The 72,089-nt window shown below is 41.8% G+C and overlaps 1 protein-coding gene across 1 annotated transcript; it reads right to left on the bottom strand.

Annotated features, from left to right (window-relative positions):
- Nucleotides 1-26,517: 26,517 nt before the first annotated feature.
- On the bottom strand, nt 26,518-42,211 carry LOC135228872 (zinc finger protein 883-like). Its single transcript, XM_064278017.1, has 5 exons — nt 41,765-42,211; nt 35,684-35,773; nt 30,406-30,532; nt 28,624-28,684; nt 26,518-28,108 (listed from the first exon to the last, which is right to left on the bottom strand). Exons 1-5 carry the CDS (start codon nt 42,209-42,211, stop codon nt 26,641-26,643), a joined length of 2,193 nt encoding a protein of 730 aa, XP_064134087.1. The 3' UTR covers nt 26,518-26,640.
- Nucleotides 42,212-72,089: the final 29,878 nt, after the last annotated feature.

Genomic DNA, 72,089 nt, shown 5'->3' on the forward strand with positions numbered 1-72,089 from the left:
AAGGGACCTTTTCAACACTGCAGTGTCGCTGACCCTCTAAGATCTGAAGTATATGGGTTAGTGGCATTACACGGGCCTCCCACCTTCCCTTCATTCCTAATTTTCGCCGCTCTGACTCTAGGAATATGCAGGGTTTGTGCTCCAAGAAGCCGTCGACCTTTTAAGGACTGTGCTTCTTTGGTAGCAGAAACTGTGGTTCTGAAACAGGCTGTCAGCCATACTGAAAACCCCAGTCAACACCCCTCCCCCATCCCCCCTTTGTCTTGCTAACCACAAGCTTGTTTTGAGCAGGAAGTCGCAGCAGGTACTGGCTGGGTCCATTGACTAGCCCTAGTCATGCCTTGAAGCATGCACAGATTGAGATCACATGCTTCACCTGACCCTCTCCCCACCCCAATATAGGCAGGGGAGGGCTAAAGGCAGAAGACTCCAGGTACCAAACCCAACCCCTGAGGCCACTGGAAACAAAAATCTCCCCAGCTCCCCTAGTCAGCCAGCACGTGGCCATAAGGTCACTAGACCCCAGGTGCTCCTCGTATATGCAGACAGTAAACTTGCCACTTTCTGTTACCCTTGCAATCAGTGTCCATCTTATTTCAATTTTTTTTAATAAGACAGGACCAGAACCCGAGTGGTTAGGTTACAGTTCAATTCTCAGTACCCAATCTAGCACAGACTACACACCCAGGGTGTGTGATCTCAATAAATCGTTCGTCGCCTGCATTAAGACCGTTCAGCAACATCACATTTTATATCGGACCAACTACGACCGGCTGTATGGTTTCTCACACAATCGTGATGAAAATTTCTGCCTTAACGCCCCAGGAATTCCTCGAAAGCTACCTGTATTAAATGTTTTCCTCCTGAAACTGGGATAAACATGCTCCTAAACCTACGTACTATTTCCAAGTCATGTTTGTTGATTGTTCATCAGTCCTAAATACATATACCCATTAAAGGAGGAGGTTATAGTCCTCGCCACAATCTTCATTTCCCCAGGATCACTAATACTCAACAAAAGTCCTGCCTGATGAAGGACAGAAAAGAAAGAGGAGCCGTTTCAGGCAGGGAGACCGTGATCACTATGCCCCTTGAAGTAACAACAGATTTGCATTTGAGTTCAGACACTGCTACTTAGCAGGTATTTGTCTACGCGCGAGGTATTAAATTTCTCCGAGATTATTAGACTTCTGTAAAACGTTACAAATCGTCGCTCCCTGGCAGTGGTGTTTGGAGGCTCAGAGAAGGTCCCTTAGACGAAGTCCTCGACCCCGTGCCCAGTCCTCCAGAAACAGCTCAGTAAACGGTAAATATACGCAGGGGCCAGCAGTGACTGAGGGCTGAGGAGCAGCTCAAGGTAACCGCGCACCTGTGTCTCCACAACACGTGGGGACGCGCCATTCAGACGCCGGGAGCGACCCGAACCCCCAGGAGGCCCGGGACCCTGCATGTCTCCGCCTTTCCTTAGCAGCACAGGTCTGCGCGGCTCCCACCACTTCACCTGTCCACGCACCGACACACACAGGCCTCCAGGAAGCAGTTGCTGCCACACACCGGAGGAGCCGGACGGACGCCGACCAAGGAGGCACACTTTCGCTTCCGGTGAGCAGGAGAAGCAGCGGGACTCCAACAGGAACACAGAAACTAGTGATTCATCTCATTCATCGGATATATGGGAAAAAGTAAAACAAAATAGCAATGAAAATATTCATGAATTTATCAAGGAAAGCAGGTGATATGGCCAGGTAGCATTCAAACCAAGGAAGCTTTGAGCATTGCATATTTGCAATTTGTTTGTCTAACAGAGCACACACGAGTAGGAAAAAAATAAGCATATGAAATCACAGCTGATCTTAGGTACAATCAGGTAGGTTCCAACTCATAGTCACCATACGTACGACAGAACCAAACACTGTCCGGTCCTGCACCATCTTCACAACCATTGCTATTCTTGATCCCATCATTGCAGCCACTGTGTCAATCCACCTCATTTAAGGTCTTCCTCTCTTTCTTCTACTTTAACAAGCATGATGCGCTTCTCCAGGGACTTCTCCCTCCTGATAATAGTCAAAGTACGTCAGACGAATTCTCGCCATCCTCGCTTCTAAGTAGCATTCTGGTTGTACTTCTTCCAAGACACATTCCTTCGTTTTTCTGGCAGTCCACAGTATATTCAATATTCTTTACCAACACCGCAATTCAAAGGCATCAGTTCTTGAGTCTTCCTTATTCATTTCCAGCTTTTCTATGCATATGAGGTGAGTGAAAATACTATTCGTTGGGTCAGGTGCACCTTATTTCTCAAAGTGATATTTCTGCTTCTAACAGTTTAAACTGGTCTTTTGCAATAGTTTTGCCCAATTCATCATTTGATTTCTTGACTGCTGCTTCCATGGGTAAAAGTTTCTGTAAAAAATAGCTCTAAGAAACTCAATAGGAGGATGCTCTTTAGTAGCAATTACAGAGGGGCAAATCAATACCATAGACATACCATTTCACTTCCACTAGGATAGCCAAATTTAAAAAATCAGGAAAAAAAAACAAGTTAGGATGTAGGGAAATTGGAAACACCTATTGCTAGTCGGAATGCAAAATGGTAAAGCCCTCCAGCAAAAACTGTAGTGGTTCCTCAAAAACTAAAAATAGAACTTCCATGTGACCAAGCAACTCCACTCCTACTTACATAACCAAAAGACTTGCAAGCAGAGGCTCAGAGACTTGTACATCCATGTTCATTGCAGCACTGTTCACAATAGCCAAAAAGTAGAAGCAACATAAATGCCCATCTACATTTGAACGGATAAAGAAAATGTAGAAGAAATGAACTATCAGTACACATGCTACAATACAGATGGAGCTGGGAGACATTCTGCTGAGTGAAATAAGTCAATCGCAGAAGGACAAATACTGTACGACTTGACTGATGTAAAAATGCAAACCCAAATCCACCGCCATCCAGTCGATTCTGACTCATGGGCAATCCTATAGGACAGAATAGAACCGCCCTATAGGGCTCTAAAGCTGTAATATTTACGGAAGCAGACCGTTACATCTTTCTCCTGTGGAGTGACTGGTGAGTTCAAACCGCCAACCTTTCAATTAGCAGTCGAGTGCTTAACCACTCCGATACCAGGGCTCCGTAAAAAGACAAGAAAAGCAAATGTGTGGAGAAGAAATTTCATTAGTGGTTATTGAGGTGAGAGGGAAAGGAAAACGAAAATGAGATGGGGTTAAAGGTGATAGAAATACCACATTGATTAAGGGCAGTGTTGCATGGCCGATTATTCTAATAACTACCGGCAAGTTGGAACCTGTAAAAAGTTGAATTAGCAAAATTTGTGTAATATATTCACAACACTAACAACAACAACAAAAGTTCTTGCTGAGGCTGCTTAAATCTCATGAGATTTAGAGGTTTATGACCATGGATTCATGAGACATCCCAGTTAATTGGCGTAATGACACGTTTGGTGTTTCTGTTCTACCTTCTAGTTTGTTGTGTAGTGCCAGGTGTCTTAAAAGCTTACAAGCTGCCATCCAAGATACACAGGTGGACTCTGTTCACCTGGAGCAACAGAAGAAGGAGAGTCAAGAATAGGAGGAAGATATGGAATACGTGGCTACTTGGCTCCATGAACAACTGCCTTCTTTGCCATGTGATCAAAAGAACTGGATTGTGCCTGGCTACAATTACTGAACGTTTTGATCAAAGATTTTATAAAAGAATCCTGATGAAAAGGGGGAAAATGCAGCACAGAATTTTTTAAAATTCATGGACTCCAGACTTTCTGGAACCAGGAACGTTGGATAAACCCCTGAAACTCTTCCCCTGAGATAATCTTTAAACCTTAAACCAGTAAGAATTCCCTGAAGTCTTCTTAAAACCAAACGATGTTTAGCTTAACTACTGAAAAATGTCTGCATTGAACATTATAAACTTTTAAAAACTGTAAGGTATCAAATTGACAGCAACAACTCCAAAGATTTGACAGGAATCTCAGGAGTCAGTGAATTTATGTTAATAGGGGAAGAACAGCTTAGAAAAGGATGATGAGAATGGTTGCACACCTTGAAGAATATCATCTGTCACTAAATTGTACATATGGAAACTCCTGAATTAGTGTATGGTTTGCTGTGCATATTCCCAACAAAAACAAAAAATTTAGAAAAAAAATTTTAGATTCAACAAAAGATATATAAGAAAGACTGTTTAAAAGATTTATTGAATGTGTTATCAGTTACATGAAATGTGTTGTCAAATCAGAAGTGTCAAATTTTCTTTGGGTTAAAAATTTATGTGTCAGCGTGCCTGATACTAGACAAGAAGCACATGATACTGTCATAATTTTATTTTTTAATTAGTCATTATTTCTTTTGAATCTAGCATCATCTGAGGCAATGTTTTTAATGGGGCATTCCCATCATTTACCTATGGAGTTTTTTTTTAATTACTGTTCAGATGTTTAGAGACTTAACCCAAAACACCAAAACCAAATCTGTTGCTGTCTAGTCAATTTTGAGTAGAACTACCCCATAGGGATTCCAAGGAGTTGCTGGTGGATTTGAATCACTAACCTTTGGTTTAGCAGCAGAGCTGATAACAACTATGCCACCAGGGCTCCAAAAACTTGATGATCTTGTTATATTTGGGGTATCCTGTATTTTTACACAAATAACGAGGGCCTCCTGTTTTTCGTTGCCAACTGCACCTTCCCCACACAAGGCATTTTCATAAGTGCCGCTATACCAATTTTTTTCATGTTGCTGTAATAAAAACTAGCATACAGCGCTTAACAAAATACTTCATGGGAAAAGGCACGGCTGCAAAACAAAAATAGAAGGTACATATTGTTTGTGTAAAAATATGGTACCCTGACTATATAGTATTACATCTCAAGATTACTATGTGTTGTATCCAAAGTTCTTTGAAGATAAGGTTAGTTATTGTTTAGAATTTTTTTTCAATTTACTTCATTTGACTTTGCATTACTTTTGTAATTAGTTTCCATCAGATCTTCCACTTTTATGAATTATTATAAGTTAACCATGGCGTTTGAAAGTTTTGTCATTTGCATATAAGTTTTTATTTTGCTGCCTCACTGAAAATCCTTGATCAAAATAGTCCTACAAAAGATGGACTACAAGGGGGGATGGGAGGATAGAGAGAGAGGGAAGCCGGCAAAATTGTCAAGAAAGGAGAGACTGAAAGGGCTGACTCAAGACGGGGAGAGTAAGTGGGAGTAGGGAGTGAGATGTATGTAAACTTATATGTGACAGACTGATTGGATTTGTAAACGTTCACTTGAAGCTTAATAAAAGTTATTATAAAAAAAAAAAAAGATGGACTACATTGGACTTATGAAAAAAGGTGTGATATTTTGAAGATGGAATACACTAGGCTGAATGAAGATTTCCAGAACTCTCGTGTAGAAGTTGATGGGTATACAGACTGTTCCTGACCCAGGATTCTGTGGAACTGAAATTAACTACATAGGACTGAGTGGACTAAAAGATTACTATGATTACACTTACTAGATCAGAGTCAAGCTTCACAACAAAAGAGGACAGAAGAACATCATAAACTTACTAGTCTGTGAGGCCAGCTCACAAATCAAGCTTCTACCCTTAAACAACATAAGAGAAAACAAATAGGGATTCCAGTTTCTTAAAAGGTATACAGCATTTCTTTGGTAAGATCAAGTCAATTCCACAAAAACACAGGTTTTAGATAAAACTGATTAACTTGCCAGAGTCTCACATGGAGGTATATCAGACCCTCTGACAAAACCTGATCACCAAAAAAGTGCCCCACAGAGGAAAATAGACAATGCAAATGGGAACTCATTTTCCCAAAGTGATCACTGAAATTCCGAAATTATAGCGTTTTGGAACATGAACCCCAAACCAGTGCCCAGTAGAGGGAGCCCCAGGCTCACCTGTTGTCTTACTCATCTAGTGCTGTTATATCAGAAATACCCCAAGTGGATGGCTTTAACAGCTCTTTTCACTTTCTTCTGAGTCCTCACCACAATTGTCTTTGATGTCCAGAATTCCACCAACACTCTCTTCAAGGCAATCTACGCTTCTACTCTTAGGCACTTTAAAACTCGTCCAGTCTCTATCCATTCCCAGTTGAAAAACAGCTTCCACATATTAGGTATCTGTCAAAGCAGCACGCCACCACCCCACTGCTACTGCCAAATTCTTAGTTACCTAGTGCTGCTATAACAGGAATACCACAGGTGGATGGCTTTAATAAACAGAAATTTGTTCTCTCACTGTCTAGAATACTGCAAGTCCAAATTAAGGGTGCCATCTCCGGGGGAAGGCTTTCTCTCTTTTAGGTCTTGGGGAAAGTCCTTGTCATCAGTCTTCCCCTGGTTAAGGAGTTTCTCTGCACAGGTTTTCAAGACAATTTTTTCTGAGAATGTACAGGTTCGGTACACTGTTTGTATCCAGGGACCCTGGGGAAAAGCTGACAACATTCTTTCTTAGCTTGGTTACAAAGAGAAACATTTCTTTAGATACTAGATTAAGCCTGTCCGAAAATTAACTGTTGTCTGGTAAAAGTGGAAATAACAAAATGGAATCATGAGGCCGAGGCTCGAGCTAGCCTTTTTAGATTCACCGGACGCTTCTATTTTCAAAGCTCTTACACAGAGGGAAAGGAAAATCAAAGAAGTATCCACATTGTTAGATTACGTGTCTATCATGGCACAGAGAATTGGATTACTGATCTGTTGACGTCAAGTGGATTACAACTCATAAGGACTCTATAGGACAGAGTAGGATTGTCCCGTAGGGTTTCCAAGGCTGTAGTTTTTACAGAAGCAGACTGTCACATCTTCCTTCCGCAGAGCAGCTGGTGGGTTTCAAACTATCTTTCGTTAGGACCTGAACACTTAGCCACTGTGCCAACAAGGCTCCTTTTTCATTACTGAAAAGATGAAAATAAACACATTTAGATATCCTTGGGTCAAATTCTACTCCACCGAAACTACAATTTAGAGGCTTCCTGACATAAACAACTTGGTTATTTAAGTACAAATGAGAGGTGGCAAACTACAGAATGTGTATCTTTTCATGATTCGAGAGCCAACTCACATGATAAGGAAAACAGTTGATGAACTGTTGTAGATGGAAGAAAGGAGAATTCTCTGACTAAACCTCTGTGTTGTACATCCCTTCTTTTGCCTGTTAGTTTTTTTTTTTTATTAACTTTTCTTAAGCTTCAAGTGAACGTTTACAAATCCAATCAGTCTGTCACATATAAGTTTACATACATCTTACTCCGTACTCCCACTTGCTCTCCCCCTATTGAGTCAGCCCTTTCAGTCTCCCCTTTCATGACAATTTTGCCAGCTTCCCTCTCTCTCTATCCTCCCATCCCCCCTCCAGAGAAGAGTTGCCAACACACTCCCCAGTGTCCACCTGATTTAATTAGCTCACTCTTCATCAGCATCTCTCCCCCCCCCCCCCACTGACCAGTCCCTTTCATGTCTGATGAGTTGTCTTCGGGAATGGTTCCTGTCCTGTGCCAACAGAAGGTCTGGGGAGCTTTGCCACCGGGATTCCTCTAGTCACAGTCAGACCATTAAGTATGGTCTTTTTATAAGAATTTGGGGTCTGTATCCTACTGATCTCCTGCTCCCTCAGAAGTTCTCTGTTGTGCTCCCTGACAGGGCAGTCATTGATTGTGGCCGGGCACCAACTAGTTCTTCTGGTCTCAGGATGATGTAGGTCTCTGGTTCATGTGGCCCTTTCTGTCTCTTGGGTTCTTAGTTGTTGTGTGACCTTGGTGTTCTTCATTTTCCTTTGCTCCAGGTGGGTTGAGACCAATTGATGTACCTTAGATGGCCGCTTGTTAGCATTTAGGACCCCAGACGCCACATTTCAAAGTGGGATGCAGAATGTTTTCATAATAGAATTATTTTGCCAATTGACTTAGAAGTCCCCTCAAACCATGTTCCCCAGACCCCATCCCCTGCGCCGCTGACCTTTGAAGCATTCATTTTATCCCGGAAATCTCTTTGCTTTTAGTCCAGTCCAATTGGGCTGACCTTCCTTGTATTGAGTGTTGTCTTTCCCTTCACCCAAAGCAGTTCTTATCTACTGATTGATCAATAAAAAACCCTCTGCCTCCCTCCCTCCCTCCCTCCCTCCCCTCTTCGTAACCACAAAAGTATGTGTTCTTCTCAGTTTTTTCTATTTCTCAAGATCTTATAATAGTGGTCTTATACAATATTTGTCCTTTTGCCTCTGACTCATTTCACTCAACATAATGCCTTCCAGATTCCTGCATGTTATGAAATGTTTCAGAGATTCGTCACTGTTCTTTATCGATGCGTAGTATTCCATTGTGTGAATATGCCACAATTTATTTACCCATTCATCCGTTGATGGACACCTTGGTTCCTTCCAGCTTTTTGCTATTGTAAACAGAGCTGCAATAAACATGGGTGTGCATATACCTGTTTGTGTGAAGGCTCTTGTTTCTCTAGGGTATATTCCGAGGAGTGGGATTTCTGGGTTGTATGGTAGTTCTATTTCTAACTGTTTAAGATAATGCCAGATGGATTTCCAAAGTGGTTGTACCATTTTACATCCCTACCAGCAGTGTATGAGAGTTCCAATCTCTCCGCAGCCTCTCCAACATTTATTATTTTGTGTTTTTTGGATTAATGACAGTCTAGTTGGTGTGAGATGGAATCTCATCGTAGTTTTAATTTGCATTTCTCTAATGGCTAATGATCGGGAGCATTTTCTCATGTATCTGTTGGCTGCCTGAATATCTTCTTTAGTGAAATGTGTGTTCATATCCTTTGCCCACTTCTTGATTGGGTTGTTTGTCTTTTTGTGGTTGAGTTTTGACAGAATCATGTAGATTTTGGAGATCCGGCGCTGGTCTGAGATGTCATAGCTGAAAATTCTTTCCCAGTCTGTAGGTGGTCTTTTTACTCTTTTGGTGAAGTCTTTAGATGAGCATAGGTGTTTGATTTTTAGGAGCTCCCAGTTATCGGGTTTCTCTTCATCATTTTTGGTAATGTTTTGTATTCTGTTTATGCCTTGTATTAGGGCTCCTAGGGTTGTCCCTATTTTTTCTTCCATGATCTTTATCGTTTTAGTCTTTAAGTTTAGGTCTTTGATCCATTTGGAGTTAGTTTTTGTGCATGGTGTGAGGTATGGGTCCTGTTTCATTTTTTTGCAAATGGGTATCCAGTTATGCCAGCACCATTTGTTAAAAAGACTATCTTTTCCCCAATTAACTGACACTGGTCCTTTGTCAAATATCAGCTGCTCATACATGGAATACATGGATGGATTTATATCTGGGTTCTCAATTCTGTTCCATTGGTCTATGTGCCTGTTGTTGTACCAGTACCAGGCTCTTTTGACTACTGTAGCTGTATAATAGCTTCTGAAATCAGGTAGAGTGAGGCCTCCCACTTTCTTCTTCTTTTTCAGTAATGCTTAGCTTATCCGGGGCTTCTTTCCCTTCCATATGAAATTGGTGATTTGTTTCTCTATCCCCTTAAAATATGACATTGGAATTTGGATCGGAAGTGCGTTATATGTATAGATGGCTTTTGGTAGAATAGACATTTTTACTATGTTAAGTCTTCCTATCCATGAGCTGGGTATGTTTTTCCACTTAAGTATGTCCTTTTGAATTTCTTGTAGTAGAGCTTTGTAGTTTTCTTTGTATAGGTCTTTTACATCCTTGGTAAGATTTATTCCTAAGTATTTTATCTTCTTGGGGGCTACTGTGAATGGTATTGATTTGGTGATTTCCTCTTCGGTGTCCTTTTTGTTGATGTAGAGGAATCCAAGTGATTTTTGTATGTTTATTTGATATCCTGAGACTCTGCCCAACTCTTCTATTAGTTTCAGTAGTTTTCTGGAGGATTCCTTAGGGTCTTCCGTGTATACGATCATGTCATCTGCAAATAGTGATAGCTTTACTTCCTCCTTGCCAATCCGGATACCCTTTATTTCTTTGTCTAGCCTAATTGCCCTGGCTAGGACTTCAAGCACGATGTTGAATAAGAGCGGTGATAAAGGGCATCCTTGTCTCGTTCCCGTTCTCAAGGGAAATGCTTTCAGGTTCTCTCCATTTAGAGTGGTATTGGCTGTTGGCTTTGCATAGTTGCCCTTTATTATGTTGAGGAATTTTCCTTCAATTCCTATTTTGGTAAGAGTTTTTATCATAAATGGGTGGTGGACTTTGTCAAATGCCTTTTCTGCATCAATTGATAAGATCATGTGGTTTTTGTCTTTTGTTTTATTTATGTGATGGATTACATTAATGGTTTTTCTGATATTAAACCAGCCTTGCATACCTGGTATAAATCCCACTTGATCATGGTGAATTATTTTTTTTGATGTGTTGTTGGATTCTATTGGCTAGAATTTTGTTGAGGATTTTTACATCTATGTTCATGAGGGATATAGGTGTATAATTTTCTTTTTTTGTAATGTCTTTACCTGGTTTTGGTATCAGGGAGATGGTGGCTTCATGGAATGAGTTGGGTAGTATTCCGTCATTTTCTATGCTTTGAAATACCTTCAGTAGTAGCGGTGTTAAGTCTTCTCTGAAGGTTTGGTAGAACTCTGCAGTGAAGCCGTCTGGGCCAGGACTTTTTTTTGTTGGAAGTTTTTTGATTACCGTTTCAATCTCTTTTTTTGTTATGGGTCTATTTAGTTGTTCTACTTCTGAATGTGTTAGTTTAGGTAGGTAGTGTTTTTCCAAGAATTCATCCATTTCTTCTAGGTTTGCAAATTTTTTAGAGTACAATTTTTCATAGTAATCTGAAATGATTCTTTTAATTTCATTTGGTTCTGTTGTGATGTGGTCCTTCTCGTTTCTTATTCGGGTTATTTGTTTCCTTTCCTGTATTTCTTTAGTCAGTCTAGCCAATGATTTATCAATTTTGTTAATTTTTTCGAAGAACCAGCTTTTGGCTTTGTTAATTCTTTCAATTGTTTTTCTGTTCTCTAATTCATTTAGTTCAGCTCTAATTTTTATTATTTGTTTTCTTCTGGTGCCTGATGGATTCTTTTGTTGCTCACTTTCTATTTGTTCAAGTTATAGGAACAGTTCTCTGATTTTGGCTCTTTCTTCTTTTTGTATGTGTGCATTTATTGATATAAATTGGCCTCTGAGCACTGCTTTTGCTGTGTCGCAGAGGTTTTGATAGGTAGTATTTTCATTCTCGTTGCATTCTATGAATTTCCTTATTCCCTCCTTGATGTTTTCTATAACCCAGTCCTTTTTCAGGAGGGTATTGTTCATTTTCCAAGTATTTGATTTCTTTACCCTAGTTTTTCTGTTAGTGATTTCTAGTTTTATTGCCTTGTGGTCTGAGAAGATGCTTTGTAATATTTCTATGTTTTGGACTCTGCAAAGGTTTCTTTTATGACCTAATATGTGGTCTATTCTAGAGAATGTTCCATGTGCGCTAGAAAAAAAAGTATACTTTGTAGCAGTTGGGTGGAGAGTTCTGTATAAGTCAATGAGGTCAAGTTGGTTGATTGTTGTAAGTAGGTCTTCAGTGTCTCTATTGAGCTTCTTACTGGATGTCCTGTCCTTCTCCGAAAGTGGTGTGTTGAAGTCTCCTACCATAGTTGTGGAGGTGTCTATCTCACTTTTCAATTCTGTTAAAATTTGACTTATGTATCTTGCAGCCCTGTCATTGGGTGCATAAATATTTAATATGGTTATGTCTTCCTGATCAATTGTCCCTTTTATCATTATATAGTGTCCTTCTTTATCCTTTGTGGTGGATTTAAGTCTAAAGTCTATTTTGTCAGAAATTAATATTGCTACTCCTCTTTTTTTTTGCTTATTGTTTGCTTGATATATTTTTTTCCATCCTTTGAGTTTTAGTTTGTTTGTGTCTCTAAGTCTAAGGTGTGTCTCTTGTAGGCAGCATATAGATGGATCGTGTTTCTTTATCCAGTACATGACTCTCTGTCTCTTTATTGGTGCATTTAGTCCATTTACATTCAGCATAATTATAGATAAATAAGTTTTTAGTGCTGTCATTTTGATGCCTTTTCATCTGTGTTGTTGACAATTTCATTTTTCCACGTACTTTTTTGTGCTGAGGCGTTTTTCTTAGTAAATTGTGAGATCCTCATTTTCATAGTGTCTGACTTTATGTTAGTTGAGTCGTTACGTTTTCCTGGCTTTTATGTTGAGTTATGGAGTTGTTATACCTTTTTGTGGTTACCTTATTATTTACCCCTATTTTCCTAAGTGAAAACCTAACTTGTATTGTTCTATATCGCCTTGTATCACTCTCCATATGGCAGTTCAATGCCTCCTGTATTTAGTCCCTCTTTTTGATTATTGTGATCTTTTACCTATTGACTTCCATGATTCCCTGTTATGTGTATTTTTTTAAAATTAATCTTAATTTGTTTGTTTTTGTGATTTCCCTATTTGAGTTGATATCAGGACATTCTGTTTTGTGACCTTGTGTTGTGCTGGTATCTGATATTATTGGTTTTCTGACCAAACAATATCCTTTAGTATTTCTTGTAGCTTTGGTTTGGTTTTTGCAAATTCTCTAAGCTTGTGTTTATCTTTAAATATCTTAATTTCGCCTTCATATTTCAGAGAGAGTTTTGCTGGATATATGATCCTTGGCTGGCAGTTTTCTCCTTCAGTGCTCTGTATATGTCGTCCCATTCCCTTCTTGCCTGCATGGTTTCTGCTGAGTAGTCTGAACTTATTCTTATTGATTCTCCCTTGAAGGAGACCTTTGTTTTCTCCCTGGCTGCTTTAAAATTTTCTGTTTATCTTTGGTTTTGGCGAGTTTGATGATAATATGTCTTGGTGTTTTTCTTTTTGGATCAATCTTAAATGGGGTTCGATGAGCATCTTGGATAGATATCCTTTCGTCTTTCATGATGTCAGGGAAGTTTTGTGTCAGGAGTTCTTCAACTATTTTCTCTGTGTTTTCTGTCCCCCCTCCCTGTTCTGGGACTCCAATCACACGCAAGTTATCCTTCTTGATAGAGTCCCACATGATTCTTAGGGTTTCTTCATTTTTTTTAATGCTTTTATCTGATTTTTTTTCAGCTATGTTGGTGTTGATTCCCTGGTCCTCCAGATGTCCCAGTCTGCATTCTAATTGCTCGAGTCTGCTCCTCTGACTTCCTATTGCATTGTCTAATTCTGTAATTTTATTGTTAATCTTTTGGATTTCTACATGCTGTCTCTCTATGGATTCTTGCAACTTATTAATTTTTCCACTATGTTCTTGAATAATCTTTTTGAGTTCTTCAACAGTTTTATCAGTGTGTTCCTTGGCTTTTTCTGCAGTTTGCCTTATTTCATTTGTGATGTCTTGAAGCATTCTGTAAATTAGTTTTTTATATTCTGTATCTGATAATTCCAGGATTGTATCTTCATTTGGGAAAGATTTAGATTCTTTTGTTTGGGGGGTTGGAGAAGCTGTCATGGTCTGCTTCTTTATGTGGTTTGATATGGATTGTTGTCTCCGAGCCATCACTGGGAAACTAGTTTTTCCAGAAAATCCGCTAAAAAAAAAGTGCACTCAGATCCCTATCAGAGTTCTCCCTCTGGCTCAGGCAATTCAGATGTTAATGAAGCCGCCTGGGAAGGGTGGGGGAGGGATTAGAGAGATAGGAGAGTAGCACCTCAGAATATAGCCAGAGTTGCTTGTCTTGTTTGGAATGACTATTATATCTGAGATTTCCGCGGGGCTCGTCACTTATGTGTGCTGGCTGGGTGGAGATTGCCCCCGGGGGGTCTGGCCCGCTGAAGTCACGGTCAGATCCTCTGCTGCCAGCCCCACGCCCAACGTCAAGGTTCCCCTGCTAGGACAGTGCACTCTCGACTCCAAAATCAGTCACTGCCTCCCGGGGACTTCTCGTCCCGCCAGCCGTGTCGCCGTGCCGCCCCCGAGAACCGGCTTGGCCCCCTCCTGGGGTCAGTTCAGGTGAGTGGAGCAGCTCCCCGTGCTTGTGCCGTGACCGGGTGTCCCGGCTGGGACGCTGCTTTCCCCACTCCAAGACCAGTCGCTGCCTCCCGGGGACTTCTCCCACTGGCTGCTTCGCCACGCCCCCCGCGCAAACTGGCTGGGCCCCCTCCCGGGGATAGTTCAGGGGAATGGAGCAGCTCTCCATGCTTATGCCGTGCCTGCGCCCAGTCAAATTCCCGGCGGGACGGTTCCCTGGCTGGGACGCTGCTCTCCCCGCTCCAAGACCTGTCACTGCCTCCCATCGGCTGCGTCGCCACGTCCGCCGGGGGAATCGGCTGGGCCCCCTCCCGGAGAGAGTTCGGGGGCTAGGGCTGGGCCCCTTGTTTGTGCCATCAGCTCCCCTGGGCCCTGACCTAAGTCGGGCGCCAAAGGTTACCTGACTGGTATGCCGGCTCCAGGCTCTGAAAACAATTGCTGCTTCCCTGTATTTGTTCGTTCTCCATCTCTAAACCTGTGTTTGTTTTTCAGGGTTCATAGATTGTTATGTATGTGATCGATTCACTTGTTTTTCCGAATCTTTGTTGCAAGAGGGATCCGAGGTAGCGTCTACCTAGTCCGCCATCTTGGCCCTGCCTCCTGCCTGTTAGTTTTTTAACTCCCAGCGGATCAACAGTTCTATCCAAGGACTTGTCTGACTTGGACACGCCCACCCACCCTCAGGACTTGGTGATTCTTGGAATATGGGATTTTAGAGATGTAAAGACCCCACATCCAGCCTAGTCTCTTATCCAGGAGGGTGAGGGGTAGAATGCAGATGCATAGGCCCTCAAGATCTCAGCATAGCAAGGTTATATAAATTTTTATATGAGCGAGTTATCTGATTTGTAAACTGTTATTTAAAATTTTTTTTTCCTTGAAGCACAATAAAACTAAAAAAAGATGAAGATGGAAATGGTTTGTGAGAGATATTTACAACATTCAAAAACGAAGTAGATGCTGAATCAGCTTAAATCTCTTCAGATTTGTTTACTTGGTTTGAGGTTTAGGATCATGGTTTCATGGGATATTCTGATTAAGTAGCCTAATCACATGTTTAGTACTTATAACTTCTAGTTAGTTGTGTAGTGACTGGGGTCTTAAACACTTACAAGGGCCATGAAAGGCATAAGAGTTGGTCTGTATTCACCGGCAGCAACAGAGGAAACACTTGAGTCAGGAATATAAGGAAGATATGGAAAGTGCAGATAATTGTCTCCATGAAAAACTGCTTCCAATACCATCGGACCAGTAGAAGTGGGTGGTACCCAACTGCCATTACTGAACATTCTGATCAAAGACTCTACAGATGAGTCCTCATAAAAAGGGTTAAAATACAGATAAGAATTACAAATTCTCATGGATTTCGACTTCCTAAATCCATGAAGGTTGAATGAACCCCTGAAACTATTGTCCTGAGATAAACATTAAACCTTAAACCAAAAATATCCCCTGAAGTCTTCTTAAACCTAAACAATTGTTTAACTCGTCAAAAATGCCTGCCTGGAGCATCGGGCCCTTTTAGGAATTACCTATGTGGGATCAAATTGACAATAGCAGCAGGAAAGATTAGATAGGAAAATTAGGGAGCAATGAATTTATGTTAATGCGGAAGGAAGAACTCAGAAAAGGAGGACAAGAATGGTTACACATCTTGAAGAATGTAATCAATGTCACTAAATGGTACATATAGAAACTGTTGAATTGCTGTATGTTTTGCTGTGTATTTTCTCAACAACAAAAAAATAAATACAATTCGGAGAAGGTCCTTATCTCTTCCCGAGGTGCTCCCGAGTGTTCTTCATGTGGCTTGTCAACTCTCTTTCTCCATCTCAGTTTCTCTGGCTTACTTGTTGGGTCTCTTTTATATCTCAAAAGACATTGACTCAAGACACAACCAGCACTAATCCTGTCTCATTAGCATAACAAAGGCAACCCATTTCCAAATGGGAATATGACCAGAGATATACAGGGCAGGATTTATGACAATACTTTTGGAAGACACAATTCAGTCTGTAACATTCCATGCTCTGGCCCCCAAAATTAATATATCTGCCACATGCAAAACCCATTCACCCCATCACATCATTCCAAAAATCTTAAATCAATTCTAAGTTCAAAATCTCATCTTCCAAGTCATCTAAATCAAATACGGGTGAAACTTGAGGCATATTCCATCCTCGGACCAAATTCCTCTTCATCTGTGAACCTGTGAAATCTAGGCTACAAATTATCTGTTTCCAAAGTACAATACTAGAACAGAAACAAGGTTAACATTTCCAGCACAAGAGGGGCAAGTTAGAGGGAAAGAAGGGATAAGAGGCACCAAGTAAGTCCAAAACCCAGCCCCCCAACATATATTATCCCTCAAGTCTTCAAAATAATCCTCTGTTCTCTGAGAACATCCAGGCAATGACCCTCCATTCCACAGTCTAGGTGTTGACCATGATCTTTGGATTCTGGGTGTAGGCCCCTGAATCCTGAGCTTGATCTTGGCCTTTGAAGCCCACTGCGATGGCAACACTGCTCCCTTGCCTTGGGCGGCCCCATTCTTCTAATCCCTCTGGCAGCTCCACCACCTCAAATCCAACAAGCCCTGTTCTGTTTTGTATGTGTGCTGTAGTTGAAAATTTACAGCTCAAGTTAGTTTCTCATACAAAAGTTTATACACACATTGTTATGTGACCCTAGTTGCTATCCATGTAATGTGACCACACATTTCTTCTTTCCACCCCGGATTTTCCGTGTCCATTCAACTAGCTCCTATCCCTTTTGCTGTCTTATCTCGCCTCTGGACAGGAGCTGCCCATTTAGTCTTGAGTATCTGCTTGAACTAAGAAGCACACTCTTCAAGAGTATCATTTCATGCGTTATAGTGCAGTCTATTCTACGTCTGAAGAGTTGGCTTTGGGAATGGTTTTAGTTCTGGGTGAACAGAGAGTCCGGGGGTCATGTTTTCGGGGGTTCCTCCTGTCTCAGTCAGACCACTAAGTCTGGTTTTTTACTAGAATTTGAGTTCTGCATCCCGCTTTTCTCCTGCTCTGTCAGTGGTCCCTATTGTGTTCTCTGTTAGGGCAGTCATTGGTGGTAGCTGTGCACCATCTAGTTCTTCTGGTCTCAGGGTGATGGACCCTCTGGTTTATGTGGACCTTTCTGTCTCAGCACTACACAGTCATTCAAAACCCTTGGCTTGTCAGCATGCTGGGTGCTCTTCCTGACCCTTTGACTGTGCTGGCACTTTCTGTGCAGTCTTTAAAATCCCACGCTATTTCTGTGAGCTCACCAAAGTCCTCAAGCTTGCCTACTCCAACACCTTCATCAATAACCTTGTGTTATATATTGTGACAGACATCATGGTTTTTCTTCCTCTTGCTCGGATCCTTTTCATATATGCAGATGCTCGTATTATATACTGAGCATCTGAAGAAAGGAAGGGAAGTGACTTAGTTACCTAGAGTTGCTGTAACAGAAACACCAGAAGTGGGTGGCTTTACCAAATTTGTTTTCTCACACTTTAGGAGGCTAGAAGCCTAAATTCAGGGTGCTGCCTCTAGGGAAATGCTTTCTCTTTCCGTGGGTTCTGGGGAAAGTCCTTGTCTCAGGCCGTGTTTCTCTGTTCCTTGATGATCTTCACGTGATGTGGCATGTCTTTCCCTCGATCTCTGGATGTTTGTTAGGTTCCTTGCTTAAAATTTCTCTTTTTATATCTCAAAACAGATTGATTTAAGCAAGTAGGATTTCTGAGATTACAAAAATGATTCATACTGTCTTCGCTAATACTGTCTCCTTAACATAAGAAAACCCACTCCCAGATGGAAGTATAACCACAGGGATAGGATTTAGGATTTACAACACAGATTTCTGGGGGACACAACTCAATACATAACATTTTATTTTTGACTTCCCCCAAATTCATGTCCTCACCACATGCAAAAAACATTCACCATGTCACACCATCCTAAATGTCTTAAATCAACTCCAAGCCCAAAATCTCATCTTCTGAGTACTGAAAATCAAAGATGTGTCAAAATTCCTTTGCATCTGTAAACCTGTGAAACCTAGACTACAAGTTACCTGTTTCCAAAGTACAATGGTGGAATAGGCACAAGGTAAACATTTCCATTACAAATGGGAGAAATTGGAGGGAAAGAAGGGATAATAGGCACCAACCAAGTCCAAAACCCAGCAAGACAAATTTCATTAGTTTTCAAGGATTGAAACTGATCCTCTGTTCCCTGAGAGCATCTGGGCAATGTTCCCACCCTCCAGAGAGTGGGTGTTGGCCATGCTTTCTGGATTCTGGTTGGAGGTCTCTCGGCTTGGGGTTTCACACCTAACTTCCAAGGCCACTGGGTTGGCAACTCTGCTCCCTTCGCTTTAGGTAGCCCTATCCTACTAGTCCACCTTAGTGGCGACTATTTCCCCTCGACCCTGGCAGACACCATTCTCCTGCCCCTTGAGCATGGCAACCCCACTCTCTCAGCTTTGAGCAGCAGACGAATCCTCTTGGCACAACTGAATGGCAGCCCCACATGCCAAAACCGAGTTGGTGGAGATTTAAGTCTTTGAAACCTAGGAGGGTGTGTCTACACCCTTTGGAACCCAAGAGTTCTTGGTCCAACCCTTTGACAATCAGTCAGCCCTGGTTCTGCTGTTCCTTCCAACTATTCTACTGATCTCAGAGCAGCCGCAGGGATTATTCTTCTTTTGGAGGACAACAGATGTACTTCCTCTACCCACTTACTTGCCTGTAGACTTCCAAGAGGCAGAGGGCTTTCCTTTTGCAGCCACATCCTTGACAAACACTCTAGGACACGTGTCCTTAGTTTGTTCAACAGAATTTTCCAAACCTTTAAGTTCTGTTTTCATGTTGCACAGTTCACTTTTAAGTCCATCTCTTTCCTCTTGCATTTTACTATTAGCAGTAAAAAGAAACCCTGTGACCTCTTTAAGACCTTGGTGAGAAATCCCCTCACCCTTATATCCCAGGTCATCAGTTATAAGGTCTGCCTCCCACAAAACATTTGGACATAATTCAGGCAAGCTATTTGACATTGCCTAAAAAGAATTAGTCCTCCTCCATCGTCCAATCACATGATCTCCTTTTAAAGCCCCAGCAGAAGCACATTTAATGTCCACATGTCTAGCAACATTCTGTTGATGGCACCAAACGTACTCTTTAAAATGATAGAGAATTTTCTATGTCTCACCTCACTTCTTTCTGAGCCCTCACCAGAATGGCTTTTGATGTCCATAATTTTACCGACCTTCTCTTGAAGACCATCTAGGCTTTGACTATTACGCACATTAAAACTCTTCGAGGCTTTTCCTATTGCCCAATTCGAAAACCACTTCCACATTTTAGATATTTTTAGAGCAGCATCCCACTGTCCCATAACAAATTCTTAGTTGCCTAGTGTTGATAAAACAGAAATAACACATGTGGGTGGGTGTAACAAACAAAGTTATTTTCTCAACAGTTTAGGGAGCTGGAAGTTCAAATTCAGGGCACCAGCTCTTGGGAAGGTTTCCTTTCTCTGTGGCCTCTGAGGGAAGGTCCTTGTCTCTTCTCAGCTTCTGATCTCAGTTTCTTGCTTATCTTCATGTGGTGTGGCATCTGTCTTCCCCCATTTCTGGTTGCCTGCTTGGTTGCTTGCTCAATCAGATTTTCTTTACATCTCAAAAGAGATTGACTTAAGACATACCTTGCGCTGATATTGCCTCATTAGCATAACGAAGAAACCACACTCCCAAATACTACTATATCCACAAGTATAGGGAATAAGGTTTATAACACATATTTTGGGGGATACAAATTCGATCCGTAACGGGAAGTATAAAGCATTTTCTCCTGTGGGTCTCACCTCTCGTTTGTCTCCTCGTTCTACGAAGCCTGCCTGCTTATGTCTGTGTGTTCTACATCCACATCACTTGTGCAGGGGTGTTTGCCGTTCTGTACACGGCGGTCGCCTCCATGACAAAGCCCTTCATCTGCAACTTGGTGAACAGGCATAAAGGGAGCCCTGCAGACGCTTCTCTACGGTGAGTTTTCCTGCCAGAGACATCGCTAATGTCCTGTGCTGGACACATGTGTCCATGGGTGATGGAACAGTACAGTTAATAGTGTGAACTCCTAGGTTTTCCTTTCCTGGCTTGAAAATCTTAATGCCACCTTAATAGAAGGTGGTTTTGAGAAATATGTTTACCTTCGCTGTGCCTCAGTTTCCTCATCTGTGAAAGAGAGGCTATGAAAACATGAGCCACGTGGTTGATATGAGGATTAAATGAGCTAATATGGTAAATCACCAGCACAAGAATTACCATGTGAAGTTTCAAGTAGATGTTGGCTTTTGTCATGTAAAAGGGAATTTTGATGTTTCCCTGGATTTTGTCCCATACTGTTAGGTCGTTTTTTGTCCATGTGCAACAGCTTCCACCAGGGCTGCATATTCCAGGATGCATGTAGAATGTTCAGTAGCCTACTTGACCTCTAAAACACTAGAGTGTATTAGCACGTGCCTCCCTCGCAGTGTTTCCAAATATTGCCAGATATCCTGAGGTGGAAAATAATCCCCAGCTGAGAATAACTAATGTAAGGGGAATGTCTCCAAAACACAAAGAAAACATTTAAAAAGGCTCTAAGGAAATAAATGGGGACTATAACCATGTCCCATTTGGGAATCTTGGGAAATAGGATTAGGGACTGGACTTGCGTTAAAATAGTAACAGGGATGGAGTCTTTCAATTGTCCTAGATTCGTATTTTCTACAATTCACTTCCCTTTTTTTTTTTTCTTTTAATGTGCCTTTCTAATCTTTATCTGAAGAGTGAACCTCAGGAGTGACTTCAGTACTGAGTTAAAAGGCTGTCTGGGGGCCATACTCTCGGGGTTTCTCAGTCTCTGTCATACGAGTAAGTCTGGTCTTCTCTTGTCAGTTTGGATTTTGTTCTACTTTTACCTCCAGCTCTGTCTCGGATCCTCTATCGTGATCCCTGTCAGAGCAGTCGGTGTGGATAGCAGGGCACCACCTGGTTGTGCTGGACTGTCTGGTGGAGGCTGTGGTAGTTGTTCATTAGTGCTTTGAGCTAATCTTTACCTTGTGACTGTGGTGTTCTGCATTATTCCTTGGTCCAGACAAGGTGAGAAAAGTGGAGTATCTTAGATGGCTGCTCACCAGCTTTTAAGACCGCAGATGCTACTCGCCAAAGTAGGATGTAGAACATTTTCCTTATAAAGTATGTTATGCCAATTGATCTAGATATTAATGAGTCAATGGTCCCCAGCCCTCAACCCAGTAATATGATCCCTCAGGGAATTTGGATTTGTCTGTGAAGTTTCCATGACCTTGGCTTGATCAAGCTCTGCTGACTTCCCCAGTATTGCATAGTGCCTTAGCCTTCATCAAAGCTACCTCTTAACTATTCACTAGTATTTTTCTCTTCCTCCTCACCTCTCCCTTTGAACCATTCAGGATCGTTTCTGTGTGGAAAACTTCCTATGAGTTTTTGTAATAGTGGTCTCATAAAGTATTGACCCATTTGTGATTGACCCATTACACTCATTAAAATGCCCTCCCAACTCATCCGTGTTGTGAGATGTTTCCCAGATTCATCATTCTTCATTATATTTGCATAGTATTCCATTGTGTTCAGGTACCATAGGTTGTTTACCCATTGTCATGGATTGAATTGATTCCCCCCCCCCAAATATCTCTCAATTTCGATAGGCCATCATTCCCTTGTATGATTGTCTACCATTTTATCTTCAGATTTCTCTATGTGTTGTAAATCCTATCAATATGATGTAAGAAGCTGAATTAGCGGCAGTTATATTGATGAGGTCTACAAGCCTAGGTAGTGTCTTAAGGCGATCTCTTCTGAGATATAAAAGAGAGAAACCATCAGAGAGACATGGGGACCTCATACCGCCAAGAAAGCAGCGCCAGCAGCAGTGTGTGTCCTTTGGACCTGAGGTTCCTGCACTGGGATGCTCCCAGACCAAGCGAAGACTGATGACAAGGAACTTCCTCCAGAGCCAACACAGACAGAAAGTCTTCCCTTGGAGATGACAGTGCCTTGAATTCAGACTTCTAGCCTTCTGGACAGTGAGAGAATAAAATTTCTCTTTCTTAAAACCATCCACTTTCAGCATTTCTGTTATAGCAGTACTAGATGACTAAGACATCCATTCACCTGTCGATGGGCACTTAGGTTGTTTCCATCTTTTTGCTATTGTAGATAATGCTGCAGTGAACTTGGGTATGGGTATGTCTATTTGTGTGATGATTCTTATTTCTCTAGGGTATGTTCCTAAGAGTGGCATTACTGAATCCTATGATATTTCTACTTCTAGCTTTTTATGGAAGCACCAAATCGTCTTCCAAAATGGTTGTACCACTTTACATTCTCACCAGCAGTGCATAAGAGTTCCAAACTCCTTTGTCTTTGTCATCTAGTGCTGCTATAACAGAGATACCACAAGTGGATGGCTTTAACAAAGAGAAATTTATTTCTTCACAGTAAAGTAGGCTAAAAGTCCAAATTTGAGACGTCGGCTCCAGGGAAAGGCTTTTACTGTCAGCCTTCTCCTCAGTCTACCCCAGGATTGGGAGCTTCTCTGAGCAGGGACCCTGGGTCCAAAGGACGTGCTCTACTCCCGGCACTGCTTAGCGGTATGAGATTCCCCTGTCTCTACTTACTTTTTTTTCCTTTTGTCTCTCATGAAAGGTGGTGCATGCCACACTCCAGGGAAACTCCCTTTTCATTGGATCAGGGAGGTGACCTGGTAAGGGTGTTACATCCCACGCTAATCCTCTTTAACATAAAACTACAATCACAAAATGGAGGACAACCACAGAATACTAGGAATCATGTCTTAAACAAGTTAATACATTTCCGGGAGACATAATTCAACCCATGACATCCCTTCAACCTCTCCAGCATTGATTTTTGTGTTTTTATTTTTGTTGTTATGTGCCAATAACGTTGGAGTGAGAAGGTAGCTCATAGTTTTCCTTAATTTATTGTGGTTTAGGTGAAAGTTTACAATTCAAGTCAGTCTCTCATACAAAAAGCTGTGCACACCTTGCTATGCAGTCCCAGCTGCTCTCCCTTTGAGACAGCGCATTCCTCCTCTCCACCCTGCATTCCCCGTGTCCATTCAGCCCACTCCTGTCCCCCTCTTCCTTCTCATCTCGCCACCACACAGGAGTTGACCACATAATCCTATGTGTCTCCTTGAGCCATGAAGTTCACTTCTCAGCAGCATCATTGTCTTATAGTCTAGGCCAATCCTTGTCTGTAGAGTTGGTTTCATGAAAGGTTCCAATCTTGGGCTATCAAAGGGTATGGGGACCATGGCTGTCAGGTCCCTCGGTCTCAGGCAAACCATTAAGCCTCGGCTTTTTATGAGAATTTAAGATCTGCATCCCACTATTGTCCTGCTCCATCAGGGATTCTCTCTTGTGTTCTCTCAGGGCAATGATCACCAGCAGCCGGGCACCATCTAGTTCTTTGAGTCTCAGGCTGGTGGAGTCTCTGGTTTATGTGGCCCTGTTTCTTGGGCTTATATTTATCTTGAGTCTTTGGTGTTCTTCATTCTCCTTTGCTCCATGTGGGTTCAGACCAAATGATGCATCTTAGATGGCCGCTTGGTAGCGTTTAAAACCCCAGAGGCCTCTCACCAAAGTGGAACACAGACTGTTTTCTTAATACATTTTGTTAATGCAATTGACCTACATGTCCCTTGCAACCCTGGTCTCCAAACACCTGTCCCTCCTACTCTGGCCTTTGAAGCTTTTGGTTGTATTTAGGAAATTTCTTTTGGTTTACTTCACTTGTACTTCCCGTCGCCTACATTTTTGTCTGCTCTGTACTTAGTGAATACCCCTCTCTTCCTGCCTCATTTTGGTTTTGATTTGCATTTCTTTAATGGCTAGTGATGGTGAGCATTTTCTCAATCCTCTGTTCGCTGACCCACATTACCATTATTAATGAAATTCTGCAGCTTTGGAAGTTGTCAGAAATGAAATAGAACTCATAAAGATCAATATCCTAGGCATTACTGAGGTGAAATGGACTGGTATGGGCAATTTCAGAGATTCATATGAGCAACTATGCCAGGAATGACAAATTGAAGAGGAATGGAATCGCATTCATCACCAAAAAGAACATTTCAAGATCCTGAATTACAACGTTGTCAATGACACCATAATATCCATATGCCTACAAGGAAGAAGAGTTAATACCAACATTATTCAAATTTATGCATCAACGACTAATGCCACAGAGGAAGAAATTGAATATTTATTCAACCACAAAGAGAAATGAAGTTCTGGTACATGCAAGTTGATGGATGAACCTTGAACACATATTATGACGAGTGAAATAAGCCAGACACTAAAGGACGAATTTCATACAATTCTGTTTATGTGAAATGCCCAGAACTGGCAAAAGCAGAGAGAACAGTTTATTATTAGTTACCGGGGGCTGGAGGGAGTGGAAATCGGGACTTATTGCTTGTTGGGTACAGAGTTTCTGTTTGGGGTGATGAAAAAAAACTTTTCTTATTCTTTAGGTGAAACATTACACCTCAAGTAAGTTTCGTATTAAGAAATTTATATACATATTGTTTTGTGGCATTAGTTGGAATCCCCTGGGTTCGCTGTGTCCATTTGACCAATTTCCCTGTCCTTTCCTGCCTTCTTATTCTGCTTTTGGGCAGGAGCTACCTATTTGGTCTTATAAATCTAATTGAACTAAGAAGCACATTCCTCATGCTTATTACTTTTGGTTTTACACTCCTGTCTAATCTTTGTCTGATGAGTGGGCTTGGAGAATGATTTCAGTTAGCGGTTCACAGTGTGTCCGGGGGCCATAGTTTTGGGGGGTCCTCCAGTCTCTGTAAGACCATGAAATCTGCTCAAACATGAATCTGAGCTCTGTTCTACATTTTTATCTTGTTTTGTCAGAGACTGTGTTGTGTTCCCTGGTAGGACAGTCATTGCTGGCAGCCAGGCACCATCTAGTTGTTCTGGTCTCAGGCTGGTGCAGTCTCTGGTTCATGTACTCCTTTAGTACTTTGGGCTAATATTTTCTGTGTGTGTTTGGTTTTCTGCATTCTCCTTTGTTCCAAATGGGATGGGATGAAGAAGTTTTGAATTAGGGTTGATGGTTGCACAACATTGTGAATGTAACTAATGAATTTGTACACTTCAGATGGTTAAAATGGCAAAATTTATTTTTTACATGCATTTTACAATAGTTTTTAAATTCACTTATAAGAAACAAAAACAAATGATGTCTACTTAGTTCATACGAAAAAGATATAAGAAATTTCAATAGATTCTGCACCCTCTGTTATAAAAACAAAACAAAAATGGGATTGCATATTTTTCATAGTTTTGAAATTCACTTTGTTTTCAGAGACATGAGTATTTACTGAAAAATTGTGCATCAAGTACAGACTCCCCATGCATCCCACCTACAACCAGTGTTTCTCCTATTGTTAGTATGTTGCATTCCTGTGGTGTGGGATACGTTTCTAACAACGGGCACATCAATAGTGAGATGTGGTTTTCAACTAAAATACATAGACTTCATCAGAGTTCACTCTTTGTGTTTATACTCCTATAGGTTTTGACAAATGCATACTGTCATCAGTCCATCATTACATATCTTACAGAATAGTTACACAGTTGTAAAAATTTCCTGGGCTCCACCTATTCGTTCCTCCTCCCTCTCCCCAAACCCCTGGCAATCAATGATCTTTGTACTGCCTCTACACTTCATACTTTTCCAGAATGTCATAAGCTTGGGATCACACAGGATGTAGCTTTTCTAGACCGGCTTCTTTCACTTAGTGTGGATTTGAGATTCTTCCATAACTTTTCCTACCTTGATAGCTTAATTATTTTCATCACTGAATAATAAACCATTGTATGGATGTCTCACCATTTGTTTTCAGATTTACCTATTCAATGACATTTTGGGTGCTTTCAATTATTGTAATTATGAAGAAAGCTGCTATAAACATTTGTGAGCAGGTTTTTATATGGATATATGTTTTTAACTCATGTGGGTAAATACCTAGGAGTATTACTGCTAGATCAGAATGGGAGGACTGTGTTTAGATTTCGAAGGAACTGTCAGCTTATATTCCAAAGTGGAATTTCCATGGAATACCATTTTTTTCAAAAAACACTCTTAAACCAAATACAAGAAGAGTGTATTTCATTGTATACAAAATAACATCTATAAAAATATTAACAAATATAAAACCACATTTGCTCCTGGGTATTCCCTACAGGTTTATTTGTTACAGTCAAAGACTTTCCGAAAGGTAAATTTTAGCTTGGACTGAGAAAGTAACAAACACTGGTGAGGACGACCCCATAGTGAAAATGAAACTTTCATAGGCACAAAGGATTTCTAATGACTCCTTCTTAGAGGTAGTACTGCTTTGTTACACACTGAGAAACTTTGTTCTTTTATCACTGACTTTCAGAAATTTGCTGTTTGAAATTATAGAATTAAGGATGAAACTCCCCCCTTTTGACAGAGTAGTCTTTCCACAGTGAGATCTTATATGTGATGTGAGATGTGATGAACAAGGATAGGCTTTCTCACGCTCCTTACATTCGTAAGTCCTCCACTATGAGTTTTTATATGTCTTACATTCATAAGGCCTGACACCAGTATGAGTTCTCATATGTGAAGCAATTACTGAAGAGTAATTAAAGGCTTTCCCACATTTCTGACATTCATAAGGTCTCTGTCCATTGTGAGTTCTGATATGTGTAGTAAGGGATGAAGCCTGACTATAGGCTTTCCCACATTCTGTACATTTATATGGCTTGTCTCCACTGTGAGTTCTTCTATGATTAGTGAGATGTGAGGAACACTTAAAGGCTTTTCCACATTCCTTACATTCATAAGGCCTTTCTGCACTGTGAATCCTTCTATGTACAATGAGGTTTGAGGATTGCCTAAAGACTTTCCCACATTCCTTACATTCATAAGGGCTCTCTCCACTGTGAGTTCTTATATGTGAAGTGAAGTTAGAAGAATATCTAAACGTTTTCCCACATTCCTTACATTCATAAGGCCTGACACCATTATGAGCTCTCCTATGTGAAGCCATCGCTGAAGAATAACTAAAGGCTTTCCCACATTCCTTGCATTGGTATGGCCTCTCGCCAGTATGAATTCTTCTATGTGTCATGAGGCCTGAGGACTGCCTAAAGACTTTCCCACACTGCTTACATTCATAAGGCTTCTCTCCACTGTGAATTTTTATATGTGTAGTGAGGGTTGAGAGCTGACGAAAGGCTTTCCCACATTCCTTACATTCATAAGGCCTCTGCCCATTGTGAGTTCTTATATGGTTAGTGAGGTTTCCTGAGTGACGAAAGGCTTTCCCACATTCCTCACATTCATAAGGCCTCTCTCCACTGTGAGTTCGCATATGCGAGGTGAGGTGTGAGGGCTCTCTAAAGGCTTTCCCACATTCCTTACATTCATATGGCCTCTCTCCAGTATGAATTCTTCTATGTGTCATGAGGACTGAGGACTTCCTAAAGGCTTTTCCACATTGCTTACATTCATAAGGCTTCTCTCCACTGTGAGTTCTTACATGTGAAGTGAAGTTAGAAGAATACTTAAATGTTTTCCTACATTCCTTACATTCATAAGGTCTGACACCAATATGAGTTCTCATATGTGAAGCAATTCCTGAAGAATAACTAAAGGCTTTCCCACATTTCTTACATTCATAAGGCCTCTGTCCGTTGTGAGTTCTTATATGTGTAATAAGGGATGAAGCCTGACTAAAGGCTTTCCCACATTCTGTACATTTATATGGCTTGTCTCCACGGTGAGTTCTTCTATCATTAGTGAGATGTGAGGAACACTTAAGGTCTTTTCCATATTCCTTACATTCATAAGGTCTTTCTCCACTGTGAATCCTTCTATGTACAGTGATTTTTGAGGATTGTCTAACGTCTTTCCCACAATCATTACATTCATAAGGCCTCTCTCCAGTGTGAGTTCCTAAATGTGCAGTGAGGGCTGAGGAAAAATTAAAGGCTTTCCTAAATTCCCTACATTCATAAGGCTTATCTCTGTTATACAAAGGGAGGGATAAAGGGTCACTAGAAGAACTTTCTTTACATTCACCCTTATGACCTCTCACATGTGTCCAAAAGGACGAGAAACTACAGAAATCTTTCCCATACTCATTACATTTATACTGATTGTCACTAATGAGTGTTGTCACAGGACTCTTAAGAGTTGAGATACAAATGAAATCCTTCCTACATACCTCACACTTATGGGGATTCTTCCCACTAAGAGATCTCATAGGAGTGGTACCACCACAGGCTTCTCTAAATGCCATAAACTGACAAGTATGGTGGTTATGTGATGAGGGATCCATAATGGCTTTTTCACAGTCAGAGCATTCAAAAGGATTTACTTCTGGAGGATTTCTTTTCTGCACGGTAAGATTTGGAATCCAGCTGAAGGGTTTCCCACACGGATTGTCTTCCTTACTTTCACGGAGGTTTTCCACTGTATGAATTCTGTTAAAAACAGGCAACATGTTGTTGGAAATCAATTATTTCCACTTCAACATTACCTAACAAAGCGAACATGCAGTTTATTGCTTGACTTCTCTCCTGTTTCATAGTTCAAATCATCTAGCAGAAATAATACAATAATTGTCACTGTTTTTCTAAAATATGAGGCTTTCTGATCATTGTGTTTAAGTGAAATATGTTTCAAATACTCAATGTCTGACACACATTTATGAAAAGATTGTGAAAATTCTCTGAACAAGTAAGTTTTCAGCAAAGTTTATACATACACAATATACGTACATATATATATATATTTATATATGCATAAGCACATATCAGGGCTTCAAACTGGTTTGTATTGCTTCAACAATTGCCAAAGTAAATAACGGCAGTGTTCGCGTTGGGTACCGGTTGCCCATCGAATTTCAACCTGTGTTGGGAACAAACCACAGAGCCCTGAACAAAGATGGCAGCCAATCTCACAGCTTTCAATGTGCATTGCTCCCCACAGTACTGTCGATAATCCGATCTGCATGAATTCGAAAAAGTTTCAGGAACCTGCTGCAGAACACTCAACAACAGGACTGTGACGAGCAACACACATTCAAAGCAGTGTAGTGGGACACCATCTTTGTGCAGGGCACTGCCAAGTGTTCTCTGCTCACGTCAAAATCCAACAGGCAACAAGTTTGGTGGCTATGCATCCTTCTTTATGTTTGCAATTACTGAACTGTCCTGAAACAGTTGGAAGCCTTGGTATAGACACATCAGCATATGAATGTGTATTTTAATGTCATCACAACTTAGGATTTTCTCCAGAAGCACCGTTTTCCCTTCTTTCAATGAAACTCACCTCAAACGTCTCTCTTGGTTTTTATGATCATCTTTATTACTGTGTGATTCAGAGATTTCTCCTAACATGGAGGACCAGGTGTTATTTTTTATGTATCCCACCATTATATCTTTGCAGGGTAACTTTTCTCCATCCTAAAGGTTTCCAAAGTCTGACCCAATAATTCAAGTTGAGGTTCACAATATGAAACAAATGGAAAGAAATTATTTGGGGAAAAAAGACCACTGTTAATAAAGACGTAGCCACATTTCACTGTTTCAGCACTTTAGCAATGGTTTAGAAGCAGTTTACTAGGACATACTTCTATGAACTTTTACAGTGACGGAGGCATGAACAAATTTAGTTAGAGCTAAGTAGAAATACACTGGACACGATATACATGTAACATTAAAAGAGGAAAAGGATCCGCATAACTGCAGCTGTGAAAGGATTGCTAAAGTGAGAAAAGGAAGCTCAGGTTTCTGTGAAGTTGTGTCTCTGGGAAAATATGTGTAGAGCTGACATGGTGCTCATGAAGAAACGCTTATCATGAGGGAAGACAGTGAAGAGTAATGAGGAGTTCCTTGACATTGAGGCAATACTTTGCTCTTCAGGGTCTCTGAAGATAGACAGGTGTGGGTTGATTTGCAGCAAAATAATCATGTGAAACTTGTAATGAACACACTAATACTCTACGCGGTCCCCAAATACAATACTCTCAGTGCCCCAAAGTGACCCCTAAAGCCAGTGCTTACATTTACAACACTTAAAGAGCCTCAAGGCTTTTAATCACAAGAGAAATGAAAGCTAAGTATAATACATACTGCTTTGTGTTCACGGAAAGCCAAGATACATGAGCTCTATGGGCCAAAGGACCATGCCTCCTTTATTTAATGATTTATTCTCATTCCTCAGCCCAAATTCTGCAGTAAACTTAATGAGTAAAATAGTTTTGTTCACTAAAGGAATAATAGAAAACCAAAAAAAAAAAAAAGGAATCTCGTCCTACCTACTGAGGCCAGGTTTCTGAAGGTTTCGATCATCACATCTCTGTAGAGTTTCCTCTGAGTAAGATCCAGCAAAGCCCACTCTTCCGAGGTAAAAACCACAGCCACGTCCTCAACAACGACTGAGTCCTAAAACATTGGCACATTCTGCATCAGCAAGGTACCATGGACTTCAGTGTGTACAAGAATGAAGGGTGAGGCTGACAGTCCTGGGGAACAGAGGATTCTTAGGGATTTGACACAAGGTTCTGTGTACTATCAAGGTGTATTCTAGGGTATGGCCATCAGCCTCGTCCCTTCACTAACTACATTCACTTCCTCACTGATTGCTTTCTGTCTCACAGACTTCCAGCACTGAAATTCTCTCTCTACATCTCGACTGTGACCAATTGCAGTCATATTCTCCTCTCTCTTTACTGTATGGAATGGTTAGAAAACATAGCAGACATTACAGAAATGCTCTCATTCAGATCTTCACTTCCTTGAGAACAAACAATTACCACTCCTTCCGTAAGCCCTACCAGAACACACTCAACAAAACATAAAGCACCGGGTGGAGACAGGATGATGTAGAGTAACTGGTAAACACTGCAGAAGGGCAGTTTTGCTTTTGTTTCTCACAACCATGGGAGGACCAGGGGCCAATTATCAACACACTAGCAACCCAAACACTGAGCTGGTCACATTTTCTTCAACTCTTAGAGATAAGTATGTGGCTCATTCAGGTCAGGAAACTCTCATTCAACAGAGAGCACCAAGGCCCAAGGTGGGAATGTAATAGGTCCACAAACACAGTCTAATGTTAGAGGATGACAAGGAGCAAAACCTCTGCAGAAACAACAACAGCACACCCTTGTGTTTGCTCAGTGAGAAAAGGTTACCATTTCCATCTGGGAACCCTGGTGGCTTAGTGGTTAAGTGCCACGGCTGCTAACCAAAGTCTCGGCAGTTCAAATCCGCCAGGCGCTCTTCGGAAAGTCTATGGGGCAGTGGTACTCTGTCCTATACGATCGCTAGGAGTTGGAATCAACTTGATGGCACTTGGTTTGGTTTTTGGTTGGGATGACTGTAAAACATGATGAACACAATCAGTGTCACCAAACTATACCTGTAAACACTGTTCAATGGACAAACATTTTGTTAGGTATAAATTCTACCACAAAAAAATTAATTTTATAAGTAAGCTGAAATGCAGATGGTTTACCACTTAAATTGCCCATGGAGCCTAGGAAATGACTTACACACCAGCCTCTAGGGGCTGTGCTTCAGAATTCTCTCACATTCGCAGCCCCTGGAAGGCACCTAACCATGACTACCTGAACCCTGACCACTGGAATCCCCTGGTCTGTAAGAGTGACCTTTTTGAAACAGCAGCAATCCGTTGGGTTCCTCGTGTCAAGAGGAGAGAAAAGGCTGCTAAAAGACACCCTGAGTGCTAAAACAGAGTAATTTTAGAGAAAGAAGACTCCTCTTGTCACGGAAATGGTGACGTGAGCAGCCTATGACATCTCTAATCCGTCCTGGTATGATGGGGTCACAACAACTTTGAACCAGAGCCCAAATCCAAAGGTCTCCTCCACTGCAGTGGGCGAGGTTATATATTTTAAACTCATCAAAAACCCTGATATTTATTATAGAATAATGATGAAATGTCCCATGTACTGAGCAACTGTGATTTTTCTTTCTTGACTCTTCTAAGCAGATATTATGTCAGACAGGTCATAGCTGAGTAAAGTTAGAGATGATCATTTAATCACATCCTCAGTGTTTCCCACATGGAACTCTGCTGAGCCAGGATCACAATGCAGGTCAATTTCTCTTTGAAGTCTAAATTGCTGACAACTCCATTTCTGTCCATATGCATACACTTTTGTTGTTATTTTTGCTCTTACCGTCCAATAACACCATAAAAAAAAAAAAGCCCAAACCCAGTCGATAAACTAAAGTACTGGAGGACACTAGGAAGAGGAGAAAAAGGTAAACCTTCTATTCAATTCATACAACCAGGACATACTTCTCCTGGCAAAGCCCTGTGTCTCAGAAAAGACTTCTTCCCTCCAGACCCTTAACTGTGGCCACATTCATTCATTAAAATTGATTCAGGTCCTACTGACACAGAGACTACTGCACATTGGCAAAGCAGATACAGCAGTGAACAAAACAAACACCCAGATGAACATGGATAGTAAATTCTTTGAGTGGGGACAGTAAATTTAAATACATAAACATGTATATATAACTATCATGTGGCAATGTGTTCTATAAAAGAATTCAGGTCTTTGAGAAGAAACCATTCTAGAAGGAGGAAACAGCCAGAGCACAGGTCAGAAGGTGTGAAGGTGTCTTGGATGTCTTAGGAAGAGCCAAAGGCCCACGTGGCTGGAGCCGAATGCAATGCAGAGGAAAAACCGTCTTAGGAATCTGGAGGGGTGATTGGGGTCAGTGGGCTTATCATGTTCGGGGGAACTCGTTGGCAACTGAAAAGAATCTGGCTTTTAATCTTAGTGAAATGCTGAGTAATTTTACACTTTTGAGCAGTGGAGGAAACTGGTATGATACCTCTCAATCCTTTAAAGACTCAAAGTGCTCCAGTGCCTAGGGGGACTCAAGACCACTGTTCAGAGACATGGGACAAGGATGGCTCTAGAGGGTCGGGGCTCAGCCTCCACAGCCAGAGCTGCTCCGTCTTCAGATTCAGGACAGAGGACTCTGTCATTCAACACAGAACACCAAGAACCGGGACGGGGGAAGGGGGGATATTAACACCGTGTGATGCTACCTCTGAGAGTCACATAAGGAAGGTGACACCAGGTATTCAAATCTTCAAATGCCATGTATGTAGGGATGAAGGGCCCAGAGACAGTGGAGCAAGGTATTAGGGTGCCTCCTAGGGCTCAGTTCCTCAGCCTCCTCTGTCACTGTCTTCTTCACTGAAACCACAGCCCCGCAGCACACGGCTGCTTCCCAACAATTCACATCCAGCCTCACCCACATAATGCTAAGGATAACCCAGTTCTGCGTGGAACTCACCATTTTCTTCTCCATCTTCGGGGCGTCTATGGAATGACGTCTCTGACCCCAAGAAGCCACTTCCAGGAAGAGGGACAGGACTGGAAGCAGAGGCCTGGGCAGTCTGGAGGCAGATGAATAATGCTTGGTCCACACACCAGTGACAGCAATTGAAATCCTTCCCTGTGATTGATGGATGTGCCAGATGGTCGCCTGAGGTCCCCAGCTGCCTGGACTGGACTAGTTCTCCCTGCACCACACCTGAGGCCTGAAATGGAAGAAGGATGGGGAAGAAACAGTGTGGAGGAAGCAGGGACTGACAGGCCTTTGGCCTCCTCCCAGGCTCAGGGCAATGCTCCACCCTGAGGGCCTTTACACTAAAGGCAGAACAGGCTCCAGCCCCCACAGCACACACCTGCATTCTTCAGGAAGCTCCACAGGCCTCTCCTTTCTGCAACAAGATCACACATGGAGGAATTTACCTCTCTCACAGCATGAGGAGCAAGCAGGCCTGGCCAGCGTGCAAAACTTGAACCTGATTTCCTCCAGGGACTTAGGGATTCAATGTTCAAGTTGTGGGCTTATCTATGTACCTTTGTTCCTGGTGTCAGATGTCACTGTTATCTGACATTAACATGGGTGAAATTTTAAAAACATACTTTTCATATATTGACAATGAACTCATCCTGGTTCATTTATTTTTAAGTTATGTGCTGTAAAAAACCTTCCACTGTGCTTTTCTAAAACTTTTTCATCTCTTTTATGACACTGTAATATCTGATCAGTATTTTTTCTGTTCCTTTGGAAGTAACTAACATTTCTTTCTGCCCGTTGACTTTTATGGTATTTTTCCCCCTTCATTTTCAAACCATGAGAACACCACTCACTAAGATTTTCAGAAATCTGGGGGGATTCCTGAACACTTTCTCTTTCTGATATTAACCAGATCAACAAATAAATCAGAAAACTTTTATGTTTTCACGAAGGACCCATCTCCTACCTCACTTCCTATTTCTTTTCACCCTGCTCCCTCTCCAGCTTGAGTCCTATTTCATTTCTTGCTCTCACTGTCATTGAATTCTCTGTTGCAAGATCTTTACACGAGTGTCTCCCCTCTACACGTTTTCCTTCTTTTTTATTTTCTGTAATACAGCTCTCTAATTTTAATTCCCATCATTATTTCTCGACTAGTATTTCCAGCATAAACCACGAGCTTGTTCAGTATGTGGAAAACTCAAGTCCCATCCCAGAATTTCTCAATCAAAATTTGCATTTCAACCAGATCCGGGGGTTATGCACATTGACATTCAACCGTGAGAAGCATTCAGTGATGTACAGGAATGAGCAGTCTATGAAGGGATGCCCTTTCATCCATCCACACCTCTATTAAATTACTGGCTATCCTCCTGATTCACAATCAATCTCCGCGTCTAGGCCTCCTCACAATGTTCCCTAACTTGTTCATAACAGGCTCCTGCCTGACACCGTTCAATCATCGTTGTCACTTCCAAATTCTATCTGTGGCATAGGAAATGCTCAGTGCCCATCAGTGGCTGTCCATGGGCCTTCCAAAAGCCCAGAGTATTCAGCACAGTTCTAAACGATCTGTTCTAACCCAGCTCACACAAACCTCACCACTCACTTGTTGTTTTCTCTGCTTTAATCATCTCTGACTTCCATCAATGAATGGATAATACTGGGTTCTCTGCTGTCTCAGGGATATACACATTTATTTTTCCCAACTGAAATACTCTTTCCACCCCCACCCATACAAAATGGTATCAGCTCTACACAACACTGTATGTAGCTAAAAAAAAAAACCCAGTTTTCTGAATCTTCACTGAAATAATTTCCCTTTTCAAGCAGTTGAACCTCACTCTCGGGTTAGGTCTTTTTAATACAGATATCACATATCCTTAGTTTTTCATTCTTTCTTTAAAACTGTCTCCCAAGCTAGATGATAAATCTATGGGCAGACACTCTGTATTTTGTCTTCTTGTTCCTTCTGGCCTTTGACACTGATCATTGAGGACACACACAGATTATTACCTGTTATATATAGTCTTCAGCAGCACTATCCAAGAGTACTTTATGTGAAGATAGACATGTTCTGTTTCTGTACAGTCCAATATGGTAGCCACTAGCCCCAGGTGCCTCTTCACCACAGAACATATGACTAGTGCAATGAAGGAACTCTACTTTTAGTTTTAATTACTTTTAATTGAAATAGCAATACCTGGCTAATGGGCATCACAGCTCAAGTGAACTCACCAGACCCTTAAGCAACCAACAGGGCAGAGAGGGCATGAAAGCTGCCAGCAGCACAATGCAGAGCTTCACAGTTTTGGGCTTGCTAAAAGTCTGTCACATAGGGAAATGGAACATTGCACTCAGTTTGCTTTTACTTGCATCATGAAGGTTAATGTCAACCTCAATTGGATTTACCTCATTCTGAAAACCTCAATGACATTTAAACATAGAAATGAGTGGGAATAACTGAGGGGAGAGGAGGGGCACTTTCTGCAGAGGTGACATTTGAAGTGAGAGAAGAATTATAGGAATTATTGAGTTCCTAGTGTTTAAAAGTTTTCCTCTAATCAGCAGAAATACTTGGTGTGAAGGCTGAAAGGCAGGGAAAATGTTGACATGTCTGAAAAGGTTTTTTCTAAAAAGATGTCAAGAGCCTATGAAATATGAGGGTGTTCTAAATTTAAGTCAGATGTGGAGGGTCTTGTCAGAGAGGGTAAAATATGTGGATTTTTTCTGGATGTGATTGAGAGTTGGCTTGGTTTACATTGTTGATATCTGCCTCTTGCTGCTGGGTGGAGACTGTAACTTCCTCTGAAAAGAGAAATAGGAGAAGAAAGTTCAGAGCTGCCTTCCTAAGGGAGCTCCCCTCTCACGGTAGCTTGGACTGTTTCCCTGAATGCAGTGAATGAATGAAGGCTGGTGCAGCTTACCGGCTGGGAAAGCCAGGTGAGAAGTAGATTTGTTCAGGTGAGACTTTAAAAGCTCTGTCTTGGACACGTTAGGTTTCAGAGCGTTACAGTCCTTAGTGTTCCAGGTGGGCTATGGGAAGGACTTGGTGTCTGAGTCCATTGGGACCCAGGAGCCTGAATCTCATCCTGTGGGCCGTCTTCTGCTGGCCACGAACAATCACACTGTGTCCTCTGAAACAGGCTGCATTCCCACTTCTGAAGCTGCAAGCTAAAGGAGAGGAAGAGCAGAGTGTTGGCACGGATGAGGCCTTTAGCAAATAATTAATGGTTCCTGGCACAGATTCTAACGTCTGACAGCAGACATTTGGTTACTGTACTAAGGGACTGGACGAGCTTGATGCAGACCAGGGGCTGGTAATTACAGTCAGCTTCTGGATGAAAAGCTTCTTTTTTTCTGCTTGACTTTCAAGGCTGTGTGAAGACTTCTCCTGAGTGAAGACATCCCTTATTTTAACTGAACCCCTGCTTACACTTGTACACGTTACAGTGAATTCTTTAGATCTTTGTAAACACCCAGGCGTATATGGAGGAAGCATGTGAACCTGCCTTTGTGGTAACTCAGAAAAACGCCAACATGGAACTTCATGTGGTTTAACCTGTTTCGTTGAATAAGAAATTAAATGACTACCGTGTGTGCATGTGAGAGAGAGAGAGAGAGAAAAGAAACTAATAAAATGAAGAAAGCTTTCTTCCCTGGAAAAGAAAAAAAAAAAAAAAGCTGATATTGTCATGGTATCTGAGGAGCATTTCTTAGATTCTCACCGAGGAAAACTCAGTAGTTTTGAATGAAGGCTTGAATTTGACATGAAGTAACATGACAACGGTCATGTCTCCAAACGAAAGTCCAATCCAGAATGGGACTACTCCTAGAAAATCTATCTCTAGAGAAGGAAAATAGAAGGCACCACATTATTCAACACCATGTTGAGATTAAAAGTGCTGTTTAATAATTGGCTTTACTGTACGCAGTTTTAAAGTTTTTGACTCATACACTATTTTTACAATTTAAAAAAAGAAGCACCTTTCTTTTCTCCACACACTAGCTTTCAACAATGGATTCTGAGCTACAATAGCAAAAAGCTCAAGGAATAAAAGACAAAACAGATCAATTAAGACTCTCAACAAAGGGAAGAGACAATCTACAGAATGGGAGAAAGTACACTGAAATCTGTGAGAGCTGGAATTTGACAGGATTGCCTTCTTTTTCTGGGTCTTGCAATTTTTCCGCCTTTTACACAGCGCAGCCTTGCCACTTTTTCGTCACTTCTTTAATGGAAAATATTTGAGTTTTCCTACTCTGACAGGTTTCCACCTTAGAGGTTCCAGCTTTCGCAGGTTTCACTGCATTTGGGAATCATACATGCCATAAGGGTTTAGTATCCAGGACAGAGAAAGACCTCCTAAGTGTCAGCAACAACTGTAAAATTGGGCAAAAAACTGAAGGAGACATTTCACCAAAGATGATAAGCAAATGGTCAATAAACACATGAAAAGATGATGAATGCCCTTGTCATTAGGGAAATGCAAACCCAAACCACAAGACACACCACCTCATCCCTAGGAGGATGGCTACTATCAGAAACAACAGAGTTGGGGAGAATATGAAGAAATTGCCGGAGGGTTGCAAAATGGTTCAGCCTCTGTGGAAAAGTGTGCCTGTTTTTCAAAATGTTAAACATACGAATAGCCTATGACCCAGAAATTTCCACTTATAGGAGTGCAGATGGTGCAAATGGTTAAGTACCCGCTTGCTAACCAAAAGACTGACGGTACGAATAACAACAAAAAGAGCAGATGTTGAGGCTGCTGATGAACAACCATATACCTCATGGGACGTGGTTCCTTGCTTTGGAGGTTGAGGTTACGCTTTCATGGGACATCGCAGTTAACTGGCCTAATAACGTGTTGAGTGATTTAACCTCCTAGTTCACTGTGTGGTGCCTGGGGTCTTACAAGCTGCCATCCAAGGCACAAAAGTTGGTCTGTATTCACCTGGAACAACCGAGGAAAAAGTTGAGTCAGGAAAAGGAGGAGGATAAGGAATGTGTGGTAACTGCCTCCAGGAACAGCTGCCTCATTGGCCATGAGAGTAGAAGAACAGGAGAGTGCCTGGCTGCCATTACGGAATATCTTCATCGAAACTTCTAGAGCAGAATCCTGATCTAAAGAGGGAAAATGCACAACAGAATTTCAAATTCTTATGGACTCCAGGCCTCCTGGAGCCATGAAGGTTGGATGAACCCCTGAAGCTATTGCCCTGCGATCATCTTTAAACCTTAAACCAAAAATATCCATTAGAGTCTTCTTAAAATCGAACAATAGTTTAGCTTAACTAGTAAACAATGAGCCTTGAACATTCTGCTCTTTAGAAAACTGTCTGTGTGGGATCAAACTGACAACAGCAACTCGAAAGAGCTGACAGGAACCCTAGGGAGCACTGAGTTTACGTTAAGGGGAGAACAACTCAGAAAAATTCAGTGAGAATAGTTGTGTGACTGGACGAAAGTAATCAATGTCAGTAAACAGTACCTGTAGAAAATGTTGAATTAGTGTATGTTTTGCTGTGTATATTCTCCACAACAAAATTATAAAATTATATAATTAAAGAAAAAAAAAGTTGGCACTTTACACCCACCCAAGCGCCTCTGTGGCAAAGACGCCATGATTTGCTTTCGTTAAAATTACAGGAAAAAAAACCCTACACTACATCTCTACTCTGTCACGTGGTCTCACCATGAGTCTAAAATTACCTCAATGATACCTAACAAGTAGATACACAAAAGGCTTGAAAGTAGGGATGCAAACAGCTATTTTTACACCAATGTTCAAACACCACTATTCAAAATAGCAAAAAAGTGTAAGAAAAACCAAATGTCCATCAACAGATGCATGGATTAAAAGAATAGAATTTTATTCGGCCATAAAAAGAGATTAAGTTCTCATAAATGTTACGCTATGGATGAACCTTGAAAACACTATGCTAAGTTAAACAAGTCAGACACAAAAGTATAAATCTTGTACAATCTCACTTAAGTATCTGTAATAGGCAAGTATATAGAGACCAAATCGTTACTAGGGGAAGATGGGAGAGAGGAGGGGAGTTAATGCTTAGGCGACACCGACTTTCTTCTAATGGTGATGGAAAATCTTGGAAATTGATAGAGGTGATAGTTGCACAACATGGTGAAAGCAATTCACGTTGAATTCTGCATGTAAAAATGGTTGAAAAAGGAAAAAGTCTTGTTATATATATATTACCACACACACACACACACACACACTCAGAGAGATACCATGAAATGACACTATTAAAAAGAAAGAAAGAAATTTAGTTTCTTGGTTCGAATGTAAGTGAAAGACAGAGCCTTAGATACTGTCAGGATGTAGAGAGGAAAACTGGTATTTCTAAGATTTCACACCAACCTCAGGCTGTACTAACCTAAAGAAATAAAATCACATTTCAAGAACTGCAGTGTGTAAAGAATTGGGTTTTTAAGGTAATTAGATCTAGATCACCTTGTTAATATGTGAAAAAAAGACTCCTTCCATACTAATAAATGAATATATATGTACACACAAAACACGAACTATACTTAATAGCAACTTTAAAAAAGATTAAGCACTGGCACTCTCAATAATTTCTCCAACAGGACACTGAAATACAGACACTTGAAATTTGCTTCATAGGGTTTTCAGCGCTGTGACCTTTCAGGAGCAGATAGACAGGCCTGTCTTTCAAGGCACATCTGGGTGACTTCAATCCACCAACCTTTCCGCTAATAATCTGAACCTTTTCCGCCACCCAGGGCCGCCCTACTTAGACTCTTTCACTGTGTGAAATAATTATTATACAAGATAAGGGACCTTTTCAACACTGCAGTGTCGCTGACCCTCTAAGATCTGAAGTATATGCGTTAGTGGCGTTACACGGGCCTCCCACCTTCCCTTCATTCCTAATTTTCGCCGCTCTGACTCTAGGAATACGCAGGGTTTGTGCTCCAAGAAGCCATCGACTTTTAAGGACTGTGCTTCTTTGGTAGCAGAAACTGTGGTTCTGAAACAGGCTGTCAGCCATACTGAAAACCCCAGTCAACACCCCTCCCCCCTCCCCCCTTTGTCCTGCTAACCTCAAGCTTGTTTTGAGCAGGAAGTTCCAGCAGGTAGTGGCTGGGTCCATTGACTAGCCCTAGTTACACCTTGAAGCATGCACAGATTGAAATCACATCCTTCACCTGACCCTCTCCCCACCCCAAAATAGGCAGGGGAGGGCTAAAGGCAGGAGATTCCAGGTTCCCAACCCAACCCCTGAGGCCACTGGAAACAAAAAGTTCCCCGACTCCCCTAGTCAGCCAGCACGTGGCCATAAGGTCACTAGACCCCAGGTGCTCCTTGTATGTGCAGACAATAAACTTGCCACTTTCTGTTGCCCTTGCAGTCAGTGTCCATCTTATTTCAATCGGCTAATAAGACAGGGCAAGAACCCGAGTGGTTAGGTTACAGTTCAATTCCCAGTACCCAATCTAGCACAGACTACACACCCAGGGTGTGTCATCTCTATAAATCGTTCGTCGCCTGCATTAAGACCGTTCAGCAACATCACATTTTATATCGGACCAACTACGACTGGCTGTATGGTTTCTCACACAATCGTGATGAAAATTTCTGCCTTAACGCCCAAGAAATTCCTCGAAAGGTGCCTGTATTAAATGTTTTCCTCCTGAAACTGGGATAAACATGCTCCTAAATGCACGTACTATTTCCAAGCCATGTTTGTTGATTGTTCATCAGTCCTAAATACATATACCCATTAAAGGAGGAGGTTATAATCCTCGCCACAATCTTCATTTCCCCAGGACCACTAATACTCAACAAAAGTCCTGCCTGATGAAGGACAGAAAAGAAAGAGGAGCCGTTTCAGGCAGGGAGACTGTGATCACTATGCCCCTTGAAGTAACAACAGATTTGCATTTGAGTTCAGACACTAACACTGAGTAGATATTTGTCTACGGGCGAGGTATTAAATTTCTCCGAGATTATTCGACTTCTGTAAAACGTTACAAATTGTCGCTCCCTGGCAGTGGTGTTTGGAGGCTCAAAGAAGGTCCCTTAGACGAAGTCCTCGACCCCGTGCCCAGCCCTCCAGAAACAGCTCAGTAAAAGGTAAATATACGCAGGGGCCAGCAGTGACTGAGGGCTGAGGAGCAGCTCAAGGTAACCGCGCATCTGTGTGTCCACAACACGTGGGGACGCGCCATTAGACGCCGGGAGCGACCCGAGACCCCAGGAGGAAAGGCACCCTGCATGTCTCCGTGTTCCTTAGCAGCACAGGTCTGGGCGGCTCCCACCATCTCACCTGTCCACGCACCGACACACACAGGGAGCGACCCCGGCGCCCGGGAGGCCCGGGACCCTCCATGTCTCCCAGTTTCCTAAACGGCACAGGTCTGAGCGGCTCCCACCAACTCATCTGTCCACGCACCGACACATACAGGGAGCGACCAAGGTGCCCGGGAGACTCGGGACCGTGCATATCTCCCCGCCCCTGAGCAGCACAAGTCTGAGCGGCTCCCACCACCTCACCTGTCCACGCACCGACACACACAGGGAGGGACCCCGGCGCCCGGGAGGCCCGGGACCCTCCATGTCTCCCAGCTCCCTGAACAGCACAGGTCTGAGCGGCTCCCACCACCTCACCTGTCCACGCACCGACACACACAGGGAGGGACCCCGGCGCCCGGGAGGACCCGGACCCCACAAGTCTCCAAGCTCCCTGAGCAGCAGACGTCTGCGCGGCTCCCATGCCGCCCACCACCTCACCTGGCCACGCACCGACATACACAGGGAGTGACCCAGGCGCCCGGGAGACCTGGGACCCTGCTTGTTTCCCGGCTCCCTCAGCAGCACTGGGGTGCGCTGGTGCCCACCACCTCACCTGTCCACGCACCGACACACACAGGGAGCGACCCAGGTGCCCGGGAGACCCGGGACCATGCATGTCTCCCCGCCCCCTGAGCAGCACAGGTCTGAGCGGCTCCCACCACCTCACCTGTCCACGCACCGACACACACAGGAAGCGACCCAGGTGCCCGGAAGACTCGGGACAATGCATGTCTCCCCGCCCCCTGAGCAGCACAGGTCTGAGCGGCTCCCACCACCTCACCTGTCCACGCACCGACACACACAGGGAGCGACCCCGGCGCCCGGGAGGCCCGGGACCCCGCAAGTCTCCCAGCTCCCTCAGCAGCACTGGGGTGCGCTGGTGCCCACCACCTCACCTGTCCACGCACCGACACACACAGGCCTCCAGGAAGCAGTTGCTGTCACACGCCGGAGGAGCCGGACGGACGCCGACCAAGGAGGCACACTTCCGCTTCCGGTGAGCAGGAGAAGCAGCACAAGTCCAATAGGAACACAGAAACTAGTCATTAATCTCATTCATTGGGCATACGGGAAAACGTAAAACAAAATAACGAAAATATTCATGAATTTATCAAGCAAAGCAGGTAATATGGCCAGGTAGCATTCAAACCAAGAAAGCATTGAGCATTGAATATTTGTAATTTATTTGTCTAATAGAGCACACACGAGTAGGAAAAAAATAAGCATACAAAATCACAGCTGATCTTAGGTACAATCAGGTAGGTTCCAACTCATAGTGACCATACGTACAAGAGAACCAAACACTGTCCGGTCCTGCACCATCTTCACAACCATTGCTATTCTTGATCCCATCATTGCAGCCACTGTGTCAATCCACCTCATTTAAGGTCTTCCTCTCTTTCGTCTACTTTAACAAGCATGATGTCCTTCTCCAGGGACTTGTCCCTCCTGATAATGGCCAAAGTACGTCAGACGAATTCTCGCCATCCTCGCTTCTAAGTAGCATTCTGGTTGTACTTCTTCCAAGACAGATTCCTTCGTTTTTCTGGCAGTCCATACTATATTGAATATTCTTCACCAACACGGCAACTCAAAGGCATCAGTTCTTGAGTCTTCCTTATTCATTTCCAGCTTTTCTATGCATATGAGGTGACTGAAAATACTGTTGGTTGGGTCAGGTGCACCTTATTTCTCAAAGTGATATTTCTGCTTTTAACAGTTTAAACTGGTCTTTTACAATAGTTTTGCCCAATTCATCATTTGATTTCTTGACTGCTGCTTCCATGGGTAAAAGTTTCTGTAAAAAATAGCTCTAAGAAACTCAATAGGAGGATGCTCTTTAGTAGCAATTACAGAGGGGCAAATCAAAACCATAGACATACTATTTCACTTTCACTAGGATAGCCAAATTAAAAAAATCAAGAAAAATAACAAGTTAGGAGGTAGGGAAATTGGAAACACCTATTGCTAGTTGGAATGCAAAATGGTAAAGCCCTCCAGCAAAACTGTAGTGGTTCCTCAAAAACTAAAAATAGAACTCCCATGTGACCAAGCAACTCCACTCCTACTTACATAACCAAAAGACTTGCAAGCAAAGGCTCAGAGACTTGTACATCCATGTTCACTGCAGCACTGTTCACAATAGCCAAAAAGTAGAAACAACATAAATGCCCATCTACATTTGAACGGATAAACAAAATGTAGAAGAAATGAACTATCAGTACACATGCTACAATACGGATGGAGCTGCAAGACATTCTGCTGAGTGAAATAAGTCAATCGCAGAAGGACAAATACTGTACGACTTGACTGATGTAAAAATGCAAACCCAAATCCACCGCCATCCAGTCGATTCTGACTCATGGGCAATCCTATAGGACAGAATAGAACTGCCCTATAGGGCTCTAAAGCTGTAATATTTACGGAAGCAGACCGTTACATCTTTCTCCTGTGGAGTGACTGGTGAGTTCAAACCGCCAACCTTTCAATTAGCAGTCGAGTGCTTAACCACTCCGATACCAGGGCTCCGTAAAAAGACAAGAAAAGCAAATGTGTGGAGAAGAAATTTCATTAGTGGTTATTGAGGTGAGAGGGAAAGGAAAACGAAAATGAGATGGGGTTAAAGGTGATAGAAATACTACATTGATTAAGGGCAGTGTTGCATGGCCGATTATTCTAATAACTACCGATAAGTTGGAACCTGTAAAAATTTGAATTAGCAAAATTTGTGTAATATATTCACAACACTAACAACAACAACAAAAGTTCTTGCTGAGGCTGCTTAAATCTCATGAGATTTGGAGGTTTATGACCATGGATTCATGAGACATCCCAGTTAATTGGCGTAATGACACGTTTGGTGCTTCTGTTCTACCTTCTAGTTTGTTGTGTAGTGCCAGGTGTCTTAAAAGCTTACAAGCTGCCATCCAAGATACACAGGTGGACTCTGTTCACCTGGAGCAACAGAAGACGGAGAGTCAAGATAGGAGGAAGATATGGAATACGTGGCTAATTGGCTCCATGAACAACTGCCTTCTTTGCCATGTGATCAGAAGAACTGGATTGTGCCTGGCTACAATTACTGAACGTTTTGATCAAAGATTTTATAAAAAGAATTCTGATGAAAAGGGGGAAAATGTAGGACAGAATTTAAAAAACTCATGAACTCCAGACTTCCTGGAGCCATGAGCGTTGGATAAACCCCTGAAACTCTTCCCCTGGGATAGTCTTTAAACCTTAAACCAGTAAGAATTCCCTGAAGTCTTCTTAAAACCAAACGATGTTTAGCTTAACTACTGAAAAATGTCTGCATTGAACATTATAACCTTTTAAAAACTGTAAGGTATCAAATTGACAGCAACAACTCCAAAGATTGGACAGGAATCTCAGGAGTCAGTGAATTTATGTAAATAGGGGAAGAACAGCTTAGAAAAGGATGGTGAGAATGGTTGCACACCTTGAAGAATATCATCTGTCACTAAATTGTACATATGGAAACTGCTGAATTGGTGTATCGTTTGCTGTGCATATTCCCAACAAAAACAAAAACTTTAGAAAAAAAATTTTAGATTCAACAAAAGATATATAACAAAGACTGTTGAAAAGATTTATTGAATGTGTAATGAGTTACATGAAATGTGTTGTCAAATCAGAAGTGTCAAATTTTCTTTGGGTTAAAAATTTATGTGTCAGCGTGCCTGATACTAGACAACAAGCACATGATACTGTCGTAATTTTATTTTTTAATTAGTCATTATTTCTTTTGAATCTAGCATCATCTGAGGCAATGCCTTTAATGGGGAATTCCCATCATTTACCTATGGGTTTTTTTTTTTTTATTTCTATTAAGATGTTTAGAGACTTAATCCAAAACACCAAAACCAAACCTATTACTGTGCAGTCAATTTTGAGTAGAACTACCCCATAGGGTTTCCAAGGAGTGGCTGGCGGGTTTGAACCAACTAACCTTTGGTTTAGCAGCAGAGCTGATAACAACTGTGCACCAGGGCTCCAAAAACTTGATGACCTTGTTATAGCTGGGGTATCCTGTATTTTTACGGAAATAACGAGGGCCTTCTGTTTTTCTTTGCCAACTGCACTTTCCCCCCACAAGGCATTTTCAAAAATGCCGCAATGCCAATTTTTTTCATGTTGCTGTAATAAAAACTAGCATACGGCGCTTAGCAAAATACTTCATGGGAAAAGGCACGGTTGCAAAACAAAAGTAGAAGGTACACATTGTTTCTGTAAAAATATGGTATCCTGACTATATAGTATTACATCTCAAGATTACTATGTGTTATATCCAAAGTTCTTTGAAGATAAGGTTAGTTATTGTTCAGAATTTTTTTTCCTAAATATTTTAAAATTGACTTCATTTGACTTTGCATTATTTCGTAATTAATTTCCATCAGACCTTTCACTTTTAAGAATTATTATAAGTTAATCATGAGCTTTTAAAGTTCTGTCATTTGCATATAAGTTTTTGTTTTGCTGCCGCACTGAAAATGCTTGATCAAAATAGTCCAACAAAAGATGGACTACATTGGACGTATGAAAAAGGTGTGATATTTTGAAGATGGAATACACTAGGCTGAATTAAGATTTCCAGAACTCTCGTGTAGAAGTTGATGGGTATACAGACTGCTGCTGATCCAGGATTATGTAGAACTGAAAGTAACTACACAGGACTGACTGGACTAAAAGGTTACTATGATTACGGTTACAAGATCAGAGTCAAGCTTCGGAACAAAAGAGGACAGAGGAACATCATAAATTTAATGGTCTGTGAGGCCAGCTCTCAAATCAAGCTTCTACCCTTAAACAACATAAGAGAAAACAAATAGGGATTCCAGTTTCTTAAAAGGTATACAGCAATTCATTGGTAAGATCAAGTCAATTCCACAAAAACACAGGCTTTAGATAAAACTGATTAACTTGCCAGAGTCTCACATGGAGGTATATCAGACCCTCTGACAAAACCTGGTCACCAAAAAAGTGCCCCACAGAGGAAAATAGACAATGCAAATGGGAACTCATTTTCCCAAAGTGATCACTGAAATTCCGAAATTCTACTAAAGTCAGCTTATAGCGTTTTGGAACATGAACCCCAAACCAGTGTCCCAGTAGAGGGAGCCCCAGTCTCACCTGTTGTCTTACTCATCTAGTGCTGTTATATCCGAAATACCCCAAGTGGATGGCTTTAACAGCTCTTTTCATCACTTTCTTCTGAGTGCTCACCAGAATTATCTTTGATGTCCAGAATTCCACCAACACTCTCTTCAAGGCAATCTACGCTTCTACTCTTAGGCACTTTAAAACTCGTCCAGCCTCTATCCATTCCCAGTTGAAAAACAGCTTCCACATATTAGGTATCTGTCAAAGCAGCACACCACCACCCCACTCCTACTGCCAAATTCTTAGTTACCTAGTGCTGCTATAACAGGAATACCACAGGTGGATGGCTTTAATAAACAGGAATTTGTTCTCTCACTGTCTAGAATACTGCGAGTCCAAATTAAGGGTGCCATCTCCGAGGGAAGGCTTTCTCTCTTTTGGCTCTTGGGGAAAGTCCTTGTCATCAGTCTTCACCTGGTTAAGGAGCTTCTCTGCACAGGTTTGCAAGACAATTTTTTCTGACAATGTACAGGTTAGGTACACTGTTTGTATCCAGGGACCCTGGGGAAAAGCTGACAACATTCTTTCTTAGCTTGGTTACAAAGAGAAACATTTCTTTAGATACCACATTAAGCCTGTACGAAAATTAACTGTTGTTATGTAAAAGCGGAAATAACAAAATGGAGTTACAAGGCCTAAGCTCGAACTAGCCTTTTCAGATACACCAAACGCTTCCATTTTGAAAGCTCTTACACAGAGGGAAAGGAAAATCAAAGAAGTATCCACATTGTTAGATTACGTGTCTATCATGGCACAGAGATTTGGATTACTGACCTGTTAACGTCGAGTGGATTACAACTCATAAGGACTCTATAAGACAGAATAGGATTGTCCCATAGCTTTTCCAAGGCTGTAATTTTTACAGAAGCAGACTGCCACATCTTCCTTCCGCAGAGCAGCTGGTGGGTTTCAAACGCCTATCTTCCATTAGCAGTTGAACACTTAGCCACTGTGCTAACAGGGCTCCTTTTTCATTACGAAAAAATGAAAATAAACACATTTAGATATCCGTGGATCAAATTCTACTCCACCAAAACTACGATTTAGAGGCTTCCTGACATAAACAACTTGGTTATTTAACTAAAAATGAGAGGTGGCAAACTACAGAATGTGTATCTTTTCATGATTCGAGAGCCAACTCACATGATAAGGAAAACAGTTAATGAGCTGTTGTAGACGGAAGAAACGAGAATTCTCTGCCTAAACTTCTGTGTTGCACATGCCTTCTTTTACCTGTTAGTTTTTAACTCCCAGCGGATCAACAGTTCTATCCAAGGACTTGTCTGACTTGGACATGCCCACCCAACCTCACGTCTTGGCGATTCTTGGAATTTGGGATTTTAGAGATGTAAAGACCCCACATCCAGCCTAGTCTCTTATCCAGGTGGGTGAGGGGTAGAATGCAGATTCAAAGGCCCTCAAGATCTCAGCATAGCAAGGTTATATAAATTTTTGTATGAGCGACTTATCTGATTTGTAAACTGTTACTTAAAGCACAATAAAAATAAAAAATGATGAAGAAGGAAATGGTTTGTGAGACATATTTACAACAATCAAAAAAGGGATGCTGAATCTGCTGAAATCTCATCAGATTTGATTTCTTGGGTTGGGCGTTTAGGATCATGTTTTCATGGCATATTCTGATTAATTGGCCTAATAACATGCTTAGTAGTGATACTTTCTAGTTTGTTGTGTAGTGACTGGTGGCTTAAACACATACAAGGGGCCATGAAAGGCATAGCAGTTGGTCGGTATTCACCCGGAGCAACAGAGGAAAAACTTGAGTCAGGAATATAAGGAAAATAAGGGACGTGTACATAATTGTCTCCATGAAAAACTGCTTCAAGTACCATGAGACCAGAAAAACTGGATGGTACCCAACTACCATTAATGAACATTTTGATCAAAGACTCTATAGAAGAATCCTCCTAAAAAGGGATAAAATACAGATAAGAATTTCAAATTCTCACAGACTCCGTCTTCTTGAATCCATAAAGGTTGAATGAACCCCTGAAACTATTGCTCTGAGATAAACATTAAAGCTTAAACCAAAAATATCCCCTGAAGACTTCTTAAAACTGAACAATAGTTTAACTTAACTACTCAAAAATGCATGCCTTGAGCGTACTACCCTTTAAAGAACTATCTATGTGGGATCAAATTGACAACAGCAGCAGGGAAGATTAGATCGGAAACTTAGGGAGCAATGAATTTATGTTAAAGGGGGAAGAAGAACGCAGAAAAGGAGGATGAGAATGGTTACACAACTTGAAGAATCAATGTCACTAAATGGTACATGTAGAAACTGTTGAATTGGTGTATGTTTTGCTATGTGTATTCTCAACAACAACAAAATAAGTAACATTCAGAGAAGGTCCTTATCTCTTTTGAGCTGCTTCTGAGTGTTCATGTGGCTTGTCAACTCTCTTCCTCCATCTCAGTTTCTCTGGCTTACTTGTTGGGTCTCTTTTATATCTCAAAAGACATTGACTCAAGACACAGCCAGCACTAATCCTGTCTCATTAACATAACAAAGGCAACCCATGCCCAAATGGGAATATAAGCACAGATATACAGGGCAGGATTTATGACAATACTTTTGGGAGAGAGAATTCAGTCTGTAACATTCCACGCTTTGGCCCCCAAAATTAATATATCTGCCACATGCAAAACCCATTCACCCTATCACATCATTCCAAAAGTCTTAAATCAATTCTAAGTTCAAAATCTCATCTTCCAAGTCATCTAGATCAAATACGGGTGAGACTTGAGGCATATTCCATCCTCGGACAAAATTCCTCTTCATCTGTGAACCTGTGAAATCTAGGCTACAAATTATCTGTTTCCAAAGTACAATAATAGAACAGACACAAGGTTGACATTTCCATCACAAGAGGGGCAAATTAGAGGGCAAGAAGGGATAAGGGGCACCAAGTAAGTCCACAACCCAGCACCCCAACATATATTAACCCTCAAGGCTTCAAAATAATCCTCTGTTCTCTGAGAACATCCAGGCAATGACCCTGCATTCCAGTGTCTAGGTGTTGACCATGATCTTTGGATTCTGGGTCTAGGCCCCTGAATCCTGAGCTTTAACTTTGCCTTTGAGGCCCACTGAGATGGCAACACTGCTCCCTTGCCTTGGGCGGCCCCATTCTTCTAATCCCTCCAGCAACCCCACCACCTCAAACCCAATAAACCCTGTTCTTTTTTGTATGTGTGCTTTAGTTGAAAATTTACAGCTCAAATTAGTTTCTGATACAAAAGTTTATACACACATTGTTATGTGACCCTAGTTGCTATCCCTGTAATGTGACCACACATTTCTCCTTTCCACCCCGGATTTTCCATGTCCATTCAACTAGCTCCTATCCCTTTCGCTGTCTCATCTCGCCTCTGGACAGGAGCTGCCCATTTAGTCTTGAGTATCTGCTTGAACTAAGAAGCACACTCTTCATGAGTATCATTTTATGTGTTATAGTGCAGTCTATTCTATGTCTCAAGAGTTGGCTTTGGGAATGGTTTTAGTTCTGGGTGAACAGAGAGTCCAGGGGTCATGTTTTCTGTTGTTCCTCCAGTCTCAGTCAGACCACTAAGTCTGTTTTTTTACTAGAATTTTAGTTCTGTATCGTGCTTTTCCCCTGCTCTGTCAGGGGCTTTCTATTGTGTTCCCTGTTAGGGCAATCATTGGTGGTAGCAGTGCACCATCTAGTTCTTCTGGTCTCAGGGTGATGGACCCTCTGGTTTATGTGGACCTTTCTGTCTCGGCACTACACATTTATTCAAAACCCTTGGCTTGTCAGCATGCTGGGTGCTCTTCCTGACCCTTTGACTGAGCTGGCACTTTCTGTGCAGTGATTGAAATCCCACGCTATTTCTGTGAGCTCACCAAAGTCCTCAAGCTTGCCTACTCCAACACCTTCATCAGCAAACTTGTGTTATATATTGTGACAGACGTCATGGTTTTTCTTCCTCTTGCTTGGATCCTTTTCATATATGCCAAACTGTGTATTATATACAGCATCTGAAGAAAGGAAGGGAAGTGACTTAGTTACCTAGAGTTGCTGTAACAGAAATACCAGAAGTGGGTGGCTTTACCAAATTTGTTTTCTCACAGTTTAGGAGGCTAGAAGCCTAAATTCAGGGTGCTGCCTCTAGGGAAATGCTTTCTCTTTCTGTCGGCTCCAGGGGAACGTCCTTGTCTCAGGTCGTGTTTTTCTGTTCCTTGATGATCTTCACGTGATGTGGCATCTGTTTCCCTCGATCTCTGTACGTTTGTTTGGTTGCTTGCTTAAAATTTCTCTTTTTATATCTCAAAAACAGATTGATTTAAGTAAGATTTCTGAGATTTGAAAAGTGATTCATACTATCTTCACTAACACTGTCTCATTAACATAAGAAAACCCACTCCCAGACGGAATTATAACCACAAGGATAGGGTTTAGGATTTACAACACAGATTTCTGGGGGACACAACTCAATACATAACATTTTACTTTTTGACTTCCCCAAATTCATGCTCTCACCACATGCAAAAAACATTCTCCATGGCCCACCATCCTAAATTTCTTAAATCGACTCCAAGCCCAAAATCTCATCTTCTGAAACCTGTAAATAAAATATGGGGCACAATTCCTTTGCATCTGCAAACCGGTGAAACCTAGACTACAAGTTATCTGTTTCCAAAGTACAATGGTGGAACAGGCACAAGGTAAACATTTCCATTACAAATGGTTGAAATCGGAGGGAAAGAAGGGATAATGGGCACCAACGAAGTCCAAAACCCAGCAGAACAAATTTCATTAGTTCTCAAGGCTTGAAAATAATCCTCTGTTCCCTGAGAGCATCTGGGCAATGTTCCCACCCTCCAGAGCGTGGGTGTTGGCCATGCTTTCTGGATTCTGGTTGGAGGTCTCTCGGCTTGGGGTTTCACACCTAACTTCCAAAGCCACTGGGTTGGCAACTCTGCTCCCTTGGCTTTAGGTAGCCCTATCCTCCTAGTCTGCCTGAGTGGCGACTATTTCCCCTCGACCCTGGCAGACACCATTCTCCTGCCCCTTGAGCATGCCATCCCCACTCCCTCAGCTTTCAGCAGCAGACCAATCCTCTTGGCACAAGTGAATGGCAGCCCCACATGCCAAAACCGAGTTGCTGGAGATTTAAGTCTTTGAAACCTAGGAGGGTGTGTCTGCACCCTTTGAAACCCAGGAGTTCTTGGCTCCACCCTTCGACAATCAGTCAGCCCTGGTTCTAGTGTTCCTTCCAACTTCTCTACTGATCTCAGAGCAGCTGCAGGGATTATTCTTCTTTTGGAGGACAACAGATGTAGCTCCTCTGCCCATTTTCTTGCCTGTAGAATTCCAAGAGGCAGAGGTCTTTCCTTTTGCAGCCACATCCTTAGCAAACATTCTAGGACACATGTCCTTAGTTTGTTCAACAGAATTTTCCAAACCTTTAAGTTCTGTTTTCATGTTGCACAGTTCATTTTTAAGTCCATCTCTTTCCTCTTGCATTTTACTATTAGCAGAAGAAGAAACCATGTGACCTCTTTAAGACCTTGCTTAGAAATCCCGTTGCCCTTATATCCCGGTTCATCAGTTATAAGTTCTGCCTCCCACAAAACATTTGGACATAATTCAGGCAAGCTCTTTGACGTTGCCTAAAAAGAATTAGTCCTCCTCCATCGTCCAATCACAGGTTCACCTTTTAAAGCCCCAGCAGAAGCACATTTAATGTCCACATGTCCAGCAACATTCTGTTGATGGCACCATACATACTTTCTAAAATGATGCAGAATTTTCTCTATGGCTCTCCTCACTTCTTTCTGAGCCCTCACCAGAATGGCTTCTGATGTCCATAGTTCTACCGACCTTCTCTTGAAGACCATCTAGGCTTTGACTATTATGCACATTAGAACTCTTCGAGGCTTTTCCTATTACCCAATTCAAAAACAACTTCGACATTTTAGATATTTTTTAGAGCAGCATCCCACTGTCCCATAACAAATTCTTAGTTGTCTAGTGTTGACATAACAGAAATAACACAAGTGGGTGGCTGTAACAAAGCTATTTTCTCAACAGTTTAGGGAGCTAGAAGTTCAAATTCAGGGCAGCAGCTCTAGGGAAGGCTTCCTTTCTCTGTGGCCTCTGAGGGAAGGTCCTTGTCTCTTCTCAGCTTCTGATCTCAGTTTCTTGCTTGTCTTCATGTGGTGTGGCATCTATCTTCCCCCAGCTCTTCTTGCCTGCTTGCTCAATCTGATTTTTTTTACATCTCGAAAGAGATTGACTTAAGGCAAACCTTGCACTGATATTGCTTCATTAACATAACCAAGAAACCCCACTCCCAAATAGGACTATATCCACAAGTATAGGGATTAAGGTATATAACACATACTTTGGGGGGATACAAATTCGATCCGTAAAGGGAAGTATAAAGCATTTTCTCCTGTGGGTCTCAACTCTCGTTTGTCTCCTCGTTCTACGAAGCCTGCCTGCTTATGTCTGTGTGTTCTACATCCACATCACTTCTGCAGGGATGTTTGCCGTTCTGTACACGGTGGTCGCTTCCATGACAAAGCCCTTCATCTACAACTTGGTGAACAAAGGCATAAAGGGAGCCCTGCAGACGTTTCTCTACAGTGAGTCTTCCTGCCAGAGACATCGCCAATGTCCTATGCTGGATACATGTGTCCATGGGCGATGGAACAGTGCAGTTAATAGTCTGAACTCTTAGGTTTTCCTTTCCTGGCTTCAAAATCTTAATGCCACCTTAATAGAAGGTGGTTTTGAGAAATATGTTTACCTTCCCTGTGCCTCAGTTTCCTGATCTGTGAAAGAGAGGCTATGACAACATGTGCCACATGTGGTTGATATGAGGATTAAATGAGCTAATATGGTAAATCACCAGCACAAGAAATACCACGTGAAGTTCCAAGTAGATGTTGGCTATTGTTATGTAAAAGGGAAGTTTTGATGTGTCCCTGGATTTTGTCCATAACTGTTAGGCCAGTTTTTGTCCATGTGCAATGGCTTCCACCGGGCCTGCATACCCCAGGATGCATGTAGGATGTTCAACAGCCTCCTTGACCTCTAAAACACTAGAGTGTATTAGCGCGTGCCTCCCTCGCAGTGTTTCCAGATATTGCCAGATATTCTGAGGTAGAAAATGGTCCCCAGTTGAAAATCACTGAGGTAAGGGGAATGTCTCCAAAACACAAAGAAAACATTTAAAAAGGCTCTAAGGAAATAAATGGGGACTACATCCTTGTCCCATCTGGGAATCTTGGGAAATAGGATTAGGGACTGGAATTGTGTTAAAATAGTAGCAGGGATGGAGACTTCCAATTTTCCTAGATTCTTATTTTCTACAATTCACTTCCCCTCTTTTTTTTTTTAAAATGTGCCTTTGTAATCCTTGTCTGAAGAGTGAACCTCAGGAGTGACTTCAGTACTGCGTTAAAAGGCTGTCCGGGGGCCATACTCTCGGGGTTTCTCAGTCTCTGTCAGACCAGTAAGTCTGGTCTTCTCTTGTCAGTTTGGATTTTGTTCTACTTTTTCCTCCAGCTCTGTCTGGGATCCTCTATTGTGATCCCTGTCAGAGCAGTCAGTGTTGATAGCGGGGCACCATCTGGTTGTGCTGGACTGTCTGGTGGAGGCTGTGGTACTTGTTCATTAGTGATTTGAACTAATCTTTACCTTGTGACTGTGGTGTTCTTCATTATTACTTGCTCCAGACAAGATGAGAAAAGTTGAGTATCTTAAATGGCTGCTCAGGAGCTCTTAAGACCCAGATGCTACTCACCAAGGTAGGATGCAGAATATTTTGCTTATAAACTATGTTATGCCAATTGAACCAGATGTTAATGAGACAATGGTCCCCAGCCCTCAATCCAGTAATTCAGTCCCTCAGGGAATTTGGATTTGTCTATGAAGTTTCCATGACCTTGGCTTGATCAAGCTCTGCTGACTTCCTCAGTATTCCGAAGTGCCTTAGCCTTAATCAAAGCTACCTCTTATCTATTTACTAGTGTTTTTCTCTCCTTCCTCACCCCTCCCCTGTAACCATCAAGGATCATTTCTGTGTTTAAAACTTCCTATGAGTTTTTGTAATAGTGGTCTCATAAAGTATTGATCCATTTGTGATTGACTCATTTCACTCATTAAAATGCCCTCCCAACTCATCCGTGTTGTGAGATGTTTCACAGATTCATCATTCTTCTTTATATTTGCATAGTATTCCACTGTGTTCAGGTACCATAGATTGTTTACCCATTGTCATGGGTTGAATTGCATCCCCCCAAGAATATCTCTGAATTTCGGTAGGTCATCATTCCCTTGTATGATTGTCTACCATTTTATCTTCTGATTTCTCTATGTGTTGTAAATCCTATCACTATGATGTAAGAAGATGAATTAGCAGCGGTTTTATTGATGAGGTCTACAAGCCTAGGTAGTGTCTTAAGGTGATCTCTTCTGAGATATAAAAGAGAGAAACCATCAGAGAGACATGGGGACCTCATACCGCAAGAAAGCAGCCCCACCAGCAGTTTGTGTCCTATGGACCTGAGGTTCCTGCACTGGGATGCTCCCAGACCAAGGGAAGACTGATGACAAGGAACTTCCTCCAGAGCCAACACAGACAGAAAGTCTTCCCTTGGAGAGGACAGTGCCTTGAATTCAGACTTCTAGCCTTCTGGACTGTGACAGAATAAAATTTCTCTGTGTTAAAGCCGTTCACTTGTGGCATTTCTGTTATAGCAGCAATAGTTGACTAAGACATCCATTCACCTGTCAATGGGCACTTAGGTTGTTTTCATCTCTTTGCTATTGTAGATAATGCTGCAGTGAACATGGGTATGGGTATGTCTATTTGTGTGATGGCTCTTATTTCTCTAGGGTATATTCCTAGGAGTGGCATTGCTGAATCCTACGGCATTTCTATTGCTCGCTTTTTATGGAAGCACCAAATCGTCTTCCAAAATGGTTGTACCACTTTACATTCTCACCAGCAGTGCATAAGAGTTCCAATCTCCTTTGTTTTAGTCACCTAGTGCTGCTATAACAGAGATAGCACAAGAGGATGGCTTTAACAAAGAGAAATTTATTTCTTCACAGTAAAGTAGGCTAAAAGTCCAAATTTGAGACGTCGGCTCCAGGGAAAGGATTTACTGTCAGCCTCCTCCTCAATCTATATCAGGATAGGAAGATTCTCTGAGCAGGGACCCTGGGTCCAAAGGACACGCTCTGCTCTGGGCACTGCTTAGGGGTAGGAGGTTCCCCTGTCTCTCTGCTCACTTCTTTTTCCTTTTATCTCTCATGAAAGGTGGTGCATGCCACACCCCAGGGAAACTCCCTTTTCATTGGATCAGGGAGGTGACCTGGTAAGGGTGTTACATCCCACGCTAATCCTCTTTAACATAAAACTACAATCACAAAATGGAGGACAAGCACAGAATACTGGAAATCATGACTTAACCAAGTTAATACATTTCCAGGGGGACATAATTCAACCCATGACTTCCCTGCAACCTCTCCAGCATTGATTTTTGTGTTTTTGGTGGTGTTGTTGTTATGTGCCAATAATGTTGGGGTGAGAAGATAGCTCATAGTTTTCCTTAACTTGTTGTGGTTTAGGTGAAAGTTTACAATTCAAGTCAGTCTCTCATACAAAAAGCTGTGCAGAGCTTGCTATGCATTCCTAGCTGTGCTCCCCTTAATGAGACAGCACATTCCTCCTCTCCACCCTGCATTGCCTGTGTCCATTCAGCCAGCTCCTGTCCCCCTCTTCCTTCTCATCTCGCCACCACACAGGAGTTGCCCACATAATCCTATGTGTCTCCTTGAGCCATGAAGTTCACTCCTCAGCAGCATCATTGTCTTATAGTCCAGGCCAATCCCTGTCTGTAGAGTTGGTTTCGGGAATGGTTCCAATCTTGGACTATCAAAAGGTTCGGGGACCATGGCTGTCAGGGTCCCTAGGTCTCAGGCAGACCATTAAGCCTGGTCTTTTTATGAGAATTTAAGATTTGAATCCCACTAGTGTCGTGCTCCATCAGGGATTCTCTGTTGTGTTCTCTCAGGGCAGGGATCACCAGCAGCCGGGCACAACCTAGTTCTTTGAGTCTCAGGCTGATGGAGTCTCTGGCTTATGTGGCCCTATTTCTTGGGCTCATATTTCTCTTGAGTCTTTGATGTTCTTCATTCTCCTTTGCTCCATATGGGTTCAGACCAACTGATGCATCTTACATGGCCGCTTGCTAGCGTTTCAAACCCCAGAGGCCTCTCACCAAAGTGGAGTGCAGACTGTTTTCTTAATACATTTTGTTGTGCCAGTTGACCGACATGTCCCTTGCAACCATTATCTCCAGATACCTGTCCTTGGTACTCTGGTCTTTGAAGCTTTTGGTTGTATTGAGGAAATTCCTTTTGGTTTACTTCAGTTGTACTTCCCGTCGCCTACATTCTTCTCTGCTATCTAGTTCGTGAATATCCCTCTCTCCCTGCCTCATTGTAGTTTTGATTTGCATTTCTTTAATGGCTAGTGATGGCGAGCATTTTCTCAATCCTCTGTTAGCTGCCCCACATTACCATTATTAATGAAATTCTGCACCTTTGGAAGTTATCAGAAATGAAATGGAACTCATAAGGATCAATATCGTAGGCATTACTGAGCTGAAATGGAGTGCTATGGGCCATATCAGACATTCATATGACCAACTATGCCAGGAATGACAAATTGAGGAGGAATGGAATCGCATTCATCATCAAAAAGAACATTTCAAGATCCTGAATTACAGCACTGTCAATGACACCATAATAGCCATATGCCTACAAGGAAGAACAGTGAATACAAATATTATTCAAATTTATGCATCAACAACTAACGCCACAGATGAAGAAATTGAATATTTATTCAACCACAAAGAGAAATGAAATTCTGGTATATGCAAGGTGATCGATGAACCTTGAACACATATTACGACGAGTGAAATAAGCCAGACACCAAAGGACGAATTTCATACAATTCCGTTTATGTGAAATGTCCAGAACTGGCAAAGGCAGAAAGAACAGTTTATTCTTAGTTACCAGGCGCTGGAGGGAGTGGAAATGGGGACTTATTGCTTGTTGGGTACAGAGTTTCTCTTTGGGGTGATGAAAAAAAGCTTCTCTTATTCTTTAGGTGAAACATTACACCTTAAGTTAATTTCTTATTAAGAAATTTACATAGATATTGTTTTGGGGCATTAGGTGGAATCCCCTGGGTTCCCTGTGTCCATTTGACCAATTTCCCTGTCCTTTCCTGCCTTCTCATCCTGCTTTTGGGTAGGGACTACCTACTGGTCTTATAAATCTAAGTGAACTAAGAAGCACATTCCTCATGCTTATTACTTCCGGTTTTACACTCCTGTCTAATCTTTGTCTGATGAGTGGGCTTAGAGAATGGTTTCAGTTAGCGGTTCGCAGTGTGTCTGGGGGCCAAGGTCTCAGGGGCTCCTCTAGTCTCTGTCAGACCATGAAATCTGCTCAAACATGAATCTGAGCTCTGTTCTACGTTTGTATCCTGTTTTGTCCGAGACTTTGTGTTGTGTTCCCTGGTAGGACAGTCATTGCTGGTAGCCAGGCACCATCTAGTTGTTCTGGTCAGGCTGGTGCAGTCTCTGGTTCATGTACTCCTTTAGTACTTTGGGCTCATATTTTCTGTGTGTGTTTGGTTTTCTTCATTCTCCTTTGTTCCAAATGGGATGGGATGAAGAAGTTTTGAAATAGGGTTGATGGTTGCACAACATTGTGAATGTAACTAATGCATTTGTACACTTAAGTTGTTTAATATGGCAAAATTTATTTTTACATGTGTTTTACAAGAGTTTTTAGATTCACTTATAAGAAACAAAAACAAATTATGCCTACTTGGTTCATACAAAAAAGATATAAGAAACTTCGATAGATTCTGCACCCTCTGTTATAAAAACAAAACAAAAATGGGATGCCATATTTTTCATAGTTTTGAAATTGACTTTATTTTTAGAGACATGAGTATTTACTGAAAAATTGTGCATCAAGTACAGAGTCCCCTTGTACCCCACCTACACCCAGTGTTTCTGCTATTGTTAACATCTTGCATTTCTGTGGTGTGGGTACGTTTGTAACAACTGGCACATCAATAGTGAGATGTGGTTTTTAACTAAAATACATAGATTTCATCAGGGTTCACTCTTTGTGTTAGGTTCTGACAAATGCATAATGTCATGAGTCCATTATTACATATCCTACAGAATAGTTACGCAGTTGTAAAAATTCCCTGGGCTCCACCTATTTGTTCCTCCTCCCTCTCCCCAAATCCCTGGCAGTCAATGATCTTTGTACTGCCTCTACACTTCATACTTTTCCAGAACCTCACAGGCTTGGGATCACACAGGATGTAGCTTTTCTAGACCGGCTTCTTTCATTTAGTTTGGATTTGAGATTCTTCCATACCTTTTCCTACCTTGATTGCTTAATTATTTTCATCACTGAATAATACACCATTGTATGGATGTCTCACTATTTGTTTACCCGTTTACCTATTCAGTGACATTTTGGGTGCTTTCAATTATTGTAATTATGAAGAAAGCTGCTATAAACATTTGTGAGCAGGTTTTTATATGGATATATGTTTTTAACTCATGTGGGTAAATACCTAGGAGTGTTACTGCTGGATCAGAATGGGAGGCCTGTGTTTAGATTTCGAAGGAACTGTCAGCTTGTATTCCAAAGTGGAATTCCCATGGAATACAATTTTTTTCAAAAAACACTCTTAAACCAAATACAAGAAGAGTGTATTTCATTGTATACAAAATAACATCTATAAAAATATTAACAAATATAAAACCACATTTGCTCCTGGCTATTCCCTACAGGTTTATTTGTTATAGTCAAGGACTTTCCGAAAGGTAAAATTTAGTTTGGACTGAGAAAGTAACAAACACTGATGAGGACAAGCCCATAGTGAAAATGAAACTTTCATGGGAACAAAGGTATTCGAATGACCCCTTCTTGAAGGTACTACTGCTTTGTTGCACACTGAGAAACTTTGTTCTTTTATCACTGACTTTCAGAAATTTGCTGTTTCAAATTATATAATTGAAGATGAAACACCCCCCTTTTGACAGGGTAGTCTCTCCACAGTGAGATCTTATATGTGATGTGAGGTGTGATGAAGAAGGAAAGGCTTTCTCACGCTCCTTACATTCCTAAGTCCTCCACTATGAGTTTTTATATGTCTTCTGAGGGAAGAGAAATCACGAAAGGCCTTCCCACATTCCTTACATTGATATAGCCTCTCTCCAGTATGAATTCTTCTATGTGTCATGAGGCCTGAGGACTGTCTAAAGGCTTTCCCACATTGTTTACATTCATGAGGCTTCTCTCCACTGTGAGTTCTTATATGTGAAGTGAAGTTAGAAGAATACCTAAATGTTTTCCCACATTCCTTACATTCGTAAGGCCTCTGTCCATTGTGAGTTCTTATATGTGTAATAAGGGATGAAGCCTGACTAAAGGCTTCCGCACATTCTGTACATTTATATGGCTTGTCTCCACTGTGAGTTTTTCTATCATTAGTGAGATGTGAGGAACACTTAAAGGCTTTTCCATATTCCTTACATTCATAAGGTCTTTCTCCACTTTGAATCCTTCTATGTACAATGAGGTTTGAGGATTGCCTAAAGTCTTTCCCACATTCATTACATTCATAAGGCCTCTCTCCAGTGTGAGTTGTTGTATGTGTAGTGACGTATGAGGGCCAACCAAAGGCTTTCCCATGTTCCTTACATTCATAAGGCCTCTCTTCACTGTGAGTGCCTAAATGTGCATTGAGGGCTGAGGAAAAATCAAAGGCTCTCCTAAATTCCCTACATTCATAGGGCTTATCTCTGTTATAGAAAAGGAGGGATAAAGGGTCACTAGAAGAACTTTCTTTACATTCACCCTTATGACCTCTCACATGTGTCCAAAAGAACGAGAAACTACAGAAATCTTTCCCATACTCATTACATTTATACTGATTGTCACTAGTGAGTGTTGTCACAGGATTCTTAAGAGTTGAGATACAAATGAAATCCTTCCCACATACCTCACACTTATGGGGTTTCTTTCCACTAAGAGGTCTCATAGGAGTGGTACCACCACAGGCTTCTCTACACGCAATAAACTGACAGGTATGGTGGTTATGTGATGAGGGATCCATGATGGCTTTTTCACAGTCAGAGCATTCAAAAGGATTTGCTTCTGGAGGATTTCTTTTCTGCACGGTAAGATTTGGAATCCGCCTGAAGGTTTTCCCACACGCATTGCCTTCGTTACTTTCACGGAGGTTTTCTACTGTATGAATTCTGTTAAAAACAGGCAACATGTTGTTGGAAATCAATTATTTCCACTTCACCATTACCTGACAAAGCGAACATGCAGTTTTTGGCTTGACTTCTCTCCTGTTTCATAGTTCAAATCATCTAGCAGAAATAGTACCATAACTGTCACTGTTTTTCTAAAATATGAGGCTTTCTGATCATTGTGTTTAAAGTGAAATATGTTTCAAATACTCAATGTCTGACACACATTTATGAAAAAGTTGTGAAAATTCTCTGAACACGTAAGTTTTCAGCAAAGTTTATACATACACAATATATGTATACATATATATATATATTTATATATGTATAAGCACAGATCAGGGCTTCAAACTGGTTTGTATTGCTTCAAAAACTGCCAACGTAAATAACGGCAGTGTTCGCATTGGATATCTGTTGCCAATCGGATTTCAACCTGTGTTGGGAACAAACCACAGAGCCCTGAACAAAGATGGCAGCCAATCTCACAGCTTTCAATGTGCGTCGCTCCCCACAGTACTGTCAATAATCCAATCTGCATGAATTCGAGAAAGTTTCAGGAACCTGCTGCAGAACACTCAATAGCAGGACTGTGACGAGCAACACACGTTCAAAGCAGTGTAGTAGAACATCGTCTTTGTGCAGGGCACTGACAGCTGTTCTCTGCTCAGGTCAAAATCCAACAGGCAACAAGTTTGGTGGCTATGGAATGTGTACACCATCCTTCTTTTTTTGCAATTACTGCACTGTTCCGAAACAGTTGGAAGCCTTGGTATATACACAACAACATATGAATGTGTATTTTAATGTCATCACAACTTAGGATTTTCTCTAGAAGCACCGTTTTCTCTTGTTTCAATGACACTCACCTCAAACGTCTCTCTTGGTTTTTATGATCATCTTTATTACTGTGTGATTCAGAGATTTCTCCTAACATGGAGGACCAGGTGTTATTTTTCATGTATCCCACCATTATATCTTTGCTGGGTAACTTTTCTCCATCCTTAAGGTTTCCAAAGTCTCACTCAATAATTCAAGTAGAGGTTCGCAATATGAAACAAATGGAAAGAAATTATTCAGGGAAAAAAGACGACTCTTAATAAAGACGTAGCCACATTTCACTGTTTCAGCACTTTAGCAATGGTTTAGAAGCAGTTCACTAGGACATACTGCTATGAACTTTGACAGTGACGGAGACATGAACAAGTGTAGTTAGAGCTAAGTAGGAATATACTGAACACGATATACATGTAACATTAAAAGAGGAAAAGGATCCGCATAACCACAGCTGTGAAAGGATTGCTAAATTCAGAAAAGGAAGCTCAGGTTTCTGTGAAGTTGTGTCTCTGGGAAACCAAATGTGTAGAGCTGACATGGTGCTCATGAAGAAACGCTTATCATGAGGGAAGACAGTGAAGAGTAATGAGGAGTTCCTTGATATTGAGCCAATACTTTGCTCTTCAGGGTCTCTAAAGATAGACAGGTGTGGGTTGATTTGCAGCAAAATAATCATGTCAAACTTGTAATCAACACAGTAATACTCTACGCGGTCCCCAAATACAATACTCTCAGTGCCCCAAAGTGATCCCTAAAGCCAGTGCTTACATTTACAACACTTAAAGAGCCTCAAGGCTTTTAAGCACAAGTAAAATGAAAGCTAAGTATAATACATACTGCTTTGTGTTCACGGAAAGCCAAGATACATGAGCTCTATGGGCCAAAGGACCATGCCTCCTTTATTTAATGATTTATTCTCATTCCTCAGCCCTAATTCTGGAGTAAACTTAATGAGTAAAATAGTTTTGTTCACTAAAGGAATAACAGAAAAACGAAAAAAAAAAAAAAAAAGGAATCTGGTCTTACCTACTGAGGCCAGGTTTCTGAAGGTTTCGATCATCACATCTCTGTAGAGTTTCCTCTGAGTAAGATCCAGCAAAGCCCACTCTTCCGGGGTAAAGACCACAGCCACATCCTCAACAACCACTGAGTCCTAAAACATTGACACATTCTGTATCAGCAAGGTACCATGGACTTCAGTGTGTACAAGAATGAAGGGTGAGGCTGACAGTCCTCGGGAACAGAGGATTCCTAGGGATTTGACACAAGGTTCTGTGTACTATCAAGGTCTATTCTAGGGTAAGGCCATCAGCCTCGTCCCTTCACTAGCTACATTCAATTCCTCACTGATTGCTTTCTGTCTCACAGACTTCCAGCACTGAAATTATCTCTCTACAGCTCGACTGTGACCAATTGCAGTCGTATTCTCCTCTCTCTTTACAGTCTGGAATGGTTAGAAAACATAGCAGACATTAGAGAAATGCTCTCACTCAGATCTTCACTTCCTTGTGAACAAACAATTACCACTCCTTCCATAAGCCCTACCAGAACACACTCAACAAAACATAAAGCACCGGGTGAAGACAGGATGATGTATAGTAACTGGTACACACTGCAGAAGGGCAGTTTTGCTTTTGTTTCTCACAACCATGGCAGGACCAGGGGCCAATTATCAACACACTGGCAACCCAAACACTGAGCTGGTCATATTTTCCTCAACTCTTGGATATGAGCATGTGGCTGATTCAGGTCAGGAGACTCTCATTCAACAGGGAGCACCAAGGCCCAAGGTGGGAATGTGACAGGTCCACAAACACAGTCTAATGTTAGAAGATGACAAGGAGCAAAACCTCTGCAGAAACAACAACAGCACACGCTTGTGTTTGCTCACTGAGAAAAGGTTACTATTTCCATCTGGAAACCCTGGTGGCATAGTGGTTAAGTGCCACGGCTGCTAACCAAAGACTCGGCACTTCAAATCCACCAGGTGCTCTTTGGAAAGTCTATGGGGCAGTTCTACTCTGTCCTATACGGTCGCTATGAGTCGGAATCAACTTGATGGCACTTGGTTTGGTTTTTGGTTGGGATGACTGTAAAACATGATGAACACAATCAGTGTCACCAAACTATACCTGTAAACGCTGTTGAATTGACAAACATTTTGTTAGGTATAAATTCTACCACAAAAAAATTAATTCTATAAGTAAGCTGAAATGCAGATGCTTTACCGGTTAAATTGCCCATGGAGCCTAGGAAATAGACTTACACACCAGCCCTCTAGGGGCTGTGCTTCAGAATTCTCTCACATTCGCAGTCCCTGGAAGGCACCTAACCATGACTACCTGAACCCTGACCACTGGAATCCCCTGGTCTGTAAGAGTGACCTTTTTGAAACAGCAGCAATCCGTTGGGTTCCTCGTGTCAAGAGGAGAGAAAAGGCTGCTAAAAGACACCCTGAGTGCTAAAACAGAGTAATTTTAGAGAAAGAAGACTCCTCTTGTCAGGGAAATGGTGACGTGAGCAGCCTATGACATCTCTAATCCGTCCTGGTATGATGGGGTCACAACAACTTTGAACCAGAGCCCAAATCCAAAGTTCTCCGCCACTGCAGTGGGTGAGCTTATATATTTTAAACTCATCAAAAACCCTGATATTTATTACAGAATAATGATGAAATGTCCCATGTACTGAGCAACTGTGATTTTTCTTTCATGACTCTTCTAAGCAGATATTATTTCAGACAGGTCATAGCTGAGTAAAGTTAGAAACGATCATTTAATCACATCCTCAGTGTTTCCCACATGGAACTCTGCTGAGCCAGGATCACAATGCAGGTCAATTTCTCTTTGAAGTCTAAATTCCTGACAACTCCATTTCTGTCCATATGCATACAGTTTTGTTGTTATTTTTGCTCTTACCGTCCAGTAACACCATGCAAAAAAAATACCCCAAACCCAGTCGATGATCTAAAGTAGTGGAGGATACTAGGAAGAGGAGAAAAAGGTAAACCTTCTATTCAATTCGTACAACCAGGACATAGTTCTCCTGGCAAAGCCCTGTGTCTCAGACAAGACTTCTTCCCTCCAGACCCTTAACTGTGGCTACATTCATTCATTAAAATTGATTCAGATCCTACTGACACAGAGGCTACTGCACATTGGCAAAGCAGATACAGCAGTGAATAAAACAAACACCCAGATGAACATGGATAGTAAATTCTTTGAGTGGGGACAGTAAATTTAAATATATAAACATGTATATATAACTATCCTGTGGCAATGTGTTCTATAAAAGAATTCAGGTCTCTGAGAAGAAACTGTTCTAGAAGGAGGAAACAGCCAGAGCACAGGTCAGAAGGTGTGAAGGTGTCTTGGATGTCTCAGGAAGAGCCAAAGGCCCCGCGTGGCTGGAGCAGAATGCAATGCAGAGGAAAAACCGGATTAGGAATCTGGAGGGGTGATTGGGGTCAGTGGGCTTATCATGTTCGGGGGAACTCGTTGGCAACTGAAAAGAATCTAGCTTTTAATCTTAGTGAAATGCTGAGTAATTTTACAGTTTTGAGCAGTGGAGGAAACTGGTATGATACCTCTCAATCCTTTTAAGACTCAAAGTGCTCCAGTGCCTAGGGGGACTCAAGAACACTGTTCAGAGACATGGGACAAGGATGGCTCTAGAGGGTCGGGGCTCAGCCTCCACAGCCAGAGCTCCTCTGTCTTCAGATTCAGGAAGAAGACTCTGTTATTCAACACAGAACACCAAGAACCGGGGGGTAGGGTGGGGATATTAACACCGCGTGATGCTACCTCTGAGAGTCACATAAGGAAGGTAACACCAGGTATTCAAATCTTCAAATGCCACTTATGTAGGGATGAAGGGCCCAGAGACAGTGGAGCAAGGTATTAGGGTGTCTCCTAGGGCTCAGTTCCTCAGCCTCCTCTGTCACTGTCTTCTTCACTGAAACCACAGTCCCGCAGCACACGGCTGCTTCCCCAACAATTCAGATCCAACCTCACCCACATAATGCTAAGGATAACCCAGTTCTGCGTAGAACTCACCATTTTCTTCTCCAGCTTCTGGGAGTCTATGGAATGACGTCTCTGACCCCAAGAAGCCACTTCCAGGAAGAGGGACAGGACTGGAAGCAGAGGCCTGGGCAGTCTGGAGGCAGATGAATAATGTTTGGTCCACACGCCAGTGACAGCAATTGAAATCCTTCCTTGTGATTGATGGATGTGCCAGATGGTCGCCTGAGGTCCCCAGCTGCCTGGACTGGACTAGTTCTCCCTGCACCACACCTGAGGCCTGAAATGGAAGAAGGATGGGGAAGAAACAGTGTGGAGGAAGCAGGGACTGACAGGCCTTTGGCCTCCTCCCAGGCTCAGGGCAATGCTCCACCCTGAGGGCCTTTACACTAAAGGCAGAACAGGCTCCAGCCCCCACAGCACACACCTGCATTCTTCAGGAAGCTCCACAGGCCTCTCCTTTCTGCAACAAGATCACACATGGAGGAATTTACCTCTCTCACAGCATGAGGAGCAAGCAGGCCTGGCCAGCGTGCAAAACTTGAACCTGATTTCCTCCAGGGACTTAGGGATTCAATGTTCAAGTTGTGGGCTTATCTATGTACCTTTGTTCCTGGTGTCAGATGTCACTGTTATCTGACATTAACATGGGTGAAATTTTAAAAACATACTTTTCATATATTGACAATGAACTCATCCTGGTTCATTTATTTTTAAGTTATGTGCTGTAAAAAACCTTCCACTGTGCTTTTCTAAAACTTTTTCATCTCTTTTATGACACTGTAATATCTGATCAGTATTTTTTCTGTTCCTTTGGAAGTAACTAACATTTCTTTCTGCCCGTTGACTTTTATGGTATTTTCTCCCCCTTCATTTTCAAACCATGAGAACACCACTCACTAAGATTTTGAGAAATCTGGGGGGATTCCTGAACACTTTCTCTTTCTGGTATTAAATAGATCAACAAATAAATCAGAAAATCTTTATGCTTTCACTAAGGACCCGTCTCGTGCCTCACTTCCTATTTCTTTTCTCCCTGCGCCCTTTCCAACTTGAGTCCTATTTCATTTCTTGGTCTCACTGTCAATGAATTCTCTGATGCAAGATCTTTACACCAGTGTCTCCCCTCTACACGTTATCCTTCTTTTTTTTTATTTTCTGTAATACAGCTCGCTAATTTTAATTCACATCATTATTTCTCGATTAGTATTCCCAGCAGAAATCAGGAGCTTGTTCACTATGTGGAAATCTCAAGTCCCATCCCAGAATTTCTCAATCGAAATTTGCATTTCAACCAGATCCGGGGGTTATCCACATTGATACTCAAAGGTGAGAAGCATTCAGTGATGTACAGGAATGAGCAGTCTATGAAGGGATGCCCTTTCATCCATCCACACCTCTATTATATCACTGGCTATCTTCCTGATTCAGAATCAATCTCCACGTCTAGGCCTCCTCACAGTCTTCCCTAATTTGTTCCTAACAGCCTCCTGCCTGACATCATTCAATCATCGTTGTCACTTACAGAATCTATCTGCGGCATAGAAAATGCTCAGTGCCCATCAGTGGCTGTCCATGGGCCTTCCAAAAGCCCAGAGTTTTCAGCACGGTTCTAAACGACCTGTTCCAATCCAGCTCACACAAACCTCACCACTCACTTGTTGTTTTCTCTGCTTTAATCATCTCTGTCTTCCATCAATGAGTGGATAATACTGGGTTCTCTGCTGCCTCAGGGATTTACACATTTATTTTTCCCAACTGAAATACTCTTTCCACCCCCACCCATACAAAATGGTATCGGCTCTACACAACACTGCATGAAGGTAAAAAAAAAACAATTTTCTGAATCTTCACTGAAATAATTTCCCTTTTCAAGCAGTTGAACCTCACTCTCGGGTTAGGTCTTTTTAATACAGATAACACATATCCTTAGTTTTTCATTATTTCTTTAAAACTGTCTCCCAAGCTAGACTATAAATCTATGGGCAGACACTCTGTATTTTGTCTTCTTGTTCCTTCTGGCCTTTGACACTGATCATTGAGGACACACACAGATTATTACCTGTTATATATAGTCTTCAGCAGCACTATCCAAGAGTACTTTATGTGAAGATAGACATGTTCTGTTTCTGTACAGCCCAATATGGTAGTCACTAGCCCTATGTGCCTATTCACCACAGAATATATGACTAGTGGAATGAAGGAACTCTACTTTTAGTTTTAATTACTTTTAATTGAAATAGCAGCACCTGGCTAGTGGGCATCACAGCTCAAGTGGACTCACCAGACCCTTAAGCAACCAACAGGGCAGAGAGGGCATGAAAGCTGCCAGCAGCACAATGCAGAGCTTCACAGTTTTGGGCTTGCTAAAAGTCTGTCACATAGGGAAATGGAACATTGCACTCTGTTTGTTTTTACTTGCATGATGAAGGTTAATGTCAACCTCAATTGGATTTACCTCATTCTGAAAACCTCAATGACATTTAAACATAGAAATGAGTGGGAATAACAGAGGAGACAGGAGGGGCACTTTCTGCAGAGGTGACATTTGAAGTGAGACAAGAATTATAGGAATTATTGAGTTCCTAGAGTTTAAAAGTTTTCCTCTAATCAGCAGAAATACTTGGTGCGAAGGCCGAAAGGCAGGGAAAATGTTGACATGTCTGAAAAGGTTTTTTCTAAAAAGATGTCAAGAGCCTATGAAATATGAGGGTGTTCTCAATTTAAGTCAGATGTGGAGGGTCTTGCCAGAGAGGGTAAAATATGTGGATTTTTTCTGGATGTGATTGAGAGTTGGCTTGGTTTACATTGTTGATATCTGCCTCTTGCTGCTGGGTGGAGACTGTACCTTCCTCTGAAAAGAGAAATAGGAGAAGAAAGTTCAGAGCTGCCTTCCTAAGGGAGCTCCCCTCTCACGGTAGCTTGGACTGTTTCCCTGAATGCAGTGAATGAATGAAGGCGGGTGCAGCTTACCGGCTGGGAAAGCCAGGTGAGAAGTAGATTTGTTCAGGTGAGATTTTAAAAGCTCTGTCTTGGACACGTTAGATTTCAGAGCGTTACAGTCCTTAGTGTTCCAGGTGGGCTATGGGAAGGACTTGGTGTCTGAGTCCATTGGTACCCAAGAGCCTGAATCTCATCCTGTGGGCCGTCTTCTGCTGGCCACGAACAATCACACTGTGTCCTCTGAAACAGGCTGCATTCCCACTTCTGAAGCTGCAAGCTAAAGGAGAGGAAGAGCAGAGTGTTGGCATGGATGGGGCCTTTAGCAAACAATTAATGGTTCCTGGCACAGATTCTAACGTCTGACAGCAGACATTTGGTTTCCGTACTAAGGGACTAGACGAGCTTGATGCAGACCAGGGGCTGATAATTACAGTCAACTTCTGGATGAAAAGCTTCTTTTTTTCTGCTTGACTTTCAAAGCTCTGTGAAGACTTCTCCTGAGTGAAGACATCCCTTACTTTAACTGAACCACTGCTTATAGTTGTACACGTTACAGTGAATTCTTTAGATCTTTGTAAACGCCAAGGCGTATTTGGAGGAAGCATGTGAACCTGCCTGTTTGGTAACTTTGAAAAACGCCAACATGGAACTTCATGTGGTTTAACCTGTCTTGTTCAAGAAGAAATTAAATGACTACCGTGTGTGTGTGTGAGAGAGAGAGAGAGAGAGGGAAAAGAACCAAATAAAATTAAAAAGCTTTCTTGGCTGAAAAAAAAAAAAACTGATATTGTCATGGTATCTGAGGAGCATTTCTTAGATTCTCACCTAGGAAAATTCAGTAGTTTTGAATGAAGGCTTGAATTGGACATGAAGTAATATGACAACAGTCACGTCTCCAAAGGAAAGTCCCATCCAGAATGGGAGTACTTCTAGAATATCTATGTCTAGAGAAGGAAAATAGAAGGCACCACATTATTCAACACTATGTTGAGTTTAAGAGTTGTGTTTAATGATTGGTTTTATTGTACGCAGTTTTAAAGTTTTTGACTCATACAATATTTTACAGTTTAAAAAAAAAAGCACGTTTATTTTCTCCACACACTAGCTTTCAACAATGGATTCTGAGCTACAATAGCAAAAAGCTCAAGGAATAAAAGACAAAACAGATCAATGAAGACTCTCAACAAAGGGAAGAGACAATCTACAGAATGGGAGAAAATACACTGAAATCTGTGAGAGCTGGAATTTGACAGGATTGCCTTTTTTTTCTGGGTCTTGCAATTTTTCCGCCTTTTACACAGCGCAGCCTTGCCACTTTTTGGTCACTTCTTTAATGGAAAATATTTGAGTTTTCCTACTCTGACAGGTTTCCACCTTAGAGGTTCCAGCTTTCACAGGTTTCACTGCATTTGGGAATCATACATGCCATAAGGGTTTAGTATCCAGGACAGAGAAAGACCTCCTAAGTGTCAGCAACAATTGTAAAATTGGGCAAAAAACTGAAGGAGACATTTCACCAAAGATGATAAGCAAATGGTCAATAAACACATGAAAAGATGATGAATGCCCTTGTCATTAGGGAAATGCAAACCCAAACCACAAGACACACCACCTCATCCCTAGGAGGATGGCTACTATCAGAAACAACAAGAGTTGGGAAGAATATGAAGAAATTGCCGGTGGGTTGTAAAATGGTTCAGCCTCTGTGGAAAAGTGTGCCTGTTTTTCAAAATGTTAAACATACAAATAGCCTATGACCCAGAAATTTCCATTTATAGGAGCGCAGATGGTGCAAATGGTTAAGTACCCGCTTGCTAACCAAAAGACTGACGGTACGAATAACAACAAAAAGAGCAGATGTTGAGGCTGCTGATGAACAACCATATACCTCATGGGACGTGGTTCCTTGCTTTGGAGGTTGAGGGTTACGCTTTCATGGGACATCGCAGTTAACTGGCCTAATAACGTGTTGAGTGATTTAACCTCCTAGTTCACTGTGTGGTGCCTGGGGTCTTACAAGCTGCCATCCAAGGCACAAAAGTTGGTCTGTATTCACCTGGAACAACCGAGGAAAAAGTTGAGTCAGGAAAAGGAGGAGGATAAGGAATGTGTGGTAACTGCCTCCAGGAACAGCTGCCTCATTGGCCATGAGAGTAGAAGAACAGGAGAGTGCCTGGCTGCCATTACGGAATATCTTCATCGAAACTTCTAGAGCAGAATCCTGATCTAAAGAGGGAAAATGCACAACAGAATTTCAAATTCTTATGGACTCCAGGCTTCCTGGAGCCATGAAGGTTGGATGAACCGTTGAAGCTATTGCCCTGCGATCATCTTTAAACCTTAAACCAAAAATATCCGTTAGAGTCTTCTTAAAATCGAACAATAGTTTAGCTTAAGTAGTAAACAATGAGCCTTGAGCATTCTGCTCTTTAGAAAACTGTCTATGTGGGATCAAACTGACAACAGCAACTCAGAAGAGCTGACAGGAACCCTAGGGAGCACTGAGTTTATGTTAAGGGGAGAACAACTGAGAAAAGTTCAGTGAGAATGGTTGTGTGACTGGAAGAACATAATCAATGTCAGTAAACGGTACCTGTAGAAAATGTTGAATTGGTGTATGTTTTGCTGTGTATATTCTCCACAACAAAAGTATAAAATTATGTAATTAAAGAAAAAAAGTTGGCAATTTCCACCCACCCCAGCGCCTCTGTGGCAAAGACGCCATCATTTGCTTTCGTTAAAATTACAGGAAAAAAACCCTACACTAGAGCTCTACTCTGTCACGTGGTCTCACCATGAGTCTAAACTTACCTCAATGATACCTAACAAGTAGATACACAAAAGTCTTGAAAGTAGGGATGCAAACAGCTATTTTTACACCAATGTTCAAACACCACTATTCAAAATAGCAAAAAAGTGTAAAAAAAAAAAACCAAATGTCCATCAACAGAGGCATG

Source organism: Loxodonta africana, chromosome X (genome assembly GCF_030014295.1).
Source record: "Loxodonta africana isolate mLoxAfr1 chromosome X, mLoxAfr1.hap2, whole genome shotgun sequence".
Classification (NCBI taxonomy): Eukaryota; Metazoa; Chordata; class Mammalia; order Proboscidea; family Elephantidae; genus Loxodonta; species Loxodonta africana.

Excerpts from the sequence above, each read along its gene's own strand:
- LOC135228872 (XM_064278017.1), bottom strand. The coding sequence starts at position 42,211 with ATGGGAGCCGCGCAGACGTCTGCTGCTCAGGGAGCTTGGAGACTTGTG. Across the intron at positions 28,685-30,405 it reads CAGAAACCTGGCCTCAGTAG|ATGATTTGAACTATGAAACA; the intron begins GTAGGACGAGAT and ends TATTTCTGCTAG. Across the intron at positions 28,109-28,623 it reads CTGCATGTTCGCTTTGTTAG|AGATAAGCCTTATGAATGTA; the intron begins GTAATGTTGAAG and ends TTTGTATAACAG.